Here is a 60,948-nt window from a genome sequence, read left to right as displayed (position 1 = left end):
AGTGTCCCCTTTTCCCTGGGGACACGGCCTCATCCTGACCCCCATATCCCAGGACACGGGGACACCTCCTGACCCGTGTCCCCATATTTTAGGGCACGGCCTCATCCCGACCCCGGTGTCCCCCTTCCTTGGGGTCAAGGCCAGCTCCTGACCCCAACGTCCCCATATCCCAGGACATGGCCACATCCTGACCCCAGTGTCCCCCTTTCCCTAGAGGTCAAGGCCAGATCCTGACCCCGCTGTCCCCTTTTCCCTGGGGACACGGCCTCATCCCGACCTCGGTGTCCCCCTTCCTTGGGGTCAAAGCCACAACCTGACCCCACTGTCCCCACATCCCAGGACACAAGGCCACAGCCTGACCCCAGCGTCCCCATTTCCCAGGACCTGGCCTCATCCTGCCACCCCCCCCCCCCCCCACCCCCCCCATTCCTTTCATCCTCCCCAGAGCCCCAAAACCACCCCAATGCCCCCCAAAACGGTGTCCCCACCCTGTCCCCATCCCCATCCCGGGTATCCAGAGATTCCGCTCTCCCCCCAGCTTCATTTCCAGAAGAATTTAATCCATCGTCCCACATTCCCGGGGTACAAGAAATCACCAGAATACGCCCCCCCCCCAAAAAAAAACAAAAGAAAAAGTGGAAATAAAAATTAAAAAAAAAAAAAAAAATTTCTCCGTTAAAATTCCTTCCGAAATTCGGAAGTTTTTTGGGGGGGGAATCTCCCAAATAAAAAGGAATATTCCGGAATTTCTACACAAATCTAGAGTTTAAAAAAAGGGTGATGGAAGCTAAAAGAGGGAAAAAAATAACGAAATAATAAAGCAACGGTGAAAGTGGGGTGGGGGGAAGCTGAACCGAACCCTCCCGGCGCCGCCACGACCCCGATTCTGGATGGGAACGTCTGGAATTTTCCAGCTCCCACCGGAGGATTTTATTGTCTCCGGGGGGTTTACGCCGCCCCGCTGCTCCTCCGCGGTGAAATTACACGGCGGGGAAGCGTAAATGCGGTGGGATTTGTTTTGGTGGCAGAAAAGGGGATTTTGGGCAACATGCAACTCCGGAATGGAGGGAATTCCGATATCTACGCGGAGACTAAAAATTCATGGAAAAAGGAAAAAAAAAAAAACAAAACAAAAAACCAAGCGAATATACATTAACTCGAAGGGTCATATACAAAAATCCACAGCGTTTTTCCCCGAAATTCCCCCCCCGCCACATTCCGGCTTCACCCCGAAACGCCGCCGGGAAAAAGGCGACGACGGTTGTTCTTTGGGTTTAAAAAAAAGCCGAAAAAAAAGCCAAAAAAAGCCGGATTTTGGGAAGAGTGGGATGAGGGAGGGGAGAAAATCCACCCCCCTCCTCCTCCTCCTCCCGCCCTGCGCCGGGATCGGCATCGTTCCCTCCCCGCTGCGGTGCCGGATCCCGGTGGGATCGGCGAGGGATGATCCATGTAGTGCTTGTAGCCGGGATCGTGCCCCCCCCCCCCACTGCCCACCACAGGGACACGGCGGGGGGGACGCTCCGGAGGGGTGAAGGCATCGATCCCCCCCCCTTATCCAAAAAAAATATGGAATTGTGGACGTGGGATGCACAGAGGAGGGGGTGAGGGTGTCGCGGCTCCGTCGCGGTGAGAGGCGGGGCGGGGGGGTGGATTTAAGGCTCCGGTTACTGAGCCTCGGTGAGGGTTGGGGGTTCGGGTGGAGGCGGAGGAGCTTCACCCCGTAAAGGATCCGCTTTGGAGAAATTCATTTCCAGGATGTGTCGTTGGAGGTGTCGTACCCATTCCTCCTGGATGGAGAGGGGGCCTTGGAACTCCACCTCGCAGAACCTACGGAGAACGCGGCGTCGGCTCCGTTATTGCGGGGAGGGGAAAACCCCCCTAGAAAGAGGGATCCGCGCCGCGAAGCCGGGAAAGGACACGGGATGAATCCCCCCCGCCCCAGCCCCGTTTTCCGAGGGGACCCACCTGCATTTGAGGGTGTAAATGTTCCCCACGAACTTCACCAAAGAGGTTTGCGGCGGGCGAGGGACCAAGGAGGGCACCGGCCTGACGCGCGGCGGCGGCGCTTGCCGCGTCTCCTCCAGCTTTTGGTGGAATTCGGTTCCTCCTTCCTCCCGGTGAAGGGGAGCGTCCAGGGATCGCGCTTGTCTCCGTTCGAACTCTGCGAGGGGAGAAATGGAGGCGGGGAGGGGGGGTCAGAGCGGGGTGGGGGGCACCGAGCACAGCACAGCGCGGCCTCTCCGCTCCCTGACGCAGGGAGCAGCTCCCGCTCACCACAGGGAACTGGGGCCCTGCGAGGAGGAGGAGGAGGATGAAGAAAAGGGGGGTGGGTCTCAGCTAAAAACACCCCCCCGGCGCTGCCGGGAACGGGTAGAGGGTTTTTCCCCCGGTGCCGGAGATCCCTTTCGCCCCCTCCCCAACTCACTGTTGATGTTGGAGCGTTGATGTTCCTCCAGCTTCACCAAAGAGAGGGGGGACGTGATCATGGGCCGTTCACCTCCGCTTCCCCCATCCAAGATCTTCCCGGCGTCGCCGTGCGCCAAATCTCCCGTTAAGCCTTTGCCCAGGAGGGTGACGCCGCCGGTTTGAAGGCCGAGAGGCATCCGCCGAGCGCCGCCGTGATCCCGGGCGTGGGCAGAGTTACGGAATTTCTTAGTGAAGGGGCGTCCTCCTTGGATGTAGCTCCGGTAAGCGCCGGCTTTCTGAGGCCGGTGCCGGATCCACTCGCTGAGGGTCTCGATGGGCGAACCGTTCACGCACCACTCGGTGACGCCGAACTGCCGGAGGTGAGCCCGCGCGTGGCTCGCCAAAGCTTTGCGGTTTTCGAAGTAGAGGCCGCACAGCTCGCAACAGGCTTCGCTGGCTGCGGGGGGGGACAGCGGGACACAGCGAGGGGGGAGAGGGTGAAGGCAGGGACGCGGCACGGAGCCCGTTCCCCCCCTTAACGCTCCGCGTGGAGGTAGACCCTCGGTGGGATGGAAATTCCCCGTGTTTTCAGCTCTAAAAGGGGGCCTGGGAGGGGGGAAAGCTCCACAGATCTGAGTTAATTTGGATCAGGGGGACGCCACGACCCCAAATCTCCCTTCCCCTCTCCCTACTCTGCATCCCCAGGAGCCAAAAAACCCTTCCCCGGTGTGAGCTTGGGGGTTCCACGGCGCGACGGACACCTGCACCGCGCTTCCCCCCCCGCCATCTCGCATCCCCTACTTACAGGTGTGCGCCAGCTTGTCGTGCACGGCCTTGGCTTTGAAGGGCAGCTCGGTTTGGATGTAAGCTTTGTGTTTGATTTCGGCGTGAGGACCCAAGCGATCGTCCTGTAACGGTCTTTTGGTCGGTAACGGCGTCAAGAACCCGCCTTGGGGTTTGCTGGTGAGAGGCGACAACGAGATCTCCCGATTCAAGGCGGAACCGCCGGGGTTGGGTTTCCCCGTCCGTCCACCCAAGGGAGGCAGGGCCATGCCCTGTAAGATTTTTCCAGGGGATTTGGGGTCCATCCCTTCGTCCCCAAAAGATTTTGGGGGTTCGATACTGGAGGTGTGAGGTTCTTTCTTGATAACGCAAGGTTTGGATTTCTTCTTGAGGATCTCTCGTAAGGTGTCGATGGGCGAACCGTTGACCGACCACTCGGTCACCCCCATCTGGCGGAGGTGGGAGCGAGCGTGGCTCGACAAACCTTTCCGGTTTTCGAAATATTCGCCGCAAAATTCGCAGCGGATATCTCGGACCGGGTCGGCTCGGGAGGCTGCGGGGAGAGACGTGGGGTCAGGCTGGGGGAGAAGAACCGTGTTTAACCCTCCCTCTCTGCTCCTCCCCGGCCGCAGCGAGGGTTCCCCCAACAAAAGATGCTGTGGGCTCCCCCAGATCATCAAGGAGAACGCTCAGCCCCTCCCCAAGCAAGATGTCCCCCCCCTCTGTGTCCCCGTCCCCAAGGGAGCGCGGTCCCACTTGGCCCCACCGAGGAGCGGGGAACTGGGACCCGTTCACTTACAGAGATTCAAGGGCGACATCTCCTCCCGCGGGGACCAGGCTCGGTCGGAGGGGTGAGGTTCTCCGTGAAGTCCTCCCGACATCATTTCCCGTTTGATTTCTACTCTCAGATGATCTTGTTTGAGTTTTTTCTGCAAGGAGGGAGGAGAAAGGCCTGGAAACATTTTCCGGGCGGTGGGAGGTGGGGACGAGGTAGGAGATTGCCCCATAGGGCTGCCGGTTTGTTGGACCTTCTTGGTGAGGGTTGGGATGTGAAGCTCTCCGGGACCGCGCGGCTCCAAGGATCCCATGCTGCCCAAGAGGGTCTTGGCCATGGCTTTTTGTCCGGGACCGGTAGGATTCGAGGCGTTGCTCCGTGGTTGTGTTCTCCGTTTGAGGATCTCTCGTAAGGTGTCGATGGGGGAGCCGTTGACGTACCACTCGGTCACCCCCATCTGGCGGAGGTGGGAGCGAGCGTGGCTCGACAAACCTTTCCGGTTTTCGAAGTATTCGCCGCAAAATTCGCAGCGGATATCTCGGACCGGCTCCGACCCCGAGGCTGCGGAGAGAGAGAAAGAGAGGAGACATCAGAGCTGCTCAACAGACACAGCCCACGGCGGCAGAGCCGACCCCTGCCCAAAATTAGAAGCAAGATCGAACGTGTCGTGGTACCCCAGGAAAAGGCAATGGCTGCCGGGAGCTCGAGGGCTCCCCGGTGGGGCCGATGGCAGAGCCATGGTCTGGAGAATAAGGCTTATCTGGGGATAAGCCTGGACAGGCTGGAGAGGTGGGACAGTGTGAACCACATGAAGTTCAACAAGGCCAAGTGCAAGGTCCTGCACGTGGGTCGGGGCAATCCCAAGCACAAACACAGGCTGGGTGGAGAATGGGTTGAGAGCAGCCCTGAGGAGAAGGACTTGGGGGTGATGGTCGAGGACTTGGGGGTGATGGTCGAGAAGGACCTGGGGGTGATGGTTGAGAAGGACTTGGGGGTGATGGTTGAGAAGGACCTGGGGGTGATGGTCGAGAAGGACCTGGGGGTGACGGTCGAGAAGGACTTGGGGGTGATGGGTGAGGAGAAGCTCACCATGAGCCGGCAATGTGCGCTCACAGCCCAAAAGCCAACCGTGTCCTGGGCTGCATCCCCAGCAGCGTGGCCAGCAGGGTGAGGGAGGGGATTCTGCCCCTCTGCTCCGCTCTCAGGAGACCCCCCCTGCAGTGCTGCGTCCAGCTCTGGGGCCCCCAACAGCAGAAGGACACGGAGCTGTTGGAGCGAGTCCAGAGGAGGCCACGGAGATGCTCAGAGGGCTGGAGCCCCTCTGCTCTGGAGACAGGCTGAGAGAGCTGGGGCTGTTCAGCCTGGAGAAGAGAAGGCTCCGGGGAGACCTTCTAGCACCTTCCAGTGCCTGAAGGGGCTACAGGAAAGCTGGAGAGGGGCTTCTGACAAGGGCATGGAGTGATGGGACGAGGGGGAACGGTTTTAAACTGCAAGAGGGGAGATTGAGATGAGATCTGAGGAAGAAATTCTTTGCTGTGAGGGTGGTGAGACTCCTGCAACGAGGGAAGGAGCGGATACGGCTCCTTCGCAGGAAACGACCCCGAACACGCCACGATTCCCACCAGGAGGAAGATGGAAGCGCCTGGTGGTGGTGCTCCAGCAGTGGGATGAGCTCGTTGGGCAAGGCCGGTAACGAGGATGAAGAACTAACGAAGCAAAGAAGCCAAACAGCCCTTTGAGCTGGTGAGGAAGATGTTCCCGGGAAGATGCGGCGCTCTGCGAGAAGGCAGCAAGAGCCCAGGAAAAGCATTTTGGTCCCGAAGTGTTGGAATAAGTCACCGACAGAGGTTGGGGACAAAAGAGGGACACGGCAGCGCCAGGGTTGAGATCCCAAGAGCTGCGGCGTGGGAGGGTGCTCCACGTCAGCCAAACCATGGCCCGGAGGAGCCAAGAGAAGTTGGGGAGCGAGATGGGAAGGGCTCGGGGGGCAGAGGGACAGCGGGTTTCCTGAAATCACGGAATCGTCTTGGTTGGGAAGGACCTTTAAGATCATCGAGTCCAACCATAACCCAGCACTGCCCAGGCCACCACTAACCATGTCCCTCAGCACCACATCTACACGGCTTTTAGATACCCCCAGGGATGGGGACTCCACCACTGCCCTGGGCAGCCTGTTCCAACGCTTGACAACCCTTTGGGGGAAGAAATTGTTCCTGATCTCCAGCCTAAACCTCCCCTGGGGCAACTTGAGGCCGTTTCCTCTCATACTTGGGAGAAGAGACCAAGCTCGCTACAACCTCTCAGGTCGTTGTAGAGAGCGAGAAGGTCTCCCCTCAGCCTCCTTTTCTCCACACTGACCCACCCCAGCTCCCTCAGCTGCTCCTCACAAGCTCTCCAGACCCTTCTCCTCGGGCTCCAGACCCTTCACCACCTTCGTTGCCCTTCTCTGGACTCGCTGCAGCACCTCAAGGTCTTTCTTGTCGTGAGGGGCCCAAAACTGACCCCAGCATTCGAGGTGCGGCCTCCCCAGTGCTGAGTCCAGGGGGACGATCCCTGCCCTAGTCCTGCTGGCCACACTAGTGCTGATCCAAGCCAGGATGCTGGTGGCCTTCTTGGCCACCTGGCCACGCTGCTGGCTCATATTCAGCAGCCATCGACCAACACCCCCAGGTCCTTTTCCCCTGGGCAGCTTTTCAGCCGCTCTTCCCCCAGCCTGGAGCGGTGCGTGGGGTCGTTGTGCCCCAAGGGCAGGACCCGACACTTGCTGACCCTCACACAGCGGCCTCAGCCCATCGATCCAGCCTGTCCAGATCCCTCTGCAGAACCTTCCTGCCCTCAAACACATCAACTTGGTGTCAAATCCCAACGGGAACATCTGTTTGTCCAATCAGGAAAGAAAATCCCTTGCAATAGTCGCAACGGAGCAGCACGTATCTCCTGGGCATGGTGGTTACCAAACACCAGCTCCTCCACCGAGCTCTGCGCCCTCCCAGCCGCCGAGGGACGCCCGGCTTGGGAGGAGGAGGACGAGAGAGGCCGGGGATCTCCCCTGCCCTCAGCCAAAATACAGAAAAAAAGCCAAAACTCACTTAAATTGAGGGGTCCTTCCTCATCCACCTGCGGCCACTGCGCTTTCGGGGAGCTCTGCAGAGGGCTCAGCGAGAGCTTGGAGCTCTTCTCCTCGGGGTTTTTTGGAGACGGGGAGCCCGAAAGAGCCGGCAGCACCTTCTTAAGGATGGGGGATCCCGGTTGCGAGAGGTTTTTGGAGAAGCCGGGAGGGGATTTGATGGCTTTATTAACGGGACCGTCCGGCAGGCGATCGGCGGCTTTGCCGAGCGTCAGGAGGGTGGGTCGAGGGGAAGCGACGGCGTCTTTAGGGGAACCGGATTTTTTGCCGAGGGTTGGAGACATGGGGCTGCCGTCGGGTTTGCCTTTTTGTTTCATCAGTTCGTAAAGCAAATCGATGGGAGCCCCGCTGCTCTCCGACTCGGCCACGCCGAGCTGCCGGAGGTGGGAACGAGCGTGGCTGGATAAACCTTTGCGGGTTTCGAAGCAGGCGCCGCACACTTCGCACGTCGTAAGGTTCTGGGCTAAAAAAGAGAAAGAAAAAAACAACAAAAAAAAAAGAGAGATAAAGAAAATCAGGGCACGGTCAGCAGGAGGCACAAGGAGAAGCGTCCGGCCACGTTGTTTCTTCCCTCCGAGGGATTTTTACCACCCCCAACCCTAATTTTGAACGCGAAGATACTTCATGGGACCCTATATTTGACGCAGTCCCACACAACATCCTCGTCTCTAAATTGGAGACACGTGGACTTGGTGGAGGGAGCACTCGGTGGAGAAGGAATCAGCTGGATGGTCGTGCTCAAAGGGTTGTGGTCAACGGCTCGATGGCCAAGTGGGGACCAGTGAGGAGCGGCGTTCCTCAGGGGTTGGGACTGGGACCGGCACTGCTCAACGTCTTTGTCTGCGACACGGTTCTAGAGGTAGGTCAGGGATAAAAGGAAGACGAGGGAAAATGTGGGTCCTCTCCAGACGGAAACAGGAGACCTGGTTACCCGGGATATGGAGAAGGCCGAGGTACTCAACGACTTTTTTGCCTCAGTCTTCACCGGCGAGTGCTCTGGCCTCACCACCCCAGTCGCAGAAGGCAGAGGCAGGGACTGGGAGGATGAAGAGCCACCCGCTGGAGAAGATCAGGTTCAAGACCATCTAAGGAACCTGAAGGTGCACAAGTCCACGGGACCTGATGAGGTGCATCCTGAGGGAACTGGCAGAAGAAGTTGCTAAGCTGCTATCCATCATTTTTGAGAAGTCGTGGCAGTCTGGGGAAGTTCCCACTGACTGGAAAAGGGGAAACACAAACCCCATCTTCAAGAAGGGAAGAAAGGAAGAGCCGGGGAACTACAGGTTGCTCAGTCTCACTGCTGTGCCTGGCAAGATCATGGAGCAGATCCTCTTGGAAACTATGCTGAGGCACACGGAAATCAAGGAGGTGACTGGTGACAGCCAACATGGCTTGACCAAGGGCAAATCATGCCTGAGAAGTTTGGTGGCCTTCTATGATGGGCTTACAGTGCGGGTGGACAGGGGAGGAGCAACTGATGGCATCTACCTGGACTTGTGCAAAGCATTTGACACTATCCTGCATGACATCCTTGTCTCTAAATGGGAGAGACAGGGACCTGATGGATGGACCACTCAGTGGATAAAGAACTGGCTGGATGGTCGCACTCAAAGAGTTGTGGTCAACAGCTCGATGGCCAAGTGGACACCAGTGAGGAGCGGCGTTCCTCAGGGGTTGGGATTGGGACCGGGGCTGTTTAACGTCTTTGTCGGTGACATGGACAGTGGGACTGAGTGCACCCTCAGCAAGTTTGGGATGACACGGAGCTGGGTGGTGCGGTCGCCAAGGTGGAGGGAAGGGATGTCATCCAGAGGGACCTGGACAGGCTGGAGAGCTGGGCCCGTGCGAACCGCGTGAAGTTCAACGAGGCCAAGTGCAAGGTCCTGCACGTGGGTCGGGGCGATCCCAAGCACAAACACAGGCTGGGGGTGACGGCTGAGAAGGACTTGGGGGTGATGGTTGAGGAGAAGCTCACCATGAGCTGGCAACGTGCACTCACAGCCCAAAAGCCAACCGTATCCTGAGCTGCATACCCAGCAGCGTGGCCAGCAGGGCGAGGGAGGGGATTCTGCCCCTCTGCTCCGCCCTTGTGAGACCCCCCTGCAGGGCTGCGTCCAGCTCTGGGGTCATCAGGACAAGAAGGACATGGAGCTGTTGGAGTGGGTCTAGAAGAGGCTGTGACGATGATCCAAGAGCTGGAGCACCTCTGCTAGGAGGACAAGCTGAGAGAGTTGAGGTTCTTCAGCCTGGAGAAGGCTCCAGGGAGACCCTGTGGCCTTTCCGTATAGAAGAAAGATGGAGAAAGACTTTTTGACCAAGACCTAGAGGACAAGGAGCAACGGTTTTACATTGCAAGAGGGGAGATTGAGATGAGATCTGAGGAAGAAATTCTTTGCTGTGAGGGTGGTGAGACACTGGCCCAGGTTGCCCAGAGAAGCTGTGGCTGCCCCCTCCCTGGCAGGGTTCAAGGCCAGGTTGGATGGGGCTTGGAGCAACCTGGGCTGGTGGAAGGTGTCCCTGCCCATGGCAGGGGGTTGGAACAAGATGGTCTTGAAGGTCCCTTCCAGGCCAAACCAGTCTGTGATTCTACGCAGGCAGCAACAAAGCGGGGAAGAGCGAGCAGAGCTGGGGGAGGACGAGGATCGCTGCTCCGGAGCGGAAGGAGGCCGGTCTCCTCGCTCGAGGATGTTTTCCAGAGGGTTTTGGGAAGCTTTGCTCGTGGCTCTGAAGCCCAGCCAGCGAGGGAGAGGGATCTCAAAGCCATCATTTTAGGGCAACGTCGTTAATTAGGAGAGGAAGGACTGAACGAGGTGGTTTAAGGAGGAGAAGGAGCACGCTTCGGTCCCGGCGATCTTTGAAAAGCGACATAAACCAGCGACACTGGAGTACGACACCCCCACGCTCTTAATTAGAGGATTAATTAAGCAAAAGGACTTGAAAATCCTCCTGGATCAGGGTTAAACAAACACCTGCCAAGCTCCCCCCGCTCTCTCCTCGTAGCAAAAACCCGACGCTTGGCTGCGGGAGATGATGAAAAACCGAACACAAACACTCACTTTTGGAATCCTGAGGCTCTGGTTTGCTCCCGGGTGGCTCAGGAGACAGTTTGGTCCCTATCCTGGTGGGGGGTTGATCCAGCTGCCCGGCAGGAAGGCTTTTTTTGGGGAGAGGGGGTGAAGCCACCTCCATGGCCACCAATTCTTCCTCTTCAGGAGCCAGAACTGCCAAGAGAAGGAGAACGTCAGCCCCCGAGGGCGATAACGTGGCCGAGGGAGGTCGGTGCGAGGAGGTGGCTTCGTTAAGCAAAGGTTTAAGCTGCTCCGGAGAGGGTTAAGAGGAAGGATCGGAGAGAACGGGGCTCTGCACGGGGCTGGCGGGTGCTTTGAGAGGGGGACACCCACCCCGGTGGCAGATGACACGCTGCTGGGGTGGCGGTGACCTGCCAGAGGGATTTAGGGGTGGCTTGGGGACAGGGGGAGGATGGTGGCATTTCCCTGCAGGAGACAGTGGCAGCTCCCTGGGGAGGGGGGAGATGGTGGCAGTTCCCTTGTAGGGGACGGTGGCAGCTCGGTGCAGGGGGGGACAGTGGCAGCTCTCTGTGGAGGGTGGACACACATGAAGGTGGCAGCTCCCTGGGGTGAGGACAGGGACATAAAGGTGGCATCTCTCTGCAGTGGGATGGATGGATGATGGCAGCTCCCTGTGGGACATGGGGTGGCAGCTCCCTGTGGGGAAGGGGACACCGATGGTGGCAGATCCCTGCTGGGAGGGGGGACATGAAGGTGGCAGCTCCCTGCTGGGAGGGGACAGGAAAGGTGGCAGCTCCCTGCTGGGAGGGGGGGACATGAAGGTGGCAGCTCCCTGCTGGGAGGGGGGCACGAAGGTGGCAGCTCCCCAGTGGGGAGGAGACAGGGAAGGTGACAGCTCACTGTGGGAAGTGGGGGGACAAACTGTGGCAGCTTCCTGTGGGGAAGGGGACACTATTGGTGTCCCAGCTCCCTGCTGGGAGGGGATGGGGAAGGTGGCAGCTCCCCGCTGGGGAAGGGACAGCCGGTGGCAGCCCCGCCCGGGCCCGGGGGTGGGCTGGGGGCTGCCGGGGGCTGCCCGGGCACCGCTCCCCACCCCGGGGCGGTACCAGGGCGCGGCCCCAATTTGCATATCCCCCTCCCCCCCCGCACCGTCTGTCCCCCCCCGCACCCAGGAGGGCGGGGAAACGCTCCCCCCCCCCATCCCCATCCCCATCCCTGACAGGAACCGGGCGCGGCCCGTTGCGAGCCGGGCCTGGGGTTGGGGGGGAGCCCCGTGAGGGACAAAGCGAGGCCGGGGGACGGACAAAGGAGGGCGGCGGCTTAGCGATAGCGGCCTTCGCTGGGCCTTTCCCCTCTCCCCTTCCCTGTCAGGGCCGGACCCGGAACCAGCGGCGGCCGCGGGTCGGGCCCGTCGTTGCGGCGGGGGGAAGGTGGGGAGTGGGGGGGGGTGTTGGGAGGGGGGGGCGCGGGTGGGCCCAGGGGCGGCGAAACGGGGTGAGCAGAGGGAAAAGCGGGGGCTCACCCGGCTCGGGGGGCGCCTCGGGCTCGGGGTCGCCGTCCCCAGCCCGGTCCCGGTCGCGGGGTCGCGGCGGCGGCGCCGCTTTTGTCACTTTGAGCTGTGAGGAGGTGGAGGCCGCCATCTTGGCTCCGGCACATGCGGGGCGGCCGCCAGGGCGCGGAGCCGAGCGCCGAGCGGAGCGAGCGCCGCCCGCCAGGCCGCGGAGCCGAGAGCCGAGTGAGGTGAACGAGGAGGGGGGGGGGGGGCCCCCGGGGGGCCCCCTCGGTGTGTGCCCCCACGCCCGCACCGGGGAGGAAGGTTGAGCGCCGAGTGATCGGCGGCCTCGGCCGGCAGCGATAGGGAGGAAGGGGGGAGCGCCGAGCGAGCGATCGAGCGGGGCGGGGGGGCAAGGCCCAGGCCTGGGCTACCGGTACCGGGTCAGGCCCTGCCCCAGGACCGACGTGCCCGAGCCCCTGGGGCTCCCCCTCGGCCTCACAGACCTCGCCACCGGGCCTGGATGCCCCCTGGGCCTCAGCTCAGGACCGGGCCTGAACTGGGCCCAGGCCTGGGGTACGGGACAGGGCCCAGCCCCGGGCTTGGGGTACAGGACAAGCCCCTGTACCCGGGCTTGGGGTACCGGGCAAGGCCCCAGGGCCAGGCCCTGCCCCACGACCGATGTGCCCGAGCCTTGAGGGTCCCCACAGGTCCCCCCACAGGGCCTGGCAGCCCCCTGGGCCTCAGCTCAGGCCTGGGCCACGGGACAGGGCCCAGCCCCAAGCTTGGGGTACCAGGCATGGCCCCACAGCCAGGCCCTGCCCCAGGACCGATGTGCCTGAGCCCTTGGGGCTCCCTCCAGGCCCCCCACAGGGTCTGGCTGCCCCCTGGGCCTCAGCTCAGGCCTGGGCCTGGGACTGGGGTAGGGGACAAGGCCCAGGCCTGGGCTCCCAGTACCGGGTAAGGCCCCAGGGCCGGGCCCTGCCCCAGAACCAATGTGCCCAGGCCCTTGGGGCTCCCCTCAAGCCCCTGGAGCTCCCCCCTGGCCCTACAGGTCCCCCATGGGGCCTGGCAGCTCCCTGGGCCTCAGCTCAGGCCCAGGCTTAGGGTACAGGAAAAGGCTCAGGCCTGGGGTCCAGGTGTGGGCTGGGCCCAACCCCAGGGCCAGTGTCCCTCCATGGTCCCCCTCACACCTCTGGCCCAGCCCCACAGCCCCCCCCAGGGCCATGGGGCCCGCCTGCCCCCCAGCCCCTGACTCAACCTCCCCCTCACCTATCGGGGCTCTCCCCATCCCAACACCGCTCGTCCCAGCCCAGCCCCATTACCCAAAGGACAGCACCACCCTGTCAAGCACCACCCAGACACCTACTGACATGGAAAAGGCCACCCAAGGCCACCTCTGTCCCCCCCATCTCTCTGCCTCAGCCCTGGGGTGCTACAGGGAGGGGGTTTCTATTCAAACCACTCCAACAAAAAGCAAAAGCAAAGCAATTTGCTGCCCAGAGGAGGGATATGGGGACACCAAGCCACCTCCTATGGCACTGCCACCCCTCCTCAAAGCAGGGGGGTACAAATAACACCTGAGCATGGATTCAGACCCAAGGGGACAGAGGCAATGGCAGCAAAGTGTCCCCGAAAGCCCCACTCCTAAACAGAGCGACAAGCGCTACCGGAACCACCAGAAAACTCCGGGTTTTCAGCAAGAGCTACTCCAAAGTTACACCAGGTGTTGGGAGAGAGCGAGCCCTGCGAAGGGAGACGCGGCCAGGCGCTGCCTGAGGCGACGAGCAGCAACTACGTGTCCTATCCAGAAAGGGAAACACGGCGTGAGGAGGAGGAGAAGGGAACGCGGTGGGAAAAATATGTAGGAAACCAAAATCTACCCGGATTTGGAACCAAAATCCACCTGGATCACAAAACAATAGTAACAAGTGCAAACCATTGACCTCAGCGGCGAGCGGAGAGGATCGATCCCTACTGGAACCGTCCCCCCATCCCCTCCGGGCACATCAAGGTGATAAACCCAGCACTAACCGAAGGAACTTAGGGGTAAATAAAAGTCACTTACGGAGCCCAAAATAGAAATACAGAAAGACAGAGCGTGTAATCGTTCCCTTGGACGGGTTCTGCTCTGCTCCATCCTCCTCCTCACCTCCTCGGGGAAGGACAAGCAGAGTCTCAACGTGGCCACAAGTGTTTCCTTAAGAGTTTCTGGGCTTATGAGGTGAAAAAGTGCCTTCAAAGGCGACTGATTCGGTCCGTAATGACCCCAGGAAAACGCACGTGTGGCAGCAAACCCACCTGCCCTTCCCAAAGTGCGTAAATAAAACCCAACCGAGAAGAGGCAGCGGGGGAAGAGGAGACAGCCCGCGAGAGCCACGGCTAAAACAAAACCAGACCCACACCAGACACTTCGTTTTTCAGCACGGGGAAGTGTCGGAGGTTCAAATTCCTCCTTCCTTTTGCGTCGCAAGACAGCTGAAAAAAGGGGTGGTAGATGGTTAATCCGGCTTCTGCGAGATTAACCGGCTTCTGCGAGGCTAAAAAAGCCAGGATGGGCCAAATCCTGACATTTTTAGGGAGCTTCCAAGCCTGCAGCAATAACCAGAGGTCCCCAAGGGCTCCGGTCTCTGTGCACTGACAACACAGGGGGTCTCATCCTGGCAGCTTTCGGGTGCTGAGGCGACACGTGTTCACGTCTGCGGGGCAGCACAGAGATTCACGAGCCCTCAAACACTGGTGAAACATCCTCGCGCTAATTCTCAACCAACCACGCTGCGAAAAGGGGAGAGAAAAGCCCCTCGTAGCGCTCGGCAGCCCCATCGCACCTGGAAAAAGGTTCGGAAAACCTCGGTTCACAGGATGATCCGTAGAGCAGCCGGTGCCGCTTCCCAGCTGCAGAGCTGAGCCGTGCCCCGAGAAAAACGATTCCTCGAATTGGAGCTAAAAGATCCAACGAAGTCAACGAGAGGAAGGGGAAATGCCGGGCCAAGGCAGGACTGCCTGATCGCTGGCTCGCTAACGGGCTCCGTCTGGGGTGAGGATAAAAGCATCTGTCTTTGCTGGCCAGCCTGCGGCACGCACAGCTCCGTGCAAGCCCGGTTCCTTGCCAAGGAGGTTTTGCCAGCTCTCCGTCGCGCTTTCGAGCTATCAAATCGTTTTAAACGCGGCGCTTCCCCTCGCCGGCTCTGCCGAGGACGACAAGCTGCTAACGAACGGCGCCCAAAGTTCCTCTACTTCTTTCTCTACTGGGGGGTGGGAAGACATAAAACCTCGCCTTGGCTTAAAAGAGGTGGAGAAAAACCCAACGTCAGGACTAAGGCCTTGAGGAATCGCTGTGAGGGGCCCAAGGAGCTCACCAAAATTTCACAGGAGGAGGAGGAGAAGGAGGATGAAGGAAGGAGGAGGATGAAGGAGGGAGGAGGATGAAGGAGGGAGGAGGATGAAGGAAGGAGGAGGAGGAAGGAGGGAGGAGGAGGAAGGAGGGAGGAGGAGGAAGGAGGAGAATGAAGGAGGAGAATGAAGGAGGAGAATGAAGGAGGAGAATGAAGGAGGAGAATGAAGGAGGAGAATGAAGGAGGAGAATGAAGGAGGAGAATGAAGGAGGAGAATGAAGGAGGAGGAGGAAGGAGGAGGAGGAAGGAGGAGAATGAAGGAGGAGAATGAAGGAGGAGGAGGAAGGAGGAGGAGGAAGGAGGAGAATGAAGGAGAAGGAGGAAGGAGGAAGGAGGAGGAAGGAGGAGGAGGAAGGAGGAGGAGGAGGAGGAGGAGGAGGAGAATGGAGGAGAATGGAGGAGAATGGAGGAGAATGGAGGAGAATGGAGGAGAATGGAGGAGAATGGAGGAGAATGGAGGAGAATGGAGGAGAATGGAGGAGGATGAAGGAGGATGAAGGAGAAGGATGAAGAGAAGGAGAAGGATGAAGAGAAGGAGAAGGATGAAGAGAAGGAGAAGGATGAAGAGAAGGAGGAGCTGTTCCTTCCCCCGCCGCTATCCTGCTGCGAGGATGCGGAGGTGGCCACGAGGCTGGTTTTAAACCCGACGTGGTCACAACATCCACAGGTATCCCTGGGTCATCCCAACTCAGGGCTCCCCCCCTGCAACATCCCCTTCTCCAGCAGTTTAAAACCAAAGTCTCCCCCAAAAAATTAGGAAAGGGACGACTTCTATCCTGGGTTACCAAGACTGAAACAGGTTATTGTGACCATCTGCCTTCCAGTGCTGCCCCCAGGGATCCTCACGCCACGATTTCTGCGCTGGAAGAACTGGTTGTGAGATTTTTACACCGTCTCCTGTGGCCGTAGATCAGCAGCGGTGAAAACAGAGCTCAAATTCAGGCTAAAAACTAATGCCCGGCCTCCCTGCGGCGCTGCCTACCATGAGAAACCTTCAGAGGCCGTGAGAAAAGACAGTATCAAGGACAATGGCCCACGTTATCTCCGCACAGAGGAAGGAGGGAAGGGAAGCGGGAGGCCAACGTGAGCTTTTCAATAACCTGGAACTCAAGAAAGAAATCAAAAGACGGTGGAAAGTAGGTCAGGCTGCGGGTGAGCGCAGAACGAGGACGCAGGGAGGAAAATCAGAAAGAAAATCACAAAAAAGGAGAGCGTGACCCAAGAACCGTGACACAAGGAGGGTCCTCAGGGCAGGTTAACCCAGGAGAGAGGTGGTGGTACCTCCAAGCCTCTCCAAACTCAAGGGGATACAGCCTTGAGCAACCTGAGCTGGCTTTGAAGTTGGCCCTGCTGGCAGCCAGGGTCAGGTACGGACCCTCCACAAGGTTTTTTCTCAATGGAAGGGAGGACGAAAGGCCACGTCCACAAAGCGTCTCGATTCCTTCATGGAGGGCAACCACAATTAACCAGAGGAAGCAAAGGTCAGGATGGAAATGGGAGCTGCTGTTGAAGTCTTTGCTCTCAAGTCGAGGAAGAAACGAGGCTCAAAAAAAAACCCCATAAAATCTACAATAAATGCCCTCTTCCAGCCCTGGTTGTGCTGGTGGTGGCCTTGATGGGTTAACGGTTGGACTCGATGATCTTAAAGGTCCTTCCCAACCCAAACGACTCCATGATTCTGTGATTCCTAGACACGGTGAAACCTCACGATTGCTGCACAGGAGCAGATTGCGAGGAGAAATTCAGGTCTAGCAGAAAACCTCTCAGTTTGGGACATTAAGAGTGACCACGGGGAGTTAAATCTGGGAAAAATACGGGAGAAGAAGAACGGAGGATGGTGGTGCTGAGCCTGCGAGGCAGTCTGGGCTACGGAGCAAGGTGAGGAGGCTACGAGGAAGGAAGGAGAGCTGTGAGCCGTTTTGAGGAGGATGCGATTGCCTAACGCTTCCCGACGCCTGCCAAGAAGCGCCACGTGTTCTCCGAGGCGGCTGCCAATAGGTTTGGAGCCAGGAGACACACAAACAACCCCGTTACCGAGCCAAGCCGGGCTTTAAGGAGGCGGTTGCGGCAACAGGGTGCACCTTCACCCGTCACAACGTGTGGGGAAAGCCACCGCTGAGCGCAGGGACCTCCCCAGAGAAGCCACCAACCCCATGAGAACAGCTGGGGACAGCTCAGGAGCCAGCGGTCTCATAGAAAAGGGTGGAAAAAAAAAAAGGGTTTCAGACTTTTAAGCTGTTCAAAACCAAACCAGAGTGAATGCTGCAACGTCCCAGCCCGTCCTGGGATGAGCAAGAGCCGAGATAACCCTCCTGCTCTCCGCAGCCGGGACGTGTCTGGTGTTGAACCACTTCAGGGAGGGTTCAGACACATCGGGGAGGGAATAGCGAACAATCAAGGGTCTGAAATCAAGACCAAATAGGGGAAGATTAAAAGATTTGAGTCTACAGAAGAGCAAAAAACCTCTTGTCTCTGCTTATTGTGGGTGAAATGAACAGTAATGATATTAAAAATACCAACGACCCCATGGGCTTTATAAGGGTGGGGGCTGGTGGCGGCGGCGTGGATGCCGAGGGTGGTGGTGGAACCTCCATCAGAGGAGGTGGAACCTCCATCAGAGCCTGGAGTGGCCACGTCCAGGTTGGTTTCGGTAGCGTGGACTTGCCTGGAAGCAGCGGGAGGGAACAGGTAACCTCTGAGATCCCCTCGGTATCTCAAAACCTCCTGGTTTTTTGCCACAGACGCTCCCACCTAAACAACCAGCGCAGCCAAGTTCAAGTTCTCACCACAGACCTTAACACCTGCTTCCTCCCTTTGACTTTTGGTTTTGCTTAAAGGGTTTTTTTTTTGTTGGTTTGGTTTTAAACAAGCACCCGAGGGGACGAGACCAGTTAAACCCACAGCCCTTTCCCAACGCCGCTCTTCGTTTCTTCTTCGCGTCCCACCTACGAGCAGCTCCGAGAAGGAAGAATTCACCCCACGAGGACCGAGACGCTCAAGTGATTTGAGCTGCTCTTCCCCCAGCCTGGAGCGGTGCGTGGGGTCGTTGTGCCCCAGGGGCAGGACCCGGCACCTGTTGACCCTCACACAGGGGCCTCAGCCCATTGATCCAACCCTTCCAGATCCCTCTGTAGAACCTTCCTGCCCTCCAGCAGACCAACAATCCACCCAACTTGGTGTCGTCTGCGAACTCACTGAGGGTGCCCTCGATCCCCTCGTCCACATCATTGATAAAGACATTAAAGAGAGCAATAAAGATATTAAAGAAATTAATAAAGACATTAAAGAGAACAATCTGCATCCAGCCACTGGTAGCAGAAACCCAGCTGAGCTCTCCAAAATGCCCATCGTTGGCATCAACCACCACCCCGGGCTGGTAGCTCTTCACCATCCAAGGTTCGCCATGCCAAGAAAGAAGAGTTTGGGTTTGTGTGTGGTTTAATTTGCGTTCGTTATGCTCAAGACTCGTTCCAAAGGGCATGTGGAGCCTTCTGGAGAGCCGGGATTAGAGGCTTTTTGATATTTCAATTAAAGACAGACAGCTTCTCACCGCAGGGATGTATCTAACGTAGGATTAGGCTGAGCAGAACCTAACGAGAAGCTGCTTCAAGATGCTGCCAGAAGCACGAGGTATCGGTAGGTGGTTGTTTTTCCTAACACATGAGCAAGATTTTAGGCTTTGGAAGAACAGGACGTCGCAAAGTTTTTGGTGCAAACTCTGTTTTTTGGAGGCTTGCGAGGGAAACCTGGAAGCTGTTTGGGACGGGCCCTGCTCTGGAACTGAGGATCCCACGTGAATAATTTGGAGTTCTGCTGATGGAGGGGGACCAGCTCAGACCCAAATCCATTTGGGAAAGACCCTTTACGCTTCCCCCCCTCCCATGGTAACATAACACGTATAAAAAACAAGCAGCCAAGGGGTGAACACAGCTCCCCGGTCGCATCCTGCCTCCTGCGTGGCCGAGCGCTGCCAGGCTGGACCGGTACCAGCAACCACACTCTTCTCCTTCCCTCCAGCCACGCTCTGCCCCACGATTTCCAAAGCTTTTGGAGTTTCCCCAATAAACCTCATTCCTAAAGACGACACTTTCCAAACTACAAAGCCCCGATGTCCAAAGCACGGCTCCCTGGTGGGATGCGACCCCTCCGTCCACCCCTCCGGAGACCGCACTGCCTGGCTCTTTTATCTGCCCACATCTCCACCCGCCTGCCCCTAAACCAGCATCAGATTTCACAGGACGCAGAGCGCCAACGGATAAATCAACACCGGGTTACGCCAATTAAACACTTCCCTGTAAACAACCCCCCGCTCCGGCGAGGCTTTGTTCAGCAGGACGCGACAGTTTGGGCTTATCAAAAGGGGGTTTTGGCTTGCACGGGGCGTTCGGGGACACTCACCGTCTCTGTAGGACTGCAGGGACTCGTCTCCCCAGGACGGGGGGAACGGGGACAGAGGAGACCGTGGAATGCTGCACTCGGACATGGGGGTCATGCTCTTGCGAGGTACGAAGCCGTGGGCTTCCCTCTCTCGGCTCGGGGACGAGGGCTCCGTTCCCATCGCCGCTTGCAGCATGGGATGCTCCGATGAGTTGGCCAACAGCTCCTTGAGGATGTTAATGGGTGAGATGGTGAGTTCCCAGTTGGTGATACCAAAGTCTCTCAGGTGGGCTCTGGCGTGACTGGAAAGACCCGCTCGCGTGTCGAAACCGGCCCCGCAGAATTCGCACCGCATCAGGCTGAAGGTGCTCGGGTCGAAGTTGGCAACTGCGGAAAGAAGGGCAGAGAGTCAGCGGCGTCGCTAAAACCCCAGGGTCAGGCCTCCAAGGAGGGGCCGGGCGGGGGGTTTATTGTATCCAGGACAACCGCACGTCACCGGTTGTGCCGTGGTCACCACGGTTCAGGTTGACCACGGTATAATACGTACCCAAATCCTCGGTAGGAGGAGAAAAAACCCCACCGATTAAAATAAGAAAATAGAAAGCACGGTGAATTGAATACATACTACCTTTTTTCTTCTTCTTTTGGAAGGAAAATTTTTGCTCAATAGCTTTCACTTCTTCCGCTGAGATGAAGTGACGGACGTTGTAGCTCACCCCCACCCTGTTGAGGTGACCCCGCACGTGGTTCGCCAGCCCGATCCCGTTGTGAAACCTGTCTGGGCAGTAAGGACATTTCCTCTCCTCGTTCTTCAGCATGGGCGAGTCGGAGTCCAAGAGGTCATCAAGCTCCAGAGGACCCTCCAGAGGAGAATCCAGTAGGAGCATATCCAAGGGAAGGGGTTCTTCCATCATGAATTCCCGGGGAGGGAGCATCGTTTTCTTCTTGTAAGGCTTCCCCCGGGGTCTCTTCATCGCCTTGGGGTGCGGGTTCACCTTCTCCAGGAGAACGATGGGCACCATCTTCCGCAACTGCTGCTGCTGCTCCTCCGAAGCTATCGAAGAATCCGTGGCTTTCAAGGTGTCTCTGAACATCCTCTTGAGATCCAAGACAGCTTGAGGGATGGCGACGGGTTTGATTCCTCGGTTCTCGCTCAAATCTATCTCTGTGCTTACGGAGATCTCCTCTTCCATGCTCCCGGCGTCATTGGCAAACATCCACTTGTGCCTGAGCTCCTCCAGCCCCATGGGGTGGCTCTTAAGACTGTCGCCTTCTCCTTCAAGGTGCTGAGCTGCTGCTTTTTTTTTCAGCTGCTGCAGAGCAAACTGCGAATAAGCTTTAGCGGAGGAAAAACCGGACAAGGCCAGGTTTTTGTGCGGGGTAGCGTACGGAGCTGCTTTCCTGGCATGAAACCCTGACGTCTGGTAGTCCTTTTTACTAGCCCCGTTGCTTTTGTCGAGTCTCGGGTGAGTTAGGGCAAACCCGTGGACAGCTTCGTAATGCGACGCGCTTTCTCGTTGAGGCGGAGGGAAAAGCCGGTCGGCCTTGCCGAAATAATCCGTCTCCGCAAAGCGGCCTGGCCTGGCCGGGCTGTAGGCATCTCTACTAGTTCCCGGTTGATTTGGATCATCTTCGTACACCTCCGTGTCCCAGGAGAGGTGGGAATGGGCGTATTTCATGTGCTCTTTGAGGATGTTCTCGTTGGGGGCCGGGAAGCTGCAGAGCACACAGGTGCTGAGCCCTTTGCCGCTGCCGTGAGGTGGTACCTGCATCTGCAGGGACACGGGTTCATTTGGTTTGAAGTGTTTGTAGATGCCGTGCACGGAACTATCCCGTATTTCTCCGCTGCCCGCGCTTCCAAAGAGATTCATGTTCTTCGCCCCTTGGTCCTTCCTCTCCTTGACGTGCATCTTGGCGTGTTGGACGAAGATCTTGGAGGAGTTTGTGCCGAAGACGCACTTGGGGCACTGCAGCCGAGCTTCCCGGCCTTCATCCGGAAACTCGTTCAACTTCTGGATCTCTTCGATAATTTTTTCCCTGGACTCTTGGTGGAGCCTTTTGTGCTGTTCCAAAGACGTGGGGTCTCCAAAGGCCCATCCGCATTCATTGCAGCAGAATTGACACTGCCCGCCCAAAGCGTCTCTGTCTTGGTCCCTCCCTGGTCCACGATTATGTTGAAGCATGTGATCCATCAAATGTTCCTTCTTCTTGAAGTAAATGCTGCACTCGATGCAGGTGTACACCGTCGGGTCCTCCTCCGGCCCCAGCTCCTCTTTCCCCTGCTCCTCCAACAAGACGCTGCACACGTAGGGCCTCATCTCAATATCGTAGGAGCTACAAGGAGCCGGTTCCAGAGACATCAACGGGATCCGCTCCACCGAGTCTTCGGCATTTACTGTCCAGGACTGTTTGCCAACGGCGAGGTCTGCGCCGAGCTGAAGACCCGGCTTCTGGATCGTCCACTCGGCCGCGTTGAGCGGGTTGATGTCGCCCATGTCCGAGTCGACCATCAGCCCCTTCCTGTGGGATGAGGAGCTCTCCAGGGATTTGGATTTGCCGAGGACAGGGTTTAAGGTTTTTCTGAACACCGTCGGAGTCAGCGGAGGAGGCACTTCACGCACGGCCTGTCCCCGAAAGGGCAAGTTGGTTGCTACATCTGTCGGCTTGTTTATGTCTTTGTAGTGAGGACTTGGGCTTTTGTTGGGTCTAGAAATCCAATCGACCCTCTGGATCCCCCTCTTGCTTTTCTCTAAGTGCTCTTTGCTGAGGCCTTCAAGTTGCTTTGGTTCATTTTTAAGATATTTCTCTTCCCCGCCGCCAACCGATGCCCCAGCACAAGGGCTGGGCGTCTCTGCTGCCACTTTGCCACCATCCAGGTCCTCGGAGTTGCTCTCCAGTTGCTCAGGATCCACCCGCACGGTATTTACAACCTGGGGCTCCACGGCGAACGCCGACTCCTTTACACACCGCGCATCCTTCGACTCCTTCAAGCCAGAGAGTCTCTCTAAAGTGCTTTCTTCTCTCCCATCGCCCGCTCTCGTCTCCAGGGCGGAGGTGTCCCAGCTCACGCTGCCAGATACGGTCATGTTCCGCAGGTCCAGGGAGCTCCTGGCATCCGTTCTGTACAAAGCCTTCTTGAACTCCAAACGCTCTTCGTTCGTGGAGCTGCAAAGAAGTTTGGAGAGTTAATCACCGGTTAACGGGATGGTACAAACGTTTCCGTTCACAAAAGGGTTGTCCTGGAACCAGAGCGAGCCTGGGTGGTGTTACGGCGTAACGCGGGCTGGGGATTTCATGGTGACTCCCATATTGCCCCAAATATTGAAGATTTGGGACAAAAACAAGCCCATCCCTTCCCATCTAGAATAATTTCTGTGTCTTCTCCTGGGCTTGCTCCAAGCTCGTTTCATCGATGGCTCCACCTGCTCCCTTCAGGGGCTCTTCCATAGTCACAGCAGGTACAACAAGAGCATTGGGTTCCCCACCACTACGCCACCGATTCCTGCCTTGGGCCAGAAGTCATCTTCCCCTCGCTCCACCCCACCCTCTGCTTCTCCATCCCTTTCCCTTGCTAACTCCTCGGGACGCTTGGACACCTTGTTACCTCCTTTTTTACCCAGCTCAACAGAGATATTTGCTCTTAGCGATGACACTTGTCACTATCAGGCCAACGAGCTCCTCAAAATCAGATAAAAATAGATTTAAGTGTCAACACGAACCACACCAAAGGTCTCTGGGACCAAAGGATGGGTTGTCTCCATGATTCAGTGGAAGTCCCTGGGTGATCCCCCTCCACAACAGGAGTGGGAAGTCTTTCTTCCCTGTGCAAAGACCCCTCAAGCCACAGTGGATTCAAGGTGATTCCTCCTCATCCTCTTCCAAACCGTCAGCAAGGATCCCAAAGCTGGGAAGACCCCATCAAGCAGCTGGAGAACATAAAAGCCTCCATGGGGTGAGCTCTGTGGTGGGATTGGGTGGCCCCACGCCACCCAGACGGGTGCTGTGGGTACCACCGCAGCACCGAAGATGTGTTGGGTGTTAGAGAGGGACCCACGGGCAGTCCCAGCCTGGTGGTTTGGAAAGTCCTACATTGGGCTTGGAGGCTTTTTCAGGGGAGAAAAAGGGACACGGTGAGGGCCATGAGGGTGCAACAGAGGCACTTGATGTTCTCTGAGATGCCTCGAGGGATTGGAGACATCTGGCATGGGACCAACAGTTATGAGACAGGATCTAGAAGAGCCTCAAGCCCTTCTGCTGGGGTGGTGGGAGACTCGGTGGGGAAGCAGAGAACCTCAAATGGCACCAGATGCCCACATTTAGGCTTCTGAACTGGGGTCCAAGAGACCCAGGAGCCCCGATGTCCCTCACGGCAGCTTCCTCTGCGTCCCCATCCCTGCCCTAAGGATGTGACCCAGCTTCCATCCTCCACAACCACCTTCATGCCCGGCTTCTCCCTCTACGCAGCACCCGTGGCACGGGTGCACGGTCAAGAGCTGGAGATGCAAACCACCACATCCCAGCTCCTGCCCCCAGCTAAACCATCCCTAGGGAAGAAACGTGTCGGACCACAGAGCCTGACGCCCGGAGAAGCCCGGTGACTCGAGACCTCGTGCAAGGAGCTGCTCCAGGGCCAGCAAAACACTATCTCACGGGTCAAGTTGTGCTGCCAGGAGAACAAAGCGCCTTTGTTGGAGACAGCAGGGCTGCCAGTTCCACACGGTTCTCACGCTGCCTCTCTCTCTCCTTCTTTTTAAACCTATTTATTTCCAGCTTGTTCTTGGAAAAAGCCAAGTTTAGGAGCGAACTGACCCTCCCACCCCACCGCCTTCGCCCTCCAAGCTCCAAACCTCTCCCTGCTTTTACTCAGGAGGAATTACTGCGGGCTGGAGGACGAGCTCACCGTTGTCTGCGGCGTGGTATCAGGGAAATGTGATTCCCAGACGCCCCGTAAACCCTGCAAACCTTCTTAAAAATAACTCGCTAAGGAAAGCGCTGGCCCAGGAAGGATCAGTCAGGAGCAGACACTAAAATAAGCCCATTAAAACGTGCTGGGTATTGGTTGCGTTGCTAAACAGGCTAAGACAAGAGAGCGATTCTGAGCCAGGCGTGGGTCCCCGGGGCCACGAAGAGGGACAAGGGCCCTCGCCCCGCACGAGCCTTGGGCTGGCACCCCTAAATCTGCCTTTTCTGGAGTGCTCAGAGCTATTGGGGACACCCCTTAGCAGCTTGGGGACACCCAACGCAACCAAATCGAGCATCCACCTCCCAGCATCTCTCCCTTAGAGCACGGACAGCCCCAGTGATGCTGAGGGGAACCGGGATGGCTCCAAGGGGAACCGGGATGGCTCCAAGGGGTGATTTAGGGCAGGCAGAAGCAGGGTGGTTTGTTGGGAAGTGGGACAAATGAGATGAATCAGAGCAGTCAACACTGCTCTGCAGCGAGGGGACTGTTCTGGGTGGCTCTAGAGGGACCTGCTGACGTCCTCGGTGGTGGGACAACCCTCTTCAGGGACAGGCAGGGAGATATTTGGGGGCTTTGTGTAACCGGAGCACCGTCAGCAAGTGGAGACGGGCTCCTGGGTGCTCCCCACTCCACAACATCCCTTGGGAACTTACCCGAGTTCGGTCCTGTGAGCTGTGGCTGGGACGGCACCGGAGAGGGCAGGATCGGGCTCATCTGCAACAGAGAGGAAAGCTTGAAGGTCAGTGCCCAAGTGAGGCTTCTTCAGCGCGGTTTGTAATAAAGTGACACTTTCTTTGTGTGTTAAAAAAGCTTTCCCAGCAGATAAACCCCCTCTGCTCCTGCTGCTGCCCGTCCTTCCCTCCTCCAGCCGGGTCCGGATTACGGGAGGATTTCCGAGCCACACTTAACGAGGGTTTAATCCCGCGCGCAACTACTTGATGGATAATCATTCCTGCAGCTAAGCACTTTAATGGGAAGATGCCCACGCCGCTGGCCGCGCTCCCGCTGCCTCCGCTCGCCGGAGGGGTATCTGGCATGGAGCCGTGGCCAAGCGGCTGGACAAGGGTTGTCTTGTCCACCCTACAAAGAAGACCCACTGCCCCTGCTCACCAGAGAGGTATCTGGCACGGACCTGCAGCCAAGCGGCTGGACAAGGGTTGTCTTGGTCCACCCTACAAAGAAGACCTGCTGCCTCCGCTCACCGGAAAGGTATCTGGCATGGAACTACAGCCGAGCAGCTGGACAAGGGTTGTCTTGGTCCACCCTACCAAGAAGACCGGTTCTCCCAGCTCTACGGACGGGGTTCATGAGCCTCTCGGGTGCTGGCGCGCTTCCCCACCCTTGGACCGACACGCAGGGAGGAGGAAAACCTTTGGTTATGTCCAACGAAGACATCTGGATGGAAACTACAACTGGGTGAGCTCAGAGCAGGACATGGGGGTCTCATTCCTCATGCTGGATCCCCTCCAAGTCCTGGTCCGGCCACACATCGCCTGTCCCAGCTGTATGGAAAGCAGGGACTCGCGTGGGACAAGGGAGCTTGGGGAAGCTGAGGTATAGATGGGTGAATCCACGTTGCTTCCTGCTGCGACCAGCCCCAGGCATTGTCCCACATCTCTGCTCCCATCATCATCATCATCTTGAGTCATGGGATTCCCAGCAGTCCAGGAAGGCTGCTGCTGGGACAAGGAACTGTCCCACATCTCTGCTTCCATCATCATCATCATCTTGGGTTCATGGGATGCCCAAGCAGCCCAAGAGTTGCCTGGAGCTCACCGGCGCAGTGGAAATAACCAAGAGGCCACGGGAAGGAGGTGTCCACACTTTGATGGAGGGTGCAGACCTGGCACAGACCATGCCTGGGGCTCATGGAGAAGAAGGGACATGCAAGGAGTAGCTCAGCCTCCACCACACATCGACCCAACAACCCAGAGAACCTTTAGTGTTGAACGCAAAGATGAGAGAGAGCAGGATCAAGCCGCACGTCCTGGGAGGGGAACAGGGAGAGCTTTGGAAACACATGGCCAAGGAGATGGGTTTTGCTGTAACGGCTCAGCCCGTGAGAGCCTCTACAGCCCAAACTGACCTCCATCCCCTCCAGGATGGACACAGCCGCTCACAGTTTGCATTTATTTTATGGATTACTGGGTTATGTGCCGTAAAACCAGGAGGAACGTGGTAGTCAGGCCACCACACTGGTTATGGAGATGGAGGAGACAGGGCAGGACCTGCCCCAAAAGCAGAGGAGGGATGTGAAAAGCCAGGGTTGGCTTCCCAGCCTTCTAACATCTTAGGTGAGCCACCTTAGAGGCGAGACTTTTAAGGCTGAGCATCTCCAACGTGTAGGTCTCATCTGGAGATAATGAGGTTGGAGCTCTTTCATCGAGATGCAGAGCTGGGACCGGCATCGGCGCTGGCAGAGCCTGTCCTGGAGAGGTGGCAGCATCCCTGGCTCTCAGATCAAATCCTTTTGGCTTCAAAAATCATTTTGGAAAAGGCCGGTGGGATCCAGGGCCAAGCTGCCGAGGTCACAGGAGACCAGGAAAGCCTGAGTCACCAACCAGCCAGGGCGGGAAAGAAGGGGAAAAAAAAAACCCCAACCCTCCCAAATCGGCTCTTTTTAAACACTTCCATAAATCCCCAGCACGTGGATGGAGAGGGACAGAGAGCACGGAGAAAGGACGGTGGCAGGAGCCTTCCAGGGACTCTTTTGTTCTCCGGAGCTCCAGCACAGCTCCTATTTTTAGCAACTGTCTCCTTTAGAGGAAAACACGCGGTGATTTATCTTTCTCCTGATGAGCACGTAACTGCGCTCCCTGCAAATCCCGGTTTCTTGGAAACAGCGAGAGATGAGGGAGTTTAATGTCTTGGATTTAGGAGGCTCAAATTTACCCTCTATGGTAATCCAGCGAGAGCTGCTCCTCTAACCACAGGAGCGTGGCTGCAGCTTCTCCCCAGAGAGCACGACCAATGCAAGTTCATTTTTTTGAGCTCACAATCTCTCCTCCAAGAGGTCAAACACCCTCGTATCAAGGCCACGGGGCTCTCCTCTCTGGTTTGTTTTTTTTTTTTCTCTATCCCAAGAGTTAAAACAACCCGGCGAGGACATCAAAACACTTTCAAAACCAAGCCAGCGCATGAGCCCGTGGCCAAAACACACACAAAAAGCCAGAGATAAGGGACAAGCCGTGAGTTTCCCAGCACGGAAGCGGTTACGCAGAGACCAGGAGCTCTCTTAGACGCGGCGGACCCAGCTCTAGACAAATCTGGCGACGGTTAATTCCATAACGTGTTTCAAAGGTCAAGGATTGAGAAATACCAACATCTCCAGGAGAGCCGCAAGAGCCCCGGCTCGTCGAGGCCGGCGCGGTCAGGGTTGATAAGCAGAGCTTAACGGCACGCTCGAGAGGCTCGAGAGCATATCGAGGTGCAAAAATGTTGCCTAAACCTTCGCCGTCACCCCCCAAAAGACACCAGATGCACCTTGAGGTGCTTTTCCACATCATCGCTCTTCATCCGGCAGATGTTTCCTACGCAAAGGGTCCAGTTTGTTTTGTACCGGACCTACTCAACACGTATTTTAGGACTAACGACACACCAAATGGGAGCTGTGATAATTAGCAAGGTCACCCTGCCGTGTCAGGAGGTCACAGAGATGTTGATAGATCCAACATCCAACGAAGCCAACCCTATGGAGGTCCCCAGCCATCAGGGACTGGAGGCTGTGATGGATGAAGATGGGCTGGGAGAGTTGGGCTTGTTCTGCTTCAAGATGGGAACGTGAAGGTGCTGCCTCCAGCCACTGACTGGAGGGTGGAGAGAAGATGAAGCCAAAGTCCTCCTGGACACGTGCAAGGAGAGGACAAGGAAGTCACAGCATAGGAAACTCTTCCCTTTGAGAGTGGGACAACGCTGGCACAGGGCGTAGGTGTGGAGGATCTCCATCCTCGGAGATGCTCAAAACCCAACTTAATGGGGTTTGAGCAACCTAACGTTGAAGTTGGCCGTGCTTTGAGCGTGGGGATGGGATGAAGACCTCTGGAGGGTCCTTCCAACCTCAACTATTCAGTGATTTTAGGATTAAAAACCCAAATAAATTCAAGAGTCTAAAGCAAAGAGGTCTTTTGGATGGTGGTTTCCATCAAGACCCTAGACCAGCTAGAAACAGGAAGAGGAGCTCAACCAAGCAACGATATTCTCCTGGAAGTTTTCTACCCAGCTCCCAAGAGGCACCTAGCGATGGTCTAAAAGAGCATAAAGGAGTGGATGTTTCAAGAAAACTCTCAAACACTATTATTTCCCAAACTTCAAACTGTGTCAGGCTCCATTCCCTGACTACAACAGAAGGTTCTCCTTCCACGCAGCCCTCCAGGATAGGAGGAAGGATGCCTACCTGACCTCCGCCTGCTTTCTGCATCTCGTATCTCAGCAACAAAGGATGAGGAAGGAGCCTCAATTCCAAACTCAAGCTCTCCAGCAGCTCCCAGATCAGCTGGGTTCCCGCTGCAGAAGTACCTGCACTTCCGAAGGATATTGGTCTGAGGATGGAGGTGAACTGGTTTCCAGTCAAGGGAGGAAAAAAAACAGGCTCCTCTAGAGGGTGATGACTTGGTTTAGACCAGAACTGGACTCTTCAAAAAATCAAAAATTAAGTAAATTGGACAAGAATTTGCAACACCACTTCTCTGAGCAACCTGAGGGCTTCCAAGAACCCCCCAAGCCCAGCTGATAACCTCCAAAAAGCCTGCGCTGAGCCTACACGTGCTCCCCTAGGCTTTGTTTATTTTTTCCAGCTATCTAAACGACCTGAAAAAAACGAGGCCAAAAGAGCTATTTTAGCTCCTCTCCAGCCAGGCTGAGGGACCTTGCCGTTTGAGCAACGGTGTTAGGCAAGGGGTGAGTTATTGCATCATCTTCCGAGTAGCACAAGATGTCGCAAGGCATGGTTTAGCTCTGGAATTAAAGACTAGCTCCTACTCAAGGCTCATGCGTTAATCTCGGGTGTTTGAGAGCAGAAGGTGCCAGAAGAATCGCTCATTGGTACCAGCAGCTGATAGAGCTTCTGCATATTGTAAATAAGCTGGAAAAATAAAATTATGGCTCAACACGCGGCCTTTCACGGCCCAAAACCAGAAGAGCAACCAGCAGTGGTGAAAAAAAAAAAACAGTAGACGGACCCACGCAGTGGGATTACTGCTTGATAGCAGTGGGGAAACACCACATCCCCATGCCGTGGTGGTGCCAGAGTGGCTGGGTGTTCACCGGCGCGCTACCACCCAACCCAACCCAACCCAACCCAACCCAACCACGGGGATTTCTGCCGCGTCGGGTGGCGTAGATTTGGGTTTGTTACCAGCGCAATGAGGACTCCCACGCTGGAAATGTTCAGTCACCTGGGGCTACGTGATGGCCAAGAAATACAGAATCACAGAATCTATCAGGTTGGAAGAGCCCTCTGGGATCAACGAGCCCAACCATTGCCCTGACACCACCATGGCAACTAGACCAGGGCACTAAGTGCCATGTCCAGTCTTGTCTTAAACCCCTCCAGAGATGGCGATTCCACCACCTCCCTGGGCAGCCCCTTCCAATGGCTAATGACCCTTGCTGAGAAGAAATGCTTCCTCACATCCAACCTGAACCTTCCCTGGCGAAGCTTGAGGCTGTGTCCTCTTGTCCTAGCGCTGGTTGCCTGGGAGAAGAGGCCGACTGTCCGCTACAACCTCCCTTCAGGTAGTTGTAGACTGCACTAAGGTCACCTCTGAGCCTCCTCTTCTCCAGGCTAAACCCCCCCAGCTCCCTCAGCCGTTCCTCATAGGTCAGACAGGAGAAGCAAAACACAGAGATCCTCCAAAAGAGGGTGCAACTGGCAGCTCTTCCCTCTCCAACCCACTCTAAAGAGGACCAACACCTCCCACGTGAAGGCAGGGCTTTGCATGAACACCACAAGATGCTCCATGGCAGCCCTTTTGCCTTGCACAAGGTGACCACCCACACCCCGGCATCGCCCCCCATCCACCGAAAGCACCTGGATGAGCAACCTGGGTGCTCTGCGTGCGTCAGGCTCAGCCTGGAGCTATTTGGGTGGACACCCATGCCCAGATTCAAGCTCTTCGGTGGTATTCCTGCCCCAAATCCCTGGGGTAGACATCAGTCCTCTGTCCCAAGAGCCCGGCATCACTCCGTGCTTGCAATAACCACTTCTCCAGGAGAAACCATTTCACCCACAGTCTCACGGGAGCGTCCAAACGGTCTCACCGGAGGCAGACTAGACAATCGTGTTCTCCAACCCTTCGCTGTGGCTTGCAAGAAGCAAGCTGGAGCTTTTGCTCGTGCCCCTGAATACAGACGAGCTGGCGTGAGGACAGGTTTTGCTGCGGGAGGGCTTGGCCAGAGACACGAACTTCACGTTTCCTCCTGAAAACGGGCACATTTGGGGCCAGTTTTCCTGCACGTCGCTCCGGGTCCTGCTCCGACGAAAGCTCTCGGCCGTTTGCAGATGGCAACAAAAGCCATTTCTTTCTCCTTTGCGCTGCGTGGCAGTTCAGGGCAGGATTTAAGGCCGCTCCTAAGCCTGCGGGCAGGTGACCTTGAGGACAGGAGCTCTTCAAAGCACGGCGTGCTGGCAGCACGTCGCGTCTCATCTGACTCGGGCTTAGCCGGCTGCTGACGGAGCTGGGGACGGTGCCGTTGAGTTCACGCGACACCGACAGCTCCGTGTTCGCTTCTGCTTGGGCTTCCCGGGAGCGACGCGGGTCCCTTCACCCCTCTGCAGGCGCCGGGTGCTGGAAGTTCGTGTATTTAAGGGCTGGAAACGCCCAGGATTTTGCAACCAACATCCAGGTGCTTGATATTTCTGCTGCTGGACTTTGTACAGGCAGGAAAAGACACTGCAAAGGACCCAAGCGACAGCAGACCACGAAGAGCGGATAAACGCGTCCCTGACGCGTCTGCTCTAGTCCCAGGAGATGAACGCTGCGGGCTCGCACGCAAAGGGATCAGCTCGTCGCAGCGGGATGAATAACTCACCGTTGGGAGCTGCTCGTGTTTTAATCCACACTCTGGGCTGGGAGGAGCTGCCTGGGTTGAGACTTCGCTCAGCCCGGGGCAGCAGCTGGGCTCGGGAGCTTGGAGGACTCGTCGCTGCGAGGAAGTGAAGCAGACTCTGCTGATGAAAGAATGATGTCCAGCCCCGTAACGGGGTCAAAAACCCAACGCAGGGGTAAGAGCATCCTGAAGGGATGCGGTTTGGTGCTCCCCAGCCAAAGGATCCCATGTTTTTGATCGCACCGGTGCTACTTTCCCTCAAATTATTCCCTCACGGACTCACCGAGGTCACACCGAGCCGAGGGAATCCCGGTAGGAGCAGAGCCATCCGTCCCTGGTCCCTCCGGCTCCCTGCCCTGCTTAGCAAGGCTGGAGATCACAGAATCCCAGAATCAACTAGGCTGGAAGAGCCCTCTGGGATCATCGAGTCCAACCATTACCCTGACACCACCATGGCAACTAGACCAGGGCACTAAGTGCCATGTCCAGGCTTGTCTTAAACCCCTCCAGAGATGGTGACTCCACCACCTCCCTGGGCAGCCCCTTCCAGTGTCTGATGACCCTTGCTGAGAAGAAATGCTTCCTCATGGCCAACCTGACCCTCCCCTGGCCAAGCTTGAGGCTGTGTCCTCTTGTCCTAGCGCTGGTTGCCTGGGACAAGAGGCCGACTGTCTGCTCCACCCTCCCTTCAGGCAGTTGTAGACTGCACTAAGGTCACCTCTGAGCCTCCTCTTCTCCAGGCTAAACCCCCCCAGCTCCCTCAGCCGTCCCTCGCAGGTCAGACCCTCCAGACCCTTCCCCACCTTGGTCGCCCTCCTCTGCACTCGCTCCAACACCTCAACATCTTTCTTGCAGTGCGGGGCCCACAACTGGACACAGGATTCAAGGTGTCCCCTCACCAGTGCCGAGCACAGAGGGAGATGACCCAAAAGAGGAGGCAGGACGGTGCAGGCAGGGTACAGGCAGCAGGAATTTAGACCAGCTCCAAAATCACAGCAAAGAGCGCACCGAGGTCCCATCCATCCTGTTGGCACCACGTGTCCCGCTCATCCCGTGCTGGCTTGGCTCTTTTTTTTGACCAATTCAGGGGAGAAGTAACGGAAAAGGCAAGATCGGGCTCAAAAACAAGGACTGCAGGTATCTCCAGGGAGGGACAGAGCCAGCTGCCAAAGGAACAGGTCAGAGCTCTTCTCCTCCACGACTTGACGTTTATCTCAACGCGGTGACTCCCGCGGGATCTCTCTGGGTGCAAGAGATCTGAAAGGCATTTGGGAGGCTGGGGCTTGGCACAATTCCCATCCTTCCATCTCCTCCTTGGGTTCGTTTTGTACTTGGGGATGGAGGATGCCCCCCCAGAGACACTGTGGCACCTTCATCCTTGGAGCTCTTCCAAGCTGGACAACCTGCTCTTGGCTTTGGCATCAGCTCTCCAACCTAAATCCCCTTTTCTACCCAAAAAGATGTTGAGGCTAAATAAGAAACACCCCAAATATTCTTTCCCCAGCTCCATAAAACCTTTGCGCTTGCTGCTCTCTGCCTGTTCCCAATATTCAGCCAGGCACAAACAACTAAATCATCCCCGAACAACTGAACTTCAAGGGGTAGCAGCCTTCGGTGGGGGCTTGGAGACCTCCCAAAGCCTCCCTCGGGCAGAAGATAAAGAGATTTTGGTGCAGAAGGAGCCAAAACCTCCTGCCTTTCGCTTCAGCAAGTCCTTGGCCCGTGCCTGGTTTGGGGAGAAAAAAAATAGTAATAATCAAATCTCATTTCCATCCCCTAATGATTGCCCCACTCGGGGCCTGGGAAGCCCCATGAGCATGGGGGCGTCACCTCAAACGGCAGCGTGGGAAGGGCTCGGGGGCCATAAAGTGACTCTGAGCGGCCGGGGGTGCAGGTCTGGAGGATGGATGGGTCAGGGCCCAGCTTCCCTTGCTGCCCCACGGGAAACCCAAGGCTATAGGGGAGACACCAGATCAACCTGGAGGACAGACACAACGTCCTGGTCCCACCAAGTGCAAAGAGCTTTCGGCAAGAGAAACCACACCATGGAAACCCCAGAGCAGGAGCCAAGGACCTCCAGGCACTACCAAAACCAGCAACGCTCCAATATCAGCGTGACTAGAAAATTTTAAGACAACCATGAGCCACGGAGCAAGGACGAACGCACAGACGTTTCCCCATAGGAGATGACCACGGAGACCACGTCAGCTCCAGGCCAAAGCCACCCATCCACCAGCAACACACGGTGATGGCTGCAGGTCTCAACAGGCGCAAGGAAACCTTGAAGCAACCAATGAGCACCCATCCCTCCTGATGGATGGGCTCTAGGGCAAGCCCTAGGGTCTCCCCTTCCACCTCCCCCCTCCCCTAAAATCGAGCCCGTGGGCTTCCACCCTCTTTTCGCCCAGGAGGAGGATCGCATCTCTGCGCGGAGTCGATCTACTGGGTCTCCTCTTTGGTTTCTAGATGGAAAACACAACTTGTTTGCACCCTGCCCAGACACCACAGACCCCAAAACCCCACAAAAGACCGTGGGCGCGTGGCCCCACGTCCTACCACGCGCTCGGGGACGAGCGGGTCCCTCTTGCCTCCGTCCCCGGCAGCGGTCCGGGGTTATCCTGTCCCCGCTATCGCAACTGGTTCTCCCTCGAGCAGTTAGAAGGGCAACGCCTGCTCAGGAAGTGGTCTCTGCAGCAGACGGAGGTGGGGAACGGCACGGCTGCGAGGGGAGGGCGCTGGATGTGCTGACTCAGCATCCCAGCGAGCTCCGGCTTGTCCTGGTGACCCGGCTGCTCAGAGCAAGACACGCAAGACCCCCCCCCCAGCCCCTTTTCGGCGAGGCCGAGCGATGCACAACAGACATGGAAAAACACCACGTGGCTCCGACCCCACTGGCACCCATTTTCCGCGGGGGGGGTTCCCCGATGCCACCAGCCCTGGTTGTCCTTCACTCGCCTCTCGCCGTGCAGGATTTCCCTGCCACCACTGTCACACCCAAGCTTAACTCTTCCCCTCAAAGCGCAGACCCGGCGCGCAGCGTGTCTCTCGGCTCGGCTGTGCCCGGGCACGCTCCCCTCCAACGGCTCCAGAGTTCGTTCTTGCCCGTCAGGACAGATCGGTGCGTGTTGCATCCGTACGAAAAACCTGCTCAAATGGGACCTCCGCGTTCTCGAGCGAGCCCCAAGTTGTTCCATGTGCCGTCCCCAGGTGCCAAACAGATCACAGAATCCCAGAATCAATGAGGTTGGAAGAGCCCTCGGGGCTCATCGAGTCCAACCATGGCCCTGACACCACCATGGCAACTAGCCCAGGGCACTAAGTGCCATGCCCAGTCTTGTCTTAAACCCCTCCAGAGGTGGTGACTCCACCACCTCCCAGATGTTTCATGGGGTGCAACGTCTTCACTGTGTGCTCAGCGGCCGTGTTTGTCGCTCCTCTGATACAAAGCTCAGAAATCTGGCACCGGTTTGGCACGAACCGGCCACTTATGCTCAAGTCAAGCACTTATCCCAGTGCTAATCACCCATGAGAGCAACAACCCCCTGCTGAAACGCACCGTTCCCCACGCACGAGCTCGGAATCCTCCAAGAGATCCTCACGCTCAGGGGAAATAAACAATCATAAAACCATGGAATCATTTGGGTTGGAAAAGACCTTTAAGATCATCGAGTCCAACCATAACCCAGCACTGCCAAGGCCACCACTAACCATGTCCCTCAGCACCACATCTACACGGCTTTTAGGTCTCCCCAGGGATGGGGACTCCACCACTGCCCTGGGCAGCCTGTTCCAACGCTTGACAACCCTTTGGGGGAAGAAATTGTTCCTGATCTCCAGCCTAAACCTCCCCTGGGGCAACTTGAGGCCGTTTCCTCTCGTCCTGTTGCCCGGGAGAAGAGACCAACCCCCACCTCGCTACAACCTCCTCTCAGGTTGTCACAAAGCCACAAGGGCTCCCCTCAGCCTCCTTTTCTCCACACTGACCCACCCCAGCTCCCTCAACTGCTCCTCACAAGCTCTCCAGACCCTTCTCCTCGGGCTCCAGACCCTTCACCACCTTCGTTGCCCTTCTCTGGACTCGCTCCAGCACCTCAAGGTCTTTCTTGTCGTGAGGGGCCCAAAACTGACCCCAGCATTCGAGGTGCGGCCTCCCCAGTGCCGAGTACAGGGGGACGATCCCTGCCCTAGTCCTGCTGGCCACACCAGTGCTGATCCAAGCCAGGATGCTGGTGGCCTTCTTGGCCACCTGGCCACGCTGCTGGCTCATACTCAGCGGCCATCGACCAACACCCCCAGGTCCTTTTCCCCTGGGCAGCTTTCCAGCCGCTCTTCCCGAGAGAGGATCACCCGAGAGATCCTCGTGTCTGGCTCACAAATCACCCATCCACCACCACTGTCACCTCTCAAGACACCACCCAAGCTTTCACGCCGAGCTGGGTCCCGCGAGGACAGCTGGGTTTCAGCAAACTGCTTACCCTGGAGGAAAAAAAAAACCCTGAACTAAACTAAGGCTGAGCCTGCTGGCTCGCGCGCAAGGGCTTGCGTTCAAGCTGCCCGAGTCAGCAGAGCTCAGGAAGCTTTGCGCGCTTCTGGAAGACGGAGCCGTAGGAAGCGTGACACATCTCGAGATGTTGGCTCCGCTCCCCGGGATGTTTACGGTCAGCGAGAGCTTGCCACGATTTCACAGACTTCGCATAAACATCTGGATGAAGGACTCTACCGAGGCTTAACCGGAGACGCTGGTGCGGGGCTGCAAGCGCCACGTTACACCCGAGCTGGAGCAGCAGAACCTCAACGTGGAGGTGCAGGAGAGCAGCAGCTTCAGGCACTTGTCCCACCATGAGCGCTGGCACGTCTCTATCGGAGAGAAGAGCACTGTGGGATGACAAAGCTGCTCCACTGGGGACCCCGTCTTGCTGTTGAGCACCCATCAAGGAGGAAAAAGATGAAGCCAGGGATGAGGTGCCTCGTCTCATTGGTCACCAAGGGCTGGGGAAGTCCCACCAGGGTGGAAAGGGGATGTGAAGTGTCTGGATAGGAGCCACACAGCAGCTTTGAACACCTCCCTTCGGCTCTCCCAGGACAGCACGGTCCCTTCAGCCCTTGTAGGACTTGTCAGGGCCACCCAAGGGTGGCCAGAAGAAAACGTTAAATTTTTATCTCCCAAACCTCCACCATTTGGGCACAGTCATCTTCTCAGAAACAGCTGCGCAGCGACGCGCGGTTTCTTTTCCAAGAAAGAGGCCAACCTGCAGGTCTGCGAGCCAACGAGCCGAGCCAGGAGAGGACGAGCCATCTGCCCGGAGGAAGGGCCGCACCCTTCCACGGCTGATGGAGCTGGGAGACGTCCCTGCAGCAGTCCAGGGACCTCAGCAAGGGGGGGGGTGGGTCAGGTCTCCACCACGGTTTTGGCCCCCACAACCCAACGGCGAGGGCTTGTGATAAAACCCACCAGCTTTGGAGACCAAGCAGGACCAACCCACTCAAGGCAAGAGAAGGAGAAGCATCGCAGCAGCGTAAAAGCTGGCAGGATCCACGAAGGGAGAGGAAGATCTAGAGAAGATCATGAAGGCCACTGGAAAAAAACATCTCTGGGGGCAAAGACGAGAAGGAAGCATTGAGGGGTTGCACTAAAGAGTCTCCTGGAGAGCCCGAGCAGCCGCCGGTCACGTCCCATACCTGCTCCTGACCCCGAAGGGTGCGTTAGAAAGGTCCCTGATGCAGAGGAGAGCCAGGCAGCAGGACCTCGAGGGAAAAGGATGGGGTTATTGCACCGAAAAAGCCAGGATTAACCCCAGGAATCGGAAGAGAGACGGGCATGATGGACTGCAACGGGATGGGAAGCTCGTTAGCTGGATGACGACCTGCTGCACTCAGTGATCACATGGGAGCTGTGAGTCACCAACGGTGTGGTTGGGGGAAAAAAAAACCTACACCAAAAAATAGAAGAAAAAAAAAAAAATCTCTCTAGCTGTGGTTTGCAACCTGCAGCTCATGGACGACTTCGAAAGGCAGCGGAGAAAAGCCAGCGCGGTGTCAGCAGCTTGAACTCCGCTCCCCGCTGGAAAACCTCCGGCAACTCCAACGAGGTAGGAAAAAAAAACAACACAAACCCCCGTTTCTCCCTGAAACTCTGCTCACGACGGGTCAGGGAGTCGGCGCCGAGACCTTACGCGGGGTTTCGTCGCTGGAGTGAGATTAAGCGAAACCGAAACAGGTGTCGAAGGGCGAGCGCGGGGAAAAGCAGCTCTGGTGCTGCGAGCAGCCGACCAGCGTGGCTTGTTTAGCTTGGCACGGCCGAGAGGGAACCCGACACTTTCCCAGCGAGGAGCTTTGCTCTTCTTTCCAGCCTCCCCACGCTCTTCGGGCCAGAGGACACGAGTTAGTACTTGGGTTTTTGCGGCTTTTGGGGGATTTACAGAGCCCAGGGAGATGCCCCGGAGCTGTGCCAGCTCCCAGCCCCAACCTGGCGGGGGGGGATGCAGAGCCCAAACTCATCCAAAAAGCTCCCGGCGCTGCGAGGTGAAGCTTTGGGCTGTGTTTGCTCCCAGAGAAAGGCAAAAGCTGGTGGTCTGAGCCCGATAGCCAGGGCTGAGGGCTCGCTCCCAGGCTCCGGAGCGACGCAGACGTCCCACGATACTCCCAACGCTGAAGGTTTTCATTTCGGGCTCTGGTGGGTATTTCCCAGGCTCCCACAAAACCAGGATGAGGTTGTGGGGCAAGGGCAGACACCGAGTGCCCCAAACCTGGGGCTGATCCTACAACCTGCATACGATGCCGCTCCTTCCCCCACGCCGTCACCTCTCAGCATCACTTGCACCAAAGATACTCAGCCCACAGCACCTTTTGGGACAGCACCGATCCCGTTTGGCCCCGGGATGGCAACCCCAAACCCAAAACTTCCTACTTTAAGCCCGGAAAAACCTACGGCAAAACCTTTATGTGCTAAAGAAAAACAGCGCTGAGGTTTGAACGGGGTTTGAGACTCAACGCCAGCTCCTAAAATGCTAATTGCTCTCCCGTGCCTGCTGCCTGCTTCGGGCAGGGAAGGCATTTGCTCTGGGTCCATCCTCTTAAAAAGGTGCTTCAAGCCCCCCAAAAAGGCGCTCCAAGCCCCCCAAAAAGGCGCTCCAAGCCCCCCAAAAAGGCGCTCCAAGCCCCCCAAAAAGGCACCTTTTTTGCAAGCTCTCCTTCCCCACCCCTCGCACCGCCCCGAGCGCGCTGGCACGGCACCACGCCGTCTCCCAAACCCTTTTCAAGCAAGCCGCCGGATCGGGTGCGGACGCTCCGTAAAACCCTTTACCACTTAAAACCCCCCAACCGTACCCTCAAACCTGGTGGGATGGAGATTCCCCTCGAGCATCGTGGACCACCGAGCCCCCTCCGAGGGATGCTGCCCACGCTGGGTCCCGCAGCCAGCACCTACACCGGGTTAAACCTCCCTCTGCAAACCTGGGTGCAAATACCTGTTTAACAGGGGCGTTCCTCCCCCCGAGGTGTTTCCAATTCTGCATTTCCCCCATTATCAAGCCTTTTAAAAACAAAAGGCGAGCGATAAAGAGCATCGCCCGAGGGTGCCAGCCCTCCATTCAAGACTTTTACCCGCAGCTAAAAGCCCAAACTGAGCCTTTTCAGAGGCGATTCCAAGCAGGCTCCTCCAAACTCTTCCCTTTTTATTTCCCTTAAAGAGTTATCAAGCCTTCGAGCAAATTCATCCTCTAGATCCTGCTCAGCTCCATCCAGCTTTAAGCAAGATTTATGTGACGGGGGTGGCAGAAAACTTTCCTCGTCAGCAGAGGACATATCCAGCATCTAATGAAAGAACACTTTCTATCCAAGCTGCTTGAAAGGCGTCCAGATTCTGTCACAAACTCATCTCGTTTGGATCCATCTCTATTAAATTTCCAGCTCCCATAAAAGCAGCAGTGTTTTTAACCGGCGATAAATACAAGCAATTCACATCCCCATCCCCTTTTTCGCTCCGGGTCCCTCCTTTCACCCCCAACAACTTTTATCCTCCCATCAATCATCCTTTTATCCTCCCAAAACCAGGAGGTTTTGGCTTCATCATCCTTCAAACGGGGTTTTAAGCACCTAAAAAAGCTTAAAATGGGGTTTTAAGCACCTAAAAAAAGCAACGATGGGGGAGCCCTGGGAAGCCCCAAGGCTCAGCTCTTTTGTACCTGTGATATTTAGCAGGTGAGAAGATCCCCAAAGGCTGGTTTGGATGTTATAAGGCCACAGAGAAGATTCCTCAGGGATCTTCTTGCTGCTCCTTGCTGTCAGCCCGTAACAAGGTGTCCTTTCCACTTACAGAAACCCACCAGCCGCCGCCAAGACCTGGGAACGTTTCTTAATCACGTTGGCATACGCGCTCCGGAGAGCCCGCGACGTTGACGGGCGAGCCTTGCCATGCACGACCGCTTCCCCTAACGGAGCCAAGAAGTTGGATTCGGTCCTTGGCATGAGCGCAGGCTCTCGAGGCCGCCTTGGCGCGGCGTCGGTGTTACGGAGGAGCGCTGGATGGCTTCGCCTGGCGGCATCTCACCAGCCGTGTTGGGACTGGCAGGAACGCGCCAGGCTCCAGCGATGAGGAGGTGGAACCCAAAAAGCTGCTGAGATGCTTCCTCCACTCAACCAGCCTACACAGAGGAGGGTTGGGGGGGTCCTAAAACACCCCAGGGTGGAAAAGCAGGACTCTGGCTCCAGGATGAGCAAGAAGGAACTGGCCACCAGCAACACTTGCTGGAAAATAGAGATAAACTTGAGAATATTTGCAGCCCCTACCCAGGGTTTAGGGTTGGGGTTGTGCTTGGACACCTCTGCAGGGACTACCCAGTATAAACTGGGGAGAAACACTTCCCCCAGCTTCTCCATCCTTAAATTAATCCTTTTTTCTACATCTTGGAGTCTTTGATGGCCAAGGCCCAGAAGTCTCTTCCCACACACACACACGTTTTCGGGAGACAGCAAGAAAAGGAAGGATTTTGACCACGTGGAGAGCCCAAAACTACAGTAACACACCAGCCAACACGGTTACAAGGAGGACAAACCAGACATGGTGCCACCAGGGAGGAAGGCAAGCAGCTGCTCAGCTCCGCATCGCGCCCTAGAGACGTACCCCAGTGGGATAAGTGCCACCAGGTCTCCTACAAGGAGGACACCATGCTTCCGCGGCAAGAACTTCATGTCTTAAAACCACCTAGGTTTCCCCAAAACCACAAAGCACCAGTTGGGTTGAAACCAGTGTGTCCCAATGACACGAGGATGTAGAATATCCTGTGTTGGAAGAGACCCGTGAGGATCATCAAGGCCAACTCCTGACCCCACACAGAGTAACCTAGAAGTTAAACCCCATATCTAAGAGCGTTCTCCAAACTCTTCCTGGACACCAACAGGTTTGGGGCCATGGCCACATCCCTGGGGAGCTCGTTCCAGTGCTTGACCACCCTCTCCGTGAAGAACTCTTTCCTAATGGCCAATCTGAACTTCTCCTGACACAACTTTAAGCCATTCCCTCGTGTCCTATCACCGGACACCTGAGAGAAGAGATCAGCACCTCCCTCTCCGTTCCCCATCACGAGGAAGTCTTAAGACAGCAATGAGGTCACTCCTCAGTCTCCTCTTTCCCACACTGACCAGCCCTGGTATCCGCAGCTGTTCCTCACAAGCCCTCTACTCCTTTCACCATCCCTGTTGTCCTCCTTGGGACACGTTCTAATATTTATATATTCTTCTTGGATTGTGGAGCCCAAAACTTGCCCTCAGGACTCAGGGTGAGGCCACACCAAGATGGGGAACCATCACATCTTTCAACTGGTTTGCTCTACTGTGCCTAATGCACCCCAGGATATGGGTGGCCCTTTTGGCCATGAGGGCACGTGGTTGACTCCCGTTGAGCTTCCCTTCAACCAAAAGGCCCAGATCCCTCTCTGCAGGGCTTCACTCCAGCCTCTTGTCCCCAAATCTACACATCCATCCTAGATGACACCATCCCAGGTGCGGAATCCAGCATTTGTCCTTGTTCAGTATCACACCCCTGGTGTTGCCCAGCATTCTGATCTATCGAGATCTCTCTGTGAGGCCTCTCTACCCTCAAGGGAATCAACAGCTTCTCCTAATTTAGTATCATCAAACTTCCTGAGTGTGCACTCAACTCCCATGTCCAGGTCATTAACAAAAACACCAAAGAGCAAAAAAACCCTGGAGAACACCACTAGTGACTGGCCACCAGCCAAATGTCGCCCTGTTGACTACAACTATTTGAGCCTCACCCTTCAGCCAACTGTTCGCCCAACGTGTTGTGGCCACGTCTAGCTGGATGCCGCATGTTTTGTCCAGAAGGCCACTCTGAAAGAGTATCAAAAGCTTTGCTAAAATCCCCCAAAACCACATCCACTGCCTTCCCTTCATCCATGAGGCGGGCAACCTTGTCACAAAAGGATATTCACTCAGGAAGACATGACCTTCCCTTCATGAACCCACGTTGGCTTTGACCGATAACTGCATCATCTTACAAGTGTTTTTTTCCAGTAACTCCCAGAATAACCTTCTCCATAATTTTACCAGGCACCAAAGCGAGACCGACAGGCCTATAATTACCAGGGTCATCTTTCTTGCCCTTCTTGGAAATTGGAATAATGTTTGCTACCTTCCAGTTGACTGGGACCTCTTCAGACTCCCAAGACCCTCGATAAAGAACAGAAAGGTCTCACAATAACATTGTCCAACTCCCCCAGTACCCCGGGATGAATCCCATCAGGCCACATAGACTTATGTACATGCAGCTCCTGCAGCAAATCCCATAGAAGTTCAAAGTCAACTGGGAGATCACAGAATCAACCAGGTTGGAAGAGCCCTCAGGGCTCATCGAGTCCAACCATTGCCCTGACACCACCATGGCAACTAGACCAGGGCACTAAGTGCCATGGCCAGGCTTGTCTTAAACCCCCCCCAGAGATGGTGACTCCACCACTTCCCTGGGCAGCCCCTTCCAATGTCTAATGACCCTTGCTGAGAAGAAATGCTTCCTGATGTCCAACCTGACCCTCTCCACCGAAGCTTGAGGCTGTGTCCTCTTGCCTGGGAGAAGAGGCCAACCCCCATCAATTATCACTCCCTCAGTTGTGGTCCTCCAACCATGGGCTCCACAGGGTCCCAGGGCCCACCACTGGTGTTAAAGACAGGGGTGCAGAAGGCATGAAATGTCTCTGCTTTATCTTCAGCCGTATTTATAAGGTGACCAACATCATCAAGTCACAGACCAATGTCCTCTTTAGTCCTCCTTAAAAAACCCCTTTTTTTGTGTTATCCACCACAGTCCTGGCCAGCCACGGTGCTGCAGGAGGCGAAGTGCAAACAGGAGTTTCATTTCTCAGCAGCAACAAACTCCAGGGAAGGATTAACGTGGCCTCGTGCCGAAGCATTAGCTCATTTCTGCTGGGGTTGGGAGAAGGTTACGGTATCTCCATCCTCAGCTTGACCCAGCAGCAGTTTGCTCTTGTAAAAGAGGTCATTGCCACAGTCACTTAGGCCTTACACACTCCTGAGTAGCTTTTATCCCCCTGATATCGAGAAAAAATTAGATTTAGGCCCTCGTTGAGCTTTTTCCAGACATCTGTCAGCCTGCATAGAGCAAGGAAGCAGCCGGAGCTGTAGGACAGAAGCAAGTCACCCCCAAAAAAACCCAACACCGCAGCCACAACACATTTACACCCCACCTGCCCCAACCAAGAGCTTGGCTTTACATAGCAAAAAAACCCAAGCTTGCACCAGTACGGAGCCCTTCCTCCTCATAAATGCCCAGTGGAGAAGAAGGATTGGGCCATGGCCTACTTTGCAAGGCAGCAGGAGAATCCACGGCCGTGCCCAGCGTCGCCCCCAGCTTATTTTTAAACCGTGGCCCCGTTAGCGACGGCACAGGGGAGAGAGAGGCTGCTCGGGGGGTGCTGGATTTGGGAGGTTATTTATAGACACCGAAAGATGGGCAAGGCAGGTGCTCCGTGCCTTGGACAACCGCTACTGAGTGTGGGTGTGAAACCTTCTCCCAGCACGAGGAGGACCACCAGGCACCAACGGGACCCCTCCTCACTGCAGACCTTGCCCACTCAGGGCCACGGTTTGGGGTTACCAAGAAAAGGCCTTGAGCAACGTTCACCCCGTTCTCTTGGTGGGACATTTGAGGACCATGTCATGACCCACCTCTTCCCACCCCACAGAACGTCACCGTGCTCGTGAGCAACCACTCAACCCAACCCTTGTGCTGCCACCAAATCCTTCTTTTGGTGCTTACCCACGGCACGGGCGGAAAGCCACTAACCCCAAAAGTCTTTGGGAAGAGATTCATGGCCTTGTTGTTACCCCTGCGTTAGAGGAGACGTAGTGTTGGGTTTTTTTCCGTGCAACTTTAGGGCTTCCAACTGTACTCCACGTCCCAGCTCCAGCTAAGCCCTGCCTGTTGTCTTGGACTCAAGTATTCAATTATTTATTTGCTAGGCAACAACATGACATCTTTCCTGGCACCGGTCGCAGGCTAAGAGGCTGACGAAGCGGTAATTAGTGAGGAAGGTTACTGGGACTGTGAGCTCAACCTCCCGGCTAAGAGAGGTTGAAAGCCAACAGCTTAAACTCAGCCCAACACCAGCGAGGAAGGAGACGACGTTTGGAAACAACCACCATTTCAGGGACAGCCCCTCACCCATGAAAGAAACCTCAGGAAAGGCCACTGGGGACCGTCCCGAAGAGTTAAGGCAAGATTAGTAAGAGCTGCACCTCCGTTGGGTGTCTGCTCTCGTGACTCGCATATCTTTTCTGGATGGAGTTCAAAGGCGGGCCATAAAAAGAAAAAAAAAAGGCCCAGCGGTCAGCAAACACACCTTGGGACGGGCTACACGGGAGCTGCTCTGCTCCAGAAAAACGTTGAGAGGCACCTGGAGCTCTCTGCTCAACCCCAGGTGAAGCCAAACAATGATTTCCTACGCTGGAGCGCTTCACGTGGGGACCCACCTTGCAAGAACAATGCGTTTTCCCCCAAAACACCCTAAAACTCGTTCTGAATATCACAATTAAAACCAGGACAGTGCCATGAGGTCTCATCACCCCACCAAAGCCCAGATCAAGGACAAACCTTGGCACTGCAAGGCCTGAGTATACTTTGCCCTCCTCAACCTGTTGATTTTATTTTCCAGGCTCCTGTAGACCAACCACTCCGGCTTTTTGCTCCTGCCTCTCATCTGCAGGTCCCTGCCCCGAGGAAGGGTCATCCAGATGCTCTTTGGAACAACGATTGGGACGAGGTAGGACAGATGGCAGCATCTCAAGACCCTCACACACATCCTCAGTGACCAACAATTTAAGACTTGGTTAAGGGAGAGTTTAAGGGTTGGGCTTATAAACCACATGAACATCTACCAGAAGACTTTAAGGACCAATTCTTGGGGTTTTTTGGTGTCTCCCTGGACACGCAGCTGTACAATCGCCAGCCGGGGCAGCTCAGACCAAGACGGACACACAGACTCAACCAACAGTTGAGCAACAGCAGAAACAGCTCTTCAGAAACCGCGGTTTAAGAGACCAACGCTCCCTTCGTGCAAGCCCCAAACGCCGCTTCCCTTCTGTCTTCGCTCGTAACTGTTGGTGGCCAACGCAAAACAAGCCCGATAACGGTGACCTGCTCGGGGACAGGAGGACACCACCAAGAGCAAAGCAAGAGACGTTCCTTCAGCTGCGGTGAAGTGGCATTAAATCGTTATTTTGCGCAATTTCCGGACACGAGTTCTCCATCTCGGGCACGTGAAGGATCCTTTACCTTCCCCCGAGGACAGCATTGAACTGCAGCCACCAAATGCCACCACCTCAACACATCTCCAGCCAACCCATGTCCCCACGGAGTTGATTTGTGCTCCATCGGAGGTCCTTATTGCAGGCTCCCCATGACCGGCATTAAAAAAATCACGCATCCTAAAACCATCTCCCCTTCTCCAGCTGCTCCCAGTATGGCTCTGGGTTGGTGCCCCTCCAGGCGCAGACGCTTTTCAATATTTTAATGCCAAACTGCAACCAGACCACGCGCATCCACTCAACATCACCCAGGTTAATGCAACACAAAGTCATCTTATTTATCACCAGACTGGCCACGCTCAAAGGTCCCAGCAAGATCTCCAGAGCTGAGCGATGCACAGCTCAAAAATGGCAATTATCGGGGTTTTTTTTCAAGTGATGGACCTGTTTGGATCAGCTCTGCTGCATGCAAGTCCTGGGGGAGTTCTGCCAAGCCCTAAGGGGCAGGTCTGTGTCGGAGTGGGGAGCGCAGCTGTGCACCGGATCCATCCAAAACCTGACACCCAAATTTGGGGCCATGCACCAGCTCCATCCGAAACCCAACATCCCGATTCAAGGCTGTCCACCAGCTCCATCTAACACCCAACACCCTCATTCAAGGCCAGTCACCAGCTCCATCCAACACTCAACACCCCAACTCAGGGCCAGCCACCAGCTCCATCCAAAACCCAACATCCCGCTTCAGGGTCATCCACCAACTGCACCCAAAACCCAACACCCTAATTCGGGGTCATCCACCAACTGCACCCAAAACCCAACAGCCCAATTGGAGGCCATCCACCAGCTCCATCTAACACCCAACACCCCAACTCAGGGCCATCCACCAGCTCCATTCAAAACCCAACACCCCAGTTCGGGGTCATCCACCAACTCCATCCAAAACCCAAACTTGCTGGGGAAACTGAGTCACGGACAGAGCCCTGCAGCTTGAGATTGTCCCTTTTTAAGATACTTTAAGCCAGACATCACCCTCCAGGCAGCGGTGCCCCGAAACCAGATTCTTCTCAGCACCACCGAGGGGGATGAGGCTGAACGGGCGAGCATTGTTATTCCCCAGCAGCAATTAAAACCCAAATTAGTGCCAACCCAAGGACAGGCTGTCCCCAAACCGCTCCAGGCAGGAGACATGGATGGTGACAACTTCCTAACACGCGCAGCGCTGCCAACTGTCACACCCCACGGCTTATTTCTGCCATTTAATTCCCTTCCGAGAGCGGATTCGGAAAGAAAAAATACCTACAACCTACAACGCCACGGGACCGGTGAGCACGGAGCTGTCGGGACAAGACAGCGCCTTCTCCCCGGGGTCGTTCCCTGCGTGGGCAGCGGGTGCCAAGCCCACCCTCCGCCCCGGGGACGCCGTGTCCCGCTCCTCGATTTCCCGACGGCATCGAGTGGTGACGAGAGCGGAGGCAAACACGGCTCCGAGCATCTTTCCCCGGGCTCTTGTGTGTGACTCTGGGCTCAAGTGGGTTCTTGAGTTTCATTCCAGTAGGGAAAAAAAAAGAAAAAATATTAAAAATATTAAAAAAAAATATATAAAGTTATCGGATTGTGCACGTGGATGCTGGAGAGGGGAGGGGATCTCCAAGCATCAGGATCAGCCTTTCCCAACAGCGATCTCAACTCCAAGAGCTCCTTAACGGCGCTCGGAGGGATGAATCAAAAGAGGCTCTTGGCCCGTGACAGCGGTTCTTGCAAGTCAAGACTGGAGGGGGGAAGGGGAGAAGGGACACAGAAGAAGGGATTAAAAAGAAAGGAGAAAGGGTTGGGGCGGGGGGGGGAGAGAAAAATAAAATAGGTGGAGAAACAAAAGGGACATGGAGGTGGGACAAAGCCTCTGCCACATGCAGCCCATCTCGGGTATTGTCCTCGCTGTTGGACCTGGATAAATTAAAACCCCGGCGCCGCGAGCTCCTCCTCTACCTCCTTCCCACGCCATCGTCTCTCCTTAAACAGAGCAGTAAAAAAAACACCCAACACAACTCTAAGAACTTCTCCACCTCCGGCTTCCCAAGCAGCGACGTCGCCTCGAGCATCCTTCGGGGAGCTCAAAGGGGTGATTCCCCCCGCCAAGGTGGGAGGTTTTGGGGGGGGAATTGCTCCTGCTAGAAACTCTCTGCCAAGAGGACGAGGCGGCGGTGCCAAACAAGCTCCACTTCTCCGCCAGCGCTTTCATATCGCCTCCTAAAACAAGGCGCGGTGGATTTATTTAGTCGCCTAGATCCTAAAAAAAAACCCCTTTGCTTCTTTTTCCACCCCCTCCAGGCCTAGAAACGGCTCCGAATTAAACCCAGAGCGGCTTCCCCCACCACGATCGGAATCAAAATAACCATAAAAAGGTCTAAATTGGGAATAAACGACACCGCGGGCTGGGTGTCAGCGCCCGCAGCGTGGGAAAGCCCCGGAGTGCCCAGCGCGGGTGGGCAGCAGGGCGTGAAAGCGATTTGGGATGAAAAACACAAATTTTAGTTAAATTTTAGCTTTTTAGTTAAAGCCCAGGAGCTGTTTGTACCCAAACTGGGCGTTTGCTCAGTTGTCCCCGTTTGGCACGTGGTCCAGCCTCACAACGTGCATCGGTTTGGGCTTCCCAGTCCAACAGACGATGGATAAAATCCCGTCCCGCAGAATTAAAACATCAAGATCGACTCAAACCCCATCTCCGATGAGACCAGGAGCAGAAGAGGAGCCTGATCCTGACCCTCAGTAGCTCGGTCGGATCCTGTGCCGGCGATCCACGTGCGGGGAGGAGCCGAGTGCCATCCCTCCCCCACGTGCAGCCGAAAGCACAACCCCAACCCACCCCCCCCACCCACCAAACCCCCTTTCCAAACCCTCCTCCCACCCCACGTCACCAGTGGGACCCCTCACCTCGGGCTCCATCGCCAGCGGGGACACGCAACCGAGTGACCGAGGAGGCGGCGGGGGAACCGAGGGGACCAGCCTCAAGCCACCGCGACGCCGTGAGCGCGGTAAAGGAGGAAGAACCGAGCGAAAACTTGACGTGTCAACGGGCCGCGACCGACCGCGGCTCCAACCGCCCCCACCGATACGGGGAGGGAAACCCACCCCCCACCGGGTGCGGGGTGATAACGGTGCCGGCGATTCGGGAACCGCAGCCTGGAGATAAACGCTCGGCGACTCGAATTCCAGGGCACAGCTGCATCGCCGGGTGCCGAGGGGAAGCAGCACCCTCTCTTCACCCCAAGGAGGATGAGGATGAGCCCCAAAATAGGAAAGCGATGAAGGTTGGAGCATCTCCAGCCCCGTTGCTACCGTCCGGCTGCAGGTTGCAGCAATAAAAGACCCAAATTGCTTCTAAAAGAGCCCCTACGCGGCGCAGCTCCCCGAAAAAATCCCGCTGAGCAGCCCGAAACACCCCCCCAAAGAGCAAGGAGGGGACACGAGGCCACCAAAAAGCCCTGAGATGGTCCCCGCGGGATGTGGCACCCAGCACCCCAATCACTCACGGTGCCTCCAGCCAAAAACGGGGTGATGGGTTCAGGTACCACAACCTGGGGCTGGGAAATCCCCGGCAGCGGCTCCTTCCTCCTCCTCCTCCTCAGCTCAAAGCTCAGCGGGGCAGAACGGAGCAGCTCATTCCACCGGTGACGAGCCCACGTGCTGCAGAGCCCCGTCACCACGGAGGTTTTCTTCCTCCACCTCTTCTCCTCGGCATTGCTTCCCTGGAGAGACGCTCCATGCCAAGAGCACCCCAAAAACCACCCTCCTTGGGGGGGAACATCTCCCCGGCAGCGGCGTGGACTTTGCTTGGCTCCAAAAACCCACCGGCAGCTGCCAAAGCCACCTCCAGCTCATGGCTGGTGGCACTCAACGGATGTCAGGATAACTTTGCCGTGGGAGGCATCAGAAGAACCCCAAAACCTTCAGGTTGGTGGCACCGCAAGAAGTTGAGTGGGGTCTTCTCACCCCACAGACCCTTAGACCGGCGTGCCAGTCTTAGCCTCCATTTTGGGGCATTTTGGGCCATTTCGCCTCGTTTTTTCGAGCTGGGAAGCAGTGACAGGGCCTTGCATCCCTTGAAGTCTGCACATGAGCAGAGCTGGACCCACCACCTCTCCAGGCTGGACACCCAGATGGGGACGTTCTCCATCTCCCAACACATCCCTCGCTATTTTTGGGGGCACTGACTCCCTCCTTCTTTAAACACCATCTTTAAAACACCCACGTCCATCCGCAGGAGTCAATTTTCCACCCGTTGACCACGGTGAACGAACCAAGAGCTACAAAGCTTCCCAGATGACGACACGGTCCTTCCCCACCCACCTCGTGGTGGGTAAATAACAGCAGAGATGGCCAAACTCGTTATGGAGAAGCAGCGTGGAAGAGGAATCGCAGCCGGCGACTCCACCGCTGTTATCGAATCCAGGTGGGGAAAAAGCCGCCCTCCACCCAGGGGACAAGTCACAAGGCAAGTCACCGGTCAGTGGTGGGATCCACAGACACCACCCACCTTGTTTTCCAGTGAGGACGTAGGCATGGACAAGGACAAGGGGATTGCAAACGCATGGAGCGGTTGAAGTAGGACTTGGGATGGTGGAGGTGCCCATTTGGCGTTGAAATGATGGAGATGTTCAAGGTGGGACAGGGTATGATGGAGATGTTGAGGTGGGACAGGGTATGATGGAGATGTTGAGGTGGGACAGGGTATGATGGAGATGTTGAGGTGGGACAGGGTTCATCCTCCAAAGCAGGCAGAGGACAGACACCAAACAACCACCAGATGAGTGGACAGCTTGCAGCAGCCGCACTCTATAGATAAGGAATTGGCTGGAGAGCCACCTCCAGAGTTAGAGTCAACATCTCAAGGTCCAAGTGGAAACCAGTAACAAGTGGAGTCCCTCAAGGGTCCGTACTGGGATCAATACTACTTAATATCTCCATCAAGAACATGGAGAGTGGGATTGAGCAACACCCTCTGCAAGTTTGTGGGTGACAGCAACCCAAGCTGATACCTTGAGGGAAGGGATGTCATCCAGAAGGATCTTGACAGGCCAACTTGACTTCTTGATGGGCCAAGAAGTGGGCCAACGTGAACCTCATGAAGTTCAATGAGGCCAAATGCAAGGTCCTGCACCTGGGTCGGGGTAATTCCCAGTATCAAACTGGGGGACTGAGAGCAGCCCCGTGGAGAAGGACCTGTTAGAGTTGGTCCAGAGGAGGCCACAAAGATGATCCAAGAGCTGGAGCACCTCTCCTGTGAAGAAAGGCTGATAGAGTTGAGGTTGTCCAGCCTGAAGAAGTGAAGGCTCTGGGGAGACCTTCTCATGGCCTTTCCGTGTATAAAAGGAGCTTCTAAGAAAGATGGAGAAAAACGTTTGACCAAGACCTGTAGGACAAGGGGCAACGGTTTTAAACCGGAAGAGGTTTGAGATTGGACCTAAGGAAGGAATGTTTTATGATGAAGGTGGTGAGACACTGGCCTGGGTGGCCCAGAGAAGTTGTGGATGCCCCATCATTGGAGGTGTTCACCATCAGGTTGGACGGGGCTTTGAGCAACCTCATCTAGTGGAAGATGTCCCTGCCCACGGCAAGGAGTTGGACTAAATGATCTTTGATGAGGGGTCTCCAACCCAAACCATTCCATGAAGACCTCCCTGCTCACCCAAGAGCCCTTGGAGAAGAGTTCTTCCCAGAGCTGAGTCAGGGATGGACCCAATGGGGTCTCCCATGGGCGATGAAGATCCCCCACCCCATAGCACCACATCCCCTGCAAGAGCACCCAGCGCGCACAACAGGTTTTCACAACACCAAGGACATTCCAGTATAGCTCCACACCAGCACTGGGGACCAACCAGTGCTCCTCGTCCCCCATCACCCTCACGGCACGGCTCCTCGGCAGAGCTGCAGGAGTGCAGGGGGCACCGTTTCACTCCACTCGGCGCGACCACAGTGTCACCAGCAACACCAAAAGCACACAGATCGCCGCCACCGCGGCACGTCCCCACCTGCTCCCTCCCAACGCAGCACTGGTCCCACACCAACACACGGTGGAGCACGACCACCTTGTATGGGGACAGGCAGGGTGTCCCCGTTTGGGGACGCCTTTGGTTTGGGGTCCTGACGCCACGCCGAAGGGGAGAAGGGGTCTCCAAAATGCCACCGGCTTGACCCACCGTTGGGTTTTGTGCCCGTCTGTGCTCCTTCCACCAAATCCACGTGTTCCTCACCACACCGCGGTCCCCGTTTCACCACAAGGGTTGGGGGACCACCTCCAACGTGAAGAGAGCCAACACCCGCCGCCAACCGTCCTGGCGCGACGGTGCAACCATCGGGCAAACCAAGTGAATCGACCCGAGCATCAACGGCCACGCACGAAGCACCGGGAGATGTCCCCATCCCCCAAGAAACCAACCCAACGGTGCCAACCAGGGACTTACCGGCCACGTCGTGCGCTTCCAGGGCGACGTCGGGCTCTTGACGGGAGAGCGACGAGAAGAAGTCGGTGTCCTCTTGCAACGGGCGCAGCTCGGTGCTGGAGGGTCCCTCCCTACTCATCGTCACCAGATCATCCGCAGCGTAGAAAGGATCTTCTTCGAGCTCCGTCTCCATCTCCACCGACGGCCCAGATAAAACCGGGTTCTCCAAGGGTTTTTTGGCATCTTGGAGGTAAGCGGCTCTTCGTTCGTCGCCTTGGGGACACTCAAGGGTAGGAAAAGTCTCTTGGTTTGGTTCCGGTGTCATTAACAGGGTTCTGCCTCCATCTCCTTGGCGCTCTGAGAAATTCGGGACAGTTTTCTCCATCCCTCGCCGATTGTGCTGGGTCACTCGGTAAAAAAAACCGCGCCGGCACACGGGAGGGTTGGTGGGCAGGGACTGCCGGAAAAATCTACAAGAAAAGAAGAGACAAAAGAGGAGAAAATGAGAAAAAGCAGCTGGATTTTGCCAAAACATTGGAGAAACGGTCGCGGCTCTGCCCGCGCCGGGAGACCCAACGGTCTCGGGGCTTCGCCGCGGTCACCGAAGCGAGATATCGGGTCCCGTCGCTCTTCCCTTGGAAAAATTGGTGGTGCCGGGTCCTTGCCGGAGTCGACAGACCCCAAAAGGTGCCACTTCTCCCCGATATGAAGCTTTTCCCCATGTCCCCCCCCTACAATTTGCCGGGGGAGCAGCATCCCCTCCATCCCCTGCCACGTGCCCCCCAAAAAACCGCAGTCGCCCTCAAATTGGTTATTTATCCCCCCAAAAAGTTCAATCCCACGACTCGGCGCTCGGAAAACCATCGGTTTGTACCCCCGCCGCCGGCTGCCCCAAAATCGGGGTGGTTACCCCCAAAACCAGGGCGGCTGCCCCCAAAACCGGGGCGTGGGGAGGGAATTTGGGGATGCTGTGCCACGTCCTTCCTCCCTGGATGAATTTAAGGGGATGGGATAAAGCGGTACCTTCGCCTTGGGGGATCCTCGAAGGGCTTGGGGACCCCTCGAAGGGCTTGGGGACCCCTCGAAGGGCTTGTGGGGGCAACCAGGTACTGAGCACCCAAGTGTGGAACCCACTAAAAATCAAACCATCCCCCCAAAACACTTTCCACCGCCCGATGCTGCCACGATGGTGGAAAAGGTGGAAGAATAAAATCATTGGGAAGAAATAAAGGGGAGGGCTCAGGATCTTGGTCGCTGCAGGGTGGAGACGCCGGGTTAAATCCTGACCTTGGGGTGGGTGGAGAAGGGAAAAAGAGGAGGGAAAAGGGGCTGAGTTGATCAGCTATAAAAGAAAATAAAATAAATAATATATAAAATATAGAAATAAATAAAATAATATAAAAAAGAGGATAATAAAGGCCCGGGAGGAAAGAGAAGGAGCTAAATTTACCCAGGCGAGGAAGGCGAAGGCAAGAGAAAAAGACTATAAATACCTTCAAGGTAAAGAATGGAAATGAGGAGGGAATTTATTCGAGCTGGCGCAGGATATTTCCCCGCCCCCGGGGGACCGAGGGAGGAGAGGGACGACGGAGCAAACCCCAACGTCCGGCGGTCACCCCAAAATGCCACCCCAAAGCCGTCGTGTCCCCAAGGACCGACACGCAGAGTTGACGTGGGCGAGCTTGTCAATGAGAAGTGAAAATGGAAATTAAATTGAATTAATTAAATTAATTAAATATATGTTGGCGCCGCGCAAGGATCGGTTCTGCCCGGCGTCACCCTGAGGTGGCACCCGCTGCTCTCGCCCACATCGACGCTTCCCCCGAGCCCGCAGAGGATTTTGCGGGGAGAAAACCCCAAATTTGGGGACGTTTAGGGGTTTGCCGCGGTGCCGGCGTTGCTCTTGGTGTGCCGTCAAGTGGCGAGGAGTCGCCCCGAAACACGGCGAGGAGTCACAGAATCCCAGAATCAATGAGGTTGGAAGAGCCCTCTGGGATCATTGAGTCCAACCATGGCCCTGACACCACCATGGCAACTAGACCAGGGCACTAAGTGCCATGGCCAGGCTTGTCTTCAACCCCCCCAGAGATGGTGACTCCCCCACCTCCCTGGGCAGCCCCTTCCAGTGTCTGATGACCCTTGCTGAGAAGAAATGCTTGGAAAGGAGCTTTGGGTGGGAAGGACCTTTAAGACCATCAAGTCCAACTGTTAACCCAACGCTGCCAAGGCCACCACTAACCATGGCCCTCAGCACCACATCTCCACGGCTTTTAGATCCCCCCAAGGATGGTGACTCCACCACCTCCCTGGGCAGCCCCTTCCAACGTCTATCCGAGTGAAAATAGGTGAAAAAACCCATAAAACGGGTTTATTTTTTGAAAAAATGGGTTTTTTTTGGGGGGTTGAGGCGAGCCAACTCCCCGACAGAACGTGGCACCCTCAGGGATCGCCGCCTCCTTTCCCCCGGCAACAAACCTCCCCATCCCTTCGGCACCGCGCTCAAACCTTTGCCCACCAAAAAATGTGCCTCAACCCCCCGACCCCGCGCCGGGAATGACGCCAAATCCTCCACCCCACACCCCACCACCACCTCAACCCACCAAAACTCAACCAAACCACAAGCCGCCGACATCACTCACCGAAAAAAAACACCAGATTTATCAAACTTTTCCCTTTTTTTCCTCCCCAAAACCCGCGTTTATCCATTTGTGTGCCTAAAAACCCACCGTCCTCCCCAAAAACGCGCTTGGGTGTTACCAAGCTCACCGAAGGCAAAAAAAAGGATATTTTTTTCCTTCCCCCCCCTGCTCGCTCCACACCGGCGCCCCAAAAAGCCCCGAACACTCACCACAAAGTTTAAAAAGCCTCTTCCCAAGCTCCGCTCGCTTCCCCTGCTCGCTCCAAGGGTGCGAGCCCAGCGATCGCCGCAACCCTTCCCCCAGCCCATCCGCCCCAGAGCCAGGCAAAGGCGGAGCAGAATTGGGACAATTTAAATGCTAAAACCTGTTAAGTGGGGACAATCGGCGCCTTCCCTGGAAAGCCAAGAGGAAAAGGGGCCTTTTCCCCAGGCCAAACCGCCCTGCGCTCGCTTCCTGCGCGCTTCACTCAGGAAGGCTTTGGCTGCCGTGGGGGTTTTTTACCCCCTCTGTGGGTTTTTTTTTCTCCCTTGCTGGTTTTTTCCACCCCCTTCATATCGGATCACGACTAAGCGCGCGGGGTCCGGCGCGCTCACGACACGCTTGAGTCGGGCAGGTTACAGCCACGTGTTTTTTCCCCGGCGTGGTTTTACTTTCCTCCTCGGAGAAACGTGTGGCAGAGAGAGCCGCGGTGCACAACAGCAGTGGCTTTTCCCCCTCTGTGGTGGTTCACGGCCAAGCGTGCGGGATCCGGCACGCTTACGACACGCTTGAGCTGGGCACGCTACAGCCACATGTTTTTTCCCCCGATATGGGGTTTTTTTCCCCTCTCCAGAAGAAACCTGTGGCAGAGCAGAGCTGAAACGCGCTGGTTTTTCCCCCTCCGTGGTGGTTCACGGCCAAGCATGCGGGTCCGGCACGCTCCCGGTGCGCTTGAGCAGGGCAGGCTCTGTCCCCATGTTTTCTCCCCCCATATGGGATTCTTTTTCCCCCCCTCTCTCCGGGAGAAACCTGTGGCAGAGCAGAGCCACAGCGCAGAATTTCCCTCTCTGTGGTGGTTCACGACCAAGCATGTGGGATCCAACGCACTCCTGGCACGCTTGAGCCACGCAGGCTACTGCTGCATGTTTTTTCCCCCCATATGGGTGGGGTTTTTCCCTCCTGACAGAAACCTGCAGCAGAGCAGAGCTGCGGCGTGGAACAGCACTAGTTTTCCCCCCCCACAGTGGCTCACGGCCAAGCGTGGGGGGTCCGGCACACTCATGGTGCGCTTGAGCCAGGCAGGCTACAACCATGCGGGGTTTTTTTCCCCTCCATGTGGTTCTTTTTCCTCCCTGGGAGGAGCGCAGAGCAGAGCCGCAGCGCAGGAGGGTGATGGTGGTTTTCCCCCTCCATCCTGGGGCACGACCAAGCGTGTGGGGCCCAGCGCGCTCCCGGTGCGCTTGAGCCGGGCGGGCCAAGGCCACGTGTTTTCTCCCTGCGTGGTTTGGGGTTTTCTTCCTCCCTGGGAGAGATTCAGGGCACAGAGGAGACACGGCGCAGGGGGACAGCACTGCTTTTCCCTCCTCCAGGTCACTGCCAAGCGCGCAGGACCTGGCAAGCCTGGGCCAGGCAGGTGACGGCCACGTGTTTTTTCCCTGCGTGGTTTTTCGCCTCCCTGGGAAAGCCGTGTGGCAGAGCAGAGCCCCAGCACGGGATGACAGCGCTGTTTTATCCTCCTTCACGCCAGGTCAAGGCCAAGCTTGCAGGGTCCAGCGCACTCCAGGCACGCTTGAGCCAGGAAGGCTCCAGCCACACGTTCCCCCCCCACATGGATTTTACTCCTCGCACGGCAGAGCGGAGTCACGGCGTAGGACAGCGCCGGCTTTTCCTCCTCCGTGCCAGGTCACGGCCAAGCTCGCAGGGTCCGGCGCGCTCCAGGCACGCTTGAACCAGGCAGGCTCCAGCCACGTGTTATTTTTCCCCTCCCACACGTATTTTTTTTCCTCGCTGGCAGAGCAGAGCCACAACGCAGGAGGACAGCACCGGCTTCTCCTCCTCCGTGCCAGGTCACGGCCAAGCTCACAGGGTCCAGCACGCTCCCAGCACACTTGAACCAGGCAGACTCCAACTACACCTTTTTTCCTCCCCCACCGTGTGGTTTTTTCTTCCTCATGCAGCAGAGCAGAGCCACAATGCGGGAGGACAGCGCCGGTCTTCCCTCCTGCTCCATCCCAGGCCACAACCAAGCGCGCGGGGTCCTCGCGCCAACGTCGCTGAACGTGCAAAACACGAAGAAAACCCAGAAGGGAAGCGAGCGCTCCGGATTTCACCACGGGAGGAATTCAGGGAGGATCTGGGAAGCTCCCAGGGCTCAAGCCAGGATCCCGGGTGATTTCTTTCCACGGCTAAACCTCAAGCGATCACCAACGTTCCTCCGTGGCGTTAACGAGCTCATTTAGCAGCAAAGTGGCTTTTTTCTTCCTCCATCCCAGAGCTGGAGCGAGCACAGAACACGTCCCCTGGGAGCTCTTCCCTTTCTGCTCCACCGGTCACGGCTACAAGACGGCAAAGCCGGTGCCGAGGGGTTTTGTCGGGGTGCGGGGCTTTGCCGGCGCTGGGATCCTCAGGGAACGTGGCTGCGAGGTCGTCGGTGCTGCCGGAGGGGGATTTCGTGGCATCGAGGGGGATAGTTCGTGCGCCAACTCCTCTAAACGATGCGCCGGGGAGGGAAATCCGGCGTCGAGCCACACCAGGATGAACCAAAAGCCACTCTGAGTGGCATCGAGCCGTGCTGGGCTGAGCCAAAAGCTGCTCCGGGCGACGGCGGCACCGCTCTCGCCTTCGTGCCGTACGGCGGCGGCACCGGCTGGGCTGCGACCCGCTCCCCGCCACCGAGCTGCTTGGGAAGAGGAAACGTTCCCCACACCGCGCCAAAACTCACCGCCGAACGCCGCGGCACCGCCGCCTCGCAGCCCCTCGCCGGCTCCAGCACCTCCCCGGGTGGTGGAGGAGGGAGATGAAAAGCTCCCGGCGGGGATTATGAGGTCGCCCGTCGCCGGATGCTCGTTTAACCCCAGTTAACGAGCTCGGCCTCCTTCCACCGGCACAGGAACGGTGCTGGTGATCACGGCGGAGGCAAATCAGCATGGGAAGGGCCGAGGGGAAGCGTCAGCAGGGGTCTGGACCCATCCTCTCCCCACCCTGGCACAGAACCAGCCAGCTGAGGCCAAATCTGGCACCGCTCGGTGCCGGGTGTCCCGGTGCTGCTGCCCGGCACCGGCCGCGCGCTGCCGGGACTCCCCCGTTGTGCCCGTGCCAGACACCGGGGTTCCCTCCTCAGCACAGGATTCCCCCCCCAAAACCTGGGTCCCCCCCTCAACACAGACCCCCCCCCCAAAACCTGGGTCCCCCCCTCAGCACAGACCCCCCCCCAGACACCTGGGTCCCCCCTCAGCACAGACACCCCCTCCTCCTCTCCATACCCCCCCAGACGCCTGGGTCCCCCCCCCCATGCCCACAGCACCCCCCCCCATGCCCACCTTCCCCTGACGTCTGGGTGTCCCCCCCACCTCTCTCAGACCCCTGGGTTCCTTCCCACTCACCTGGGGCCCTGGTTCCCCCCTGGACCCCTCGGTCCCTCCCCAGTTACCTCAGGCCCTGGGTCCCCCCCGGCCACCTGGGTCCTCCCCGTACCCTTCAGTCCCTTCCCGATCACCTCAGGCCTTGCAACCCCCCAAACCCCTGGGTACCCCCCGGACCCCTGTGTCCCTTCCTGGTCACCTCAGGCCCTGCACCCCCCCGGACCCCTCAGTCCCCCCCAGACCCCTCGGTCCCCTCCCGGTCACCTCAGGCCCTGGGTCCCCCCTGGACCCCTCGCTCCCGTCCCGGTCACCTCAGGCCCCGGGTCCTCCCCAGACCCCTCGGTCCCCCCCCCGGTCACCTCAGGCCCTGGGTCCCCCCTGGACCCCTCGGTCCCCTCCCGGTTACCTCAGGCCTTCCTCCCCCCCCGGACCCCTGGGTCCCCCCCTCCACGTTTCAGCACCCCGGACGGTGCCGGTATAAGGGGTGGGGGGTGGGGGGTGTCAGCGTGGCCTCCCCCCTACCCAGTCACGGGCTCCCCCGGTAGCGGCTCCACTTTACCTCCCGCCGGGCCCCCCCCCCGGGGTACTCACCCCACCGGCCCCCCGGGCCCGGGCCCACCGGGCTGCTCTTCCTTAACGACGTCGCTGTTGCAACCGCCACCTCCGCCACCTCCTGCCCGGTTCCGGTTTCCACAGCAACCACCGCGCCGGGGACATGGTCCTTTTAGATCCCCCCCGAGGGGCTCAGCCGCTCCCGGTCCCGCTCCCGGTCCCGCCGCTGCCGCCACCGCCTCCTGCGCCGCTCCAGCCCTTCCCCCGCCTCCCTCCCGACGGCGGGGCCTGACTACGTCACGCCGCGCGCGACCAGGCCGCCGCCGACATCTAGAGGGCGGCGAACGGGGGCCCAGAGCCGCCGCCTCCGCCTCCTCCTCCTCCCCCTCCGCCGCCACCACCACCACCGTCGCCGACGCCGCCATGTTGGGCCGCGCCGCCGCGCGCCACCGGAGCGACTCCGCCGTGCGTCCCCTCCGCCTCCGCCCGCGCGGCGCGCTCTGATGACGTCAGCGGCGCGCCGCCGCCGCCATCTTAGGAGTGGCGGGAAAAAGGGAAGGGGAAGGGCGGGGGGGGGTGACCTTCCAGGAGGGAGGGGGGAGAGAGCGGCGCGGGGATTGCGTCATCAGTGAGCGACGGCGGCGCCGCGCCGCCATCTTGGGGGGCGGAGGGGGAAGGTCTGGGTGGGCTGGGAAAGGGGCGGCCCTGAGGGGTCCTTGTGGCTCTGTCGTCCCTCAAGTGTCCACATGGCCCTGCCCCAACGGACCCCCGTGGTCCTATCATCACCAAAGTGTCGCCCTGGCCATGCCCGGAGGAGTCCCTGTGTTCCTGTCATCCCCAAAGTGTCCCCATGTCCTGCCCTGAGGGGTCCTTGTGGCTCTGTCATCCCTCAAGTGTCCCCATGGCCCTGTCCCAAAGGGTCCCTGTGTTCCTGTCATCCCCAAAGTGTCCCCATGGCCCTGCCCCAAAATGTTCCTGTGGCCCTGTCAACCCCAAATTGTCCCCATGGCGCTTGCCCAAGGGGTCCCCATGGTCTTGTCATCCCTGAAGTGTCCCCACAGCCCTGCCCCAAGGGGTTCCTATGGCCCTGACATCCCCATCACTGCCCTGAAAGGGTCCCTGTGACCACGTCCCCAAGGGTCCCCATGGCTGTGTCATCTCTGTCACTTCCCCAGGTCCCCCTGGGTCTGCTGCACATCCTGCCATCCCTGAGGGCACCTCATGGCCCTTTCCCAAAGGGTCTCCATGTCCCTGTCATCCCCAAAGGGTCCCCATGACCAGGCCCCCGGGGGTTCCCATGGCCCTGCCATCTCTGTCACTTCCCCAGGTCCCCATGGCCCTTCCCCCTGAAGGATCCCCATGACCATGTCCCCACAGTGTCCCCATGGCCCTGCCATCCCTGTCACTGCCCCAGGTCCTGGGATGTCCCAGGACTGGTACAGGATGGGACTGGGGATAGAGCCCAGAGCGGTGACAGGACACAACCAAGCACCTTGTGACGGTGACACCGACGCTGTTTATTGCCTGGGGTGGGGACACCCCGCAGGATCGGGATTAAACACCCTTCGGAAAGACACAGGAGGTGGTGGGTGACTGGGCTGCAGGGACACGTTGGGGACATGGGCACAGCCGGTTACACGCTGGTGGCCTGAGCGTCGTCACCGCTCTCATCCCAACCCCTCGCCGCCATCCGGCGCCCCGTCCTACCGGGGTGACCCAAGGCCTGGGCGATGGCACCCCGCAGCTCCGCCTGCTCCCTCTCCAGCGCCGACAGCCGTCTCTCCTGCGAGGGGACCGCGTCAGCCCCCCACCCGGGTCCCTTTTGTCACCCATGGGTGCACCCGCATCCCAGTTCTTACCAGCTCTTGGCTCTTCTCCTCGCTGGTCTTCAGCCTCTCCAGATCTTTCTTCCTGGTGCCTTCAGCCACCGTCAACCTAATTAGGTTGGGGATGAACCAAGACCCTGACCCAGTGGCGGGGCACCCAGTGGTTTGGGTCACCCACTGGTTTGGGGCACCCACTTTTTTGGGGCACCCATTCCCCATCCCCATCCTTACCTGGCACCTAAATTAACCGCACGGGCGTTCGCTTCCTCCAGCTGCTGCCGGAGCTGCTCGAGCTGCTCCCGGTGTTGCTCTTGCTCCTGCCGCAGCCCGCGCTGCTGGACCTCCACGTCACCCACCCGCGTCTCCGCCAGCCGTAACTTCTCCCGGTTCTCCGCCACCTCCTTCCGCAGCGCCTCGATCAACCGCCCGTGCTGGAGGGGGGACGAGGGCGGCGTGGTGGGGGGGGTCCCAGCGGGGCACCCCGGTGGGTTTGGTTACCACCCCCCACCTCACGGTTACCTTCTCCAGCGGGCGGATGGCGTAGAGGTCCCCCTGCGCCGCCGCCGCCTCCTCGGCGTAGCGCTGCCACGGCACCGTCGACTTGCGCGGCAGCGACGCCGACAAACGCAGCTTCCCCCGACCCTACGGCACCGACGGCGCCCGTTAACACCGGGTAACGCACCAGATCCGACGTGTGGCAGCTGCCACGACTTACCGGGGCGTCACGGGGAACGGTGGAGTGCGGGTTGTCCTCGTTT

At 57.3% G+C, this 60,948-nt stretch overlaps 2 protein-coding genes across 3 annotated transcripts in view; both read right to left on the bottom strand.

Moving 5' to 3' along the window:
* Positions 1 to 565: 565 nt before the first annotated feature.
* On the bottom strand, positions 566 to 52,078 carry WIZ (WIZ zinc finger). 2 transcript variants are annotated; one of them, XM_068421761.1, is made up of 11 exons: positions 51,635 to 52,078; positions 25,001 to 25,061; positions 20,010 to 22,549; positions 19,406 to 19,771; positions 10,148 to 10,312; positions 7,054 to 7,554; positions 3,989 to 4,525; positions 3,212 to 3,742; positions 2,426 to 2,863; positions 1,966 to 2,161; positions 566 to 1,827 (listed from the first exon to the last, which is right to left on the bottom strand). In XM_068421761.1, exons 1-11 carry the CDS (start codon positions 51,996 to 51,998, stop codon positions 1,665 to 1,667), a joined length of 5,862 nt encoding a protein of 1,953 aa, XP_068277862.1. In that variant the 5' UTR covers positions 51,999 to 52,078; the 3' UTR covers positions 566 to 1,664. The 2 variants fall into 2 exon arrangements, with proteins under 2 accessions (XP_068277862.1, XP_068277863.1); XM_068421762.1 differs by having other exon boundaries at positions 20,013 to 22,549.
* A 7,919-nt stretch (positions 52,079 to 59,997) lies between these two features.
* RASAL3 (RAS protein activator like 3) overlaps positions 59,998 to 60,948 on the bottom strand; it is an 11,204-nt gene continuing 10,253 nt past the window's right edge. The window contains exons 14-18 of the mRNA XM_068421760.1: positions 60,906 to 60,948; positions 60,710 to 60,832; positions 60,422 to 60,621; positions 60,224 to 60,299; positions 59,998 to 60,147 (exon numbers count right to left, since the gene is read on the bottom strand). The exon at positions 60,906 to 60,948 is cut by the window's right edge and continues 270 nt beyond it. Of these exons, the coding sequence (XP_068277861.1) occupies positions 59,998 to 60,147; positions 60,224 to 60,299; positions 60,422 to 60,621; positions 60,710 to 60,832; positions 60,906 to 60,948 (592 nt within the window). The remainder of the gene's footprint in view (positions 60,148 to 60,223; positions 60,300 to 60,421; positions 60,622 to 60,709; positions 60,833 to 60,905) is intronic.

This window comes from Nyctibius grandis, chromosome 35 (assembly GCF_013368605.1).
Source record: "Nyctibius grandis isolate bNycGra1 chromosome 35, bNycGra1.pri, whole genome shotgun sequence".
Taxonomy (NCBI): Eukaryota; Metazoa; Chordata; class Aves; order Nyctibiiformes; family Nyctibiidae; genus Nyctibius; species Nyctibius grandis.
Note: the sequence above shows the minus strand (reverse complement) of the source record. Positions and strands in the feature narration are given on the sequence as shown.

Coding starts and splice junctions, on each gene's coding strand:
- WIZ (XM_068421761.1), bottom strand. CDS start 51,998: ATGGAGAAAACTGTCCCGAATTTCTCAGAGCGCCAAGGAGATGGAGGC. Junction 3,743..3,988: donor GATGTCGCCCTTGAATCTCT/GTAAGTGAACGG, acceptor CTCTCCCCGCAG/CCTCCCGAGCCGACCCGGTC. Junction 2,162..2,425: donor TCAACGCTCCAACATCAACA/GTGAGTTGGGGA, acceptor CTCCCCTCGCAG/AGTTCGAACGGAGACAAGCG.